At 43.2% G+C, this 72,089-nt stretch overlaps 1 protein-coding gene across 1 annotated transcript; it reads right to left on the bottom strand.

Annotated features, from left to right (window-relative positions):
- Nucleotides 1-17,178: 17,178 nt before the first annotated feature.
- On the bottom strand, nt 17,179-42,975 carry PXDC1 (PX domain containing 1). Its single transcript, XM_065667439.1, has 5 exons — nt 42,443-42,975; nt 29,401-29,492; nt 28,999-29,116; nt 24,767-24,878; nt 17,179-18,817 (listed from the first exon to the last, which is right to left on the bottom strand). Exons 1-5 carry the CDS (start codon nt 42,696-42,698, stop codon nt 18,700-18,702), a joined length of 696 nt encoding a protein of 231 aa, XP_065523511.1. The 5' UTR covers nt 42,699-42,975; the 3' UTR covers nt 17,179-18,699.
- Between the last annotated feature and the right edge of the window lie 29,114 nt (nt 42,976-72,089).

The following is a 72,089-nucleotide window of genomic DNA, read 5'->3' as shown; positions in this document are numbered from 1 at the left end:
AGAACTCAAGAAGCCAGACCAGCAGTTAATGTCCTGCCTGTGCTCCATAAGTCTTCAGCTGGAAGTACAGTAGACAGAATACAAATACAGATGTGAGTACTGTATTTGTGAGTAGTGAGTACTACCGTAATGTAAGTCTCCCACTATGCCCCTTATTTAAGGGCTCCAGAAAAGTGGGTGCACTGGTGGTAGTCGGGTCTGACAGCATCAGGAAGGTACACACAGTTCTGAAGGGACCCCAGGCACACATGCAGCTTGTAACACACTCCTGCGCTCAGTGGAGATCTCCACTGACTTTCATTAACAGAGCTACTTGCACCACTCGGTAACACCACCACCACTCCACAGGAGCCATGCCTTTAAAAATATATCTCTTTTTCATCGCATTCAGTTTTGGCACCACATTAGTGCGTATTTGAAGTAATTAAGAGCTAAGCAGAAAAGCAAAGAACAGAGCTGTCAGAAATCACTGAGATCATCAGAACCAGCTCCCTGCCATCACAGGCTATCAGGACACAGACACTAACTTTAAAACATCACCTCCACTTGCTTCCTGTGTACCAAGGTCCACAGACCTCCCTCTAAAGTCTTAGACTCTCATCACAGGTGAAAAATAGAGTTTTTCCTTTTCAAACAGTAGTAGCCAGCTTTCTCTCTCCAGCTACAAGTTTCTGCTATGCGCAAAGCACATCTAACAGCCTTGGAGAAGGGGAATGAAATCTTCTGGGAGATGCTCCACTGAAGTTATACACAAAAACTGAAGAGACACAGGAAGATTAAACTCTCACAGTACTTTACTAACACAAATGTGGCAGCCTGCTACATCTTACTTGGCAGCAATGACCCATTAGTGTATTTGACCAGGTACTTCTGCCAGGATAAGGAGCTTTAGGGCAGATGAGGGTATGAGGTTGTTGCAAGCACTACAATAGGAAAGGGGATGATTCAAGCAAGAGCCCTGGCTATTCTCATAGCATGGGCAGAGAACAAAAAACTAGGGGATAAGCTATAATATGGAATACAGCCACTGAATAAACGGACATTTGCAGCAAGGAAACAATGGCAGCATTTATTTTGTATTTGTTTAGTGAGGTTGCTGTCCTGAAAAGCAACAGGTGAAATTTTGGAAGTCAGAACACAGACCAGGTTTGGAATCCTCACCCTCACAAGTGACCAAAGAGTGACCATTTACAAGAGCAGCTTTACATTTTTCCTACCAGGCAGCCACAGCAGGCTCAAAGCCCCCAACCTGAGAAGCACCAGTTGTAATTTTTTTATTTAGTAGGTTTTAATAAAAGGCTCTGTCTAGCATGAATGTGGAAGGCATTAATATTTATGCCCAATTGAAAGAGGGCTGCTTGTCAGGTAGTGCCATTCATCTACTGAAAACCTTAATCTCTCTAGTCACTACTGCTCATCTTTCTTCTCTTTAAATTTAACTGCCTTTCTTGCTGTGACCTATTTTCTAAAGAACATGTACTCAGCTAATGCTGGTAGATCAAATGAAAACTGTAGCTATACTTCCTTTTAATCAAGAGACATCCTTTGCATTTGAAATAAAACAGATTTTTTTCTGGCATTTATTTCTAAAAAGAAACATTAGATGTGATGGGATGCCAAGCTTAATCTGAGAATAAGTTATCCTTACTAACAAAACTATTTTTGGATTACAGCACCAAAGCTCATTTTTCTCTTCAAAACAGGTTGGGATACTGCTGCGAGTAATTCAATTGTTATCTTTTGTCCACAACATCCAATAACAAGCAGATGGGAAAAGCTCTGCTGATCTGATTTTTGAGACTTTTGTCCGCTGCTCTACCTCTGTGGGTTTGCTTGCTGCTTCTGAAGACTGTTAGACCCTTACCAAATATACTAACTTAAATGATAAAGCTGAATCCAGCGGGAGGAAATACCTTTCAGCTCAGCACAAGACATGCTCAGCTCTGCTTTAGCACCTGGTTAGACTCACATTCTACCCTTCAACATACTGCAAGAGTATTTACCTTCATTGCCCAGCAGCAGCCCATGGCCTAAACATTGTATATTCCTCTCTCAGTTCACACCCTGGGATGACAAGGAGTTCATTTCCTCAGACAACCCCAGCAGAGCACTTTGAGTCAAGGACCATATGCTGTGCTCCCCATCACTGCAGGAGAGCTGTTAAACATGGGAACTGCAGGAGCTCAGTAGGTACCAAACCATCCCCCACAGGAAAAAGGTGCTGCCGTCTGGAGCAGTGATTTGCAGCACAGGCTGCAAATCTAATGTGGTACCACTAATGTGGTACCAAATGTGGCAGCCTGATCCGCAGCAACTGTAGGAACCTGGAAGCAGCTTGCAGCTGGTAAGGCAACAGGATGTCTACTTGTAGGGGGCCAGCAGTAATAGGATCCCTCTTCCCACAGAAACCAGTTTCTCCTGATAGTCTTTGCTCTCAGATATGACTTAGACCACTTCACCTGGAGGCAGTGAAATAAAATAAGGTCTAAGTCACACCCTGCAGGGATCCCATGTCTTCCAGAATACATGCATTTTCCCCAGCCTGAGCCATGACATGGAGGCTGTGCTCTGGAAAAAGAGATACAGATGGAATTCTTTACTGTGAGGGTGGTGAGGCACTGGAATGGGTTGCCCAAAGAAGCGAGAAACGCTCCACCCCTGCCAGTATTCAAGGTCAGACAGAGTCTTGGGTGACATGGTCTAGTATGAGGTGTCCCTGCCCATGGCAGGGGGTTGGAACTTACTGATCTGAAGATCATTTCCAACCCTAACTGTTCTATCATTCTAGCAGGTGAGTAAGAACAAGTTTCCTCCTGGAAAAGTTAAACCTTTGCGCCCATCATTATTGAGCTGCATCCTTGGCTGTATGTCACAACACTGACAGTACTGGTCCTTAATGGGTATAACAGAGCAGGTTTTCGCATTAGTTAATAGCCACCCCTTGAGCCTGTGTCTCGAGGAGTCCTATCTCCATCATTTCCCCCTAAAGACTGTGCTTTTCATACGTTTATGCACACAGAACTCTCAATACCAAAATATTTGGAATTATTTTAAAAATGCCTATTTCCCATTCCCCAAAAAGGGCACTGCTGATAGTCTCTGAACTGCACACATTAGAAGATAAAGAAATGTGGGCACATTGATGAAAGAAGAGCAGTCATGCAGATATGATCTTTTTCCATATTTGCTTTCAGAACTGCTATTTAAGAAGTGTTTCAATCAGAAAACAGGAAGTTCTGGTTTTATGGGTCTTTCACTCTCAATTGGGGCAATTTTCAGCTTGCATATATATACTGTAAAAAGTTGAATGTTTGAGAAAAAGCTGTAAAAAGGACATTTAACGCTTTTCTCAAAATTAACCTTTTTCTGTGCGAGAGGAGAATGTCAATACAAGGCCAGATGAAAAAGACATAGTTCCTTCTTGTTTGTATAATGCAGAAATCCTGTTTTCTAATGCAGTCTTATGCTCTAAATCACAGCTGTACATGCTCTAGTACCAGTTTTCTATCGATTTCCTTCTACTCAGTATTAGATGCATCTTAAAAAGTGTTTCCTGTAAAATGTAAATCAGGAACTTAACTCTTTCCACATAATTTCCAGTGCAGACCAGATCACAGCTCAACAGCTTTGAAGAATTTGATGCAATGTGTTTACCATACACCTGCAGACATCCACTGCAATCTTGATCTTCTAGTGCTTCAGTGACTACCTTTCAAATGAATTGTAAGGGACCTTATATTCAAGAAGTAGTGGCACAGAGGACTGAGGGTCAAAAGAAATGACAAATGAAGGAGTGAAAAGAAATAAAGCTAGCCTTACTATGTTCTGCAGTTTTGCCTTTAGACAACAAGAAGACCTTCTAACACAGTTCTGTGCCATATGGAATTTAGAGTGCAGCTTCTGAGCAAGAAGCTCAAGTACTGCAGGTTCATTTGGGTGGACACTCTCAAAAGGAGAGTTTACTCCGCAGTAGCGATTCAGTTTTCAGGTGCAGTACTGCTCCAGAATAGTCATCTGTGTTTTGGGGGAAGGAGCGAGCCAGGCGACAGGAGCTAGCTGAAGGAAACCCATCGCATTACTCCAGTGATAACCAAACTCACTATAGCAGAATAACACACTTAAGCCAGTTGACAGCCACAATGCAGCCAGGCCTACATCCCAGTTTACAAAAGTAAACACCACTACTGCTGTTTGCATGCCATTTTAGTCCAATTAAATGCTTCTCTGTCTCTAAACTGCTTTTGGGAAAGCAGAGGTGAGCACCTCAGTCACTTAGATTACTGAAAATTCTATCGCACTTATATTAAGAGGAGAATAACATTCATTACAGATCCTAATTAGCACTAGATTTGGCAGAGGGTTCTCTACCATGTATGTGTTTACTGAGTATGTGGTAGACATTAGTCATCTCATTTAACACACATCTGGTAGAGGTTCTTCTAAAAACAGAGAAAGCTGGTGAAGATGAGCCAACTACAAGTACTGCTTGTACCTAAACTGTCCTTTGCTGAAGTGTCTCTGTCACTGAGCTGTCTCCCCTCCCCACTCCATCCCTGATTCCTAGAGGTGCCTTACTTTTGTGAAGCTAGCACAGCCCCACTTTTTCCAGGGCTGCTATGTGACTCTCAAAGATGAAGGCAAATCTGTAAGAGGCTATTTTCATGACGCAAAAGGGATAAAACCCCACAGAGCCAGCCAACTGCTAGTTGACAGAAGCATGTATAAAATTCTCTCCAAATCTGGTTTGACTAGAGCTGAGCCCTATGGTTGTCACCACTTGTAAGGAGCGACCACCACAGACATCTCCATCAGGTGGTTAAAAAAACCCCAATAAACATCTGTCAAAACTCTCCCCATCAAGGGGAGAGCTTCATGGCTGGCAGGTAGCTGTTGTGGTGGCTGAGCATCAGCAGCAAGCCCCAGGCACATGCTCAGTTGAGAGCCATTCATCACAGTAAGTAGTTCCTAACTCTTCAGCACTGGCAGCATTACACGAGCACTCTATTAAATATGAATATCCTCTGGTGTTAAGCTGCCACCAGCTATAAATAGTGAGGTTTCATTTTGATCATTTTATTGGAATACAGAAGCCTGGAAATGTCTTGCTTTGGGATTTGAATATTTATTGCCATTTGCACTGTTCCATTGCTTGGTAAGCTCTCCTAAATGGTTAGCCACTTCTTCCATCGAAGAGTAATTTTACTTTTCTTGAGTACTGCAGAGCTGTACTGTAGAATTTGCAAACAAAAAGACATCTGCAACTTGGGCTTTGTAAGAACAACACATTTAAAAAATGGGGTGGCTTTTTTGGGTGCATTTTGCCAAAAGGCTCATTTTTAACAGTAACTAAATGAAGGATTTATAAAAACTAATGAAAATAAAACAAATTGGAATAAATCCTTTGACAGTCTTGCCTGGAACATCAGTTAGTCCCCTGAGTGCTTTCACCAGCATCCATGAGATGCAGTTGCACTCACCTTGGAAATTCTGTTGACACTTGCTGAAATAAACAGTTCTGTGCTAAGGTGGAAAAGAACTACAGTTAAACACTGCAGAGGAGAAGAACAAGGAAGAGTCACCAAAGTTTAATTTCTAATGTAGAATTTTTCTACCTTTGTTGCTTTTTCTTTCCGCTTTCTCTTCAGTCAGTACAGGAGACAGTTTACCAGCTACCTGATTGGCAGCTACCACTTCAGATTAAAAAGTTTTGTTGAAGAGCGGCTTAGCTATCCCTTAGGGATATAAATGTGTGCAGAGGCTCTGTGCCAGCCTCTTCAAGACAGGCCTGCTAACTCACCTTCTGCATTTGTAGAAGGCTTCCACAAGTCTTGTAGCAGAGGCAATGAGTTCAGCAGCGACAGTCACAGGACCGAGGCTTGCTCCAGGTTTACAGCAAACTGTGTGTAACGATACAGCTTCTCCCTAAAAAGATTTTTGTGCACAATAACATGTTCTGCACTCCTGTAGATGTGTCCACCACTGTTCCTGGGTTCAGCAGATAAAATGCTATACAGAGATGGTCAGAAGCACGAGTATTTGCCAATGCTAGCAATGAGTGTGAAGGCGAGGAGAGATCTTTTGCATCTCTCCCAGAACTCCAGACTTTTCCTCCATTTTATTTGGATGAAGAACAAAATGGAAGTGTGTAATTCTAAAAGAGAGGGAGAAAGCAGTTTTCTTTCTTACACAAGAAAATTGCAAAATTTGGTTTAGTATCATAATTTGCAACATAGGCTGTTTCCTGCCATTTAATACTCAAGAGACCACAGAAATCGGAGCACTTTCAGCAATCTAAAAAGACGTAATGGTAAAGAACAGCTCTGCGTTTACCAGTGAGACAAGGGGGTTAAGAATAACATCTATTTCTTCAATTTCACATTGACTTTTACCTAAGGTGGAACGGCTATTATGGATACAAAGCACATTTCCTCTGTTCCGGATGCACTGGTTTGTGTTTTGCTTTCTGCAGATTTCTCAATCCAAGAGCAGCTGTATCCTTGTAACCATGGAAACTGCTCATGGCAAATTCCTTCAAAACACAAAAGCAGAAAGATGGAAAGAAACAAGCATTTTAAGAAGGTTGTACACAAAGAGCAAGACAGCACCTATCTTCACAGGAGTGCTCCCAATCGCTTGGGGAATATGCAGGACAGGAGAAAATCAGTTTCTTGATGCTGGAGGATCAGCTCTTGGGCTGCTTACCTTCCTCACTGAGCAATAAAAGAGGACTTCATCTACTGCTTTTCTTTAGGATCACAGCTGTACTCTGTGAAGACTTGCACACATGCAGTGTCAAAGCTTTTCTGAACACTTGGCAGATCAAAGGACTCAATACTGAATTGCCATAGCAGTATATGACAACCTTGCATCATGTAGGACAGGCACTTTGAATTAAAAAAAAAAAAAAGAAAAAAATAATAATTTTGTCTTTAAAAGTAAAAAAAAAAAGTATATTCTAGTGTAAAATCGTAACAACAAAGGAAGAGTCATATCTGAGCAGACCTTAGTGCACCTAGTTCAGTTTTCTGCCTCTGACGGTGTCTGTAAATGAGGAAGAGTAAGTATCACTGGGGAGGTACTTTCACCCTAATACTCTCCTCATCTCCAACTCTCCCCAGCCTAAGGGGACTCTGAGGCTGCTGTGGCTTGTCTAGATAGTAAACCACAAAGAAAATCTATTCCAAACACTTTCCCAGGCTCCTTTCCAAACCATCCTTTGGCAGGCAGCACAAGAGGTCTCATTCATTCCACATGAACAACCACCTCCTGGTTGTATTGAATCTACCTTTCAGTGTCACTTGATGGCCCCCTGTTGTCATGCCAGAGGAAATAAACAATCAATCTCTATTCATACCTTGCATGTCACCCATGATTTTGTAGATCTCTATTATATCATCCACCCATCCTTGGAAAAGGATTATGTAAAGTTCAGCCTACTTAACTGTTCCTTGAACAGATCGTCTTTCATACCTTTACTTACACATACTGCCTTTCTTCAGGCTTTCTCCCGCTGTAGTACCTCTTGAGATGAAAGATCCACAACTACATGGAGGGGGTGAACCTTGGAGTCATGCAGTGGCTTTTTTATTTCTAGTCTTCTCTCACAAAGTAACAATATTTCCTCTTTTTTTATCTATTTTTATGGTTACTGAGTGCTAAACTGTTAGTCTCATGGAACTATCATAAACCTGCAGTCTCACTCTTCAATGACAATAATGAAGTTACAGCTCAGAATATTATATGCAAGACCAGATTACTTTTACCCAGGAGTTACGTTTACCTGCACTGAATTGCACCTGCTGTCTTACTATCCATCTCCCAAATTCAGCAGGTCCTTCTTCAGCACACCCTTGAGCTCCTCCAGTCACTCAGGTGATTAGCACCAGCCCCGGCAATCAGTTAATTTTCATTTCATTTGTACCTCAACCCATTTCATAATCACTCCCAGCTTTAGGCTGATCTTTTGCTGAATCCCTGATAAAAAGAACTGGCATAGGGAATCTCCCCAGCTTCTTCTACAGCAACCAGGCACAAAGAATTACACTCCCTTCAGTGGTCCTGTCCACATGGTTATCAGATCACCCAAACAATTTTCTGATAGCCTTTCTCTTCTTGGTGTTAAACCCTGCAGCCTCTCCTCCCCAACCTAAGGCTTTTATAACCATTGCTCAAGGTCAGCTCTGATAAGGCACAGCTGTGTGACATTGGACCTGACTGCTAGAACAGAGCTGGGAGAAGCCTTACCACGGCCTGTGCTCCTTTCAGGGTATTAAGCCCTTTCCCTTGGTCCCTGCTAAAGCTATGCTGTAGTTGCGCAGTACCTATCCTTTTACACACAGAGGCACAGAAAGCTGGACATACAACTCAATCTAAGCTCCATAGTCATGTTTCAGCAAGCTGTAAATGAGCTTCTACAAAGGGGGCAGGAACAGGGAGAGTACCTTGGAAAGGCAGGAGGTCAGAATACCAGGTTTTATTGGCATAAACCCCTCCTGTGACATTAAGATAACTTGTCACTTTTCCTGATTTTCTTTAAGAAAACTAAGGCAGTTTTACAGTGCTCTACCTTTTAATTGGCATGCTTTTTCCATTCTCTCCATCCCTCTTCTCTTGCACCTTTCTTAGTGGTTAAGAAACAAGAGAGAAGCAGGGAGAAAAAACAAGGGTACAAATATCTGGCAGGAAAAATATATGAAAAATTAGAATATGTCTTATTATAATGAAACTGTTGAGGGTGAAAATTGCTTTAAAAAGAAAGCTTTGCCATAATAGCATAGGAATAAATGGAAAACCAGGACTGGAAGCTGAAACAAAATTTGCGGGTTGTTTTCTTTTAAACCAATAGACACAGCTGGTAAAGTGATTAGCACTTATTTCTAGGAACACAGTAAAGCTTATAAAGGAAGTCTGTACCTAAAAGCTTCACACACATAATTTTCTCTTAATAAAACAGAAGTCCTACAAATTTTGCTTACAAAAACTGGGCATACCTACATTCATATCTATTGATTCTTAGCTCTCGAATCAGATTCAGTACTATCTCTAAGATTAGGTAGCAATGGCAGTAACAAGATCAAATGAAAAGAAACATGGCAATTTCCTCACTTCAACATTTAATATTAGTCCTGCATTTGAGTGTCCCAACTTGGCTTCTGAAAAGGGAATTACTCCCTATAGCATCTACCCTTGAGTATAGGAAAGTTTCCTTATACTAGTAATGGCAATGGATCACAAAGCACTCCTGAGGTCTGCAGATTAAATGGAACAAGGACTTGGAATCCTATTAAAAAAAGGCTTAATATTTACTACATAAACTTAGATCATAGTCAAAGGAGAAGGCTCTAAGGAGTCACTGCTGTTCACTGCATGCCACATCCTTTCTCTCAGGCCCTTGCCATTGAAAAGGTTTAAATTGTGCTAGATCTAAAGCAAGAGACAAACAAGGCTCACCTTAAATCTGCAAGGTGGTGAATGGAAGGCAGTGCATATACATTCGGTCACTGAGTAGAATATGCTGCTACAAGCCTTGTGGTAATTTATAAGTGGTTTATTTAGGAATAGCTTGGTTGTCTAAATACCACACAGGAGTGTGCAGAGCAGAGATATTACAAGTCCTGGTCTAAGCAGAAGCTCTATTTCACCACTTTTTGAAATGTGGTAACAGCTAGGTGGGAAGATGGCTTTTCCCACCCAGGGAAATTATTCTTGTGCTCTAGAAAGCTCTAGAAAGTGAGTTTTAATTACTCACAGTAACACTTCTTCCAAATGCATACCACATACCTCTCCTTTAACCAAGAATTTAATATCCATAAGTGTTACTGGTGCCTATGTTTCTGGGTTGTAGCTGCTGCAGTCCTAAGGGGTAAGCAGCTATTTTTAGCACAGCAGCCTGGAGTCCCATTTGATGTGTGTTATGCTGAAGGCTGCTTCGCCAACCAGAATAACAGTACTGTACACAGGGAGCGTGTTTTCCCTCCTCTTCCGGCTAATTAAATGTGCCAGGGGAGGTTCCCAATTGAAAGTGTGTAACTGCATATAAAATACGAAAAGATACCAATCTTCCTTCACAGCTATTAATGGATCACCATTTACATGCCTCATGAACTTGCACATTAAGTTCTAATCACATCCTGCTTCCCTCATTAACCTGGGGTACTCTACTGGTGAAAAATCCTATTCTTCTAGAAGGCTCTACAGTGCCCAATACTCCATGATCAGGCTAACACTCTGAATCTGGATCTGCAATCTCAGAGCTGCTGAAAGTGGTAGTTCCATCTTTTCCATTTAGGCCACCCAGCTGATCTGCAACTCTTCTAACTCACTGAGCTTTGTTGCTTGCTTCATAACAATTCTGTCTGGCACTGTAGCTTTATGGAAAATAATGTCTGTTTTACATGTAAATGCTTCAGACATTTTAAGCCAAACCCCAGTAAGTTCATTTTATGTCTCTATAGTACCTGTTACTACATCCCTCGACTGGCATTCTTGCTCCTGTTTCTCTAACATCTGCTTATGCCCATTAGCAGCCATGTATTTAATCACCCATCCTCCTCAGCTGGCTTGCTTCCTTCATCATTTTTCAGGTTATTAAGCACAAACGAGACAGATAACAAGTCTCCTTACAGCCTAGAAACTGCAGGTTTGCCATTTCAGTACATATTGGTTAAACATCTCTATTGTCTCCTCAACTTGAGAGGCAGAACTCCTAGCCCCCTTAACCTGTTCACAACCAAACCCCAGGGTATTATGATATTTTCCCATTTGCACTTCAGTAGTGATTAAGTGGAAAGAAGATCAAAATTGTTCTTTCTGAGAAGGGCATTGCTTGCACATTCAATGTGACCAGCACCAGCAGTGGTTGCACAGACCCCATACTGGTGTCCCACTGATCAAAGACCTGGCCTTTATGGACCACCTTTCAGGGGTCACCTCCACCCTTCCTCCTGCAATGATCTTATTTACCACCTGGAGCCACAGAGTATATGGCCAGTGTGGGTATAAATTTGTGATTACTATAATGCCAGCTTGTCACTCTACAGAAAGAGGATGCTAACAAGCCATTCCAAATTACTTGCCACTTGATAGAGTTTATACCAATACAGGCTAGAATCAGAAGAGAAACACAAGCAAAACTCCCAGTCATCAAAGCCTGTAAACTAATTATTTCTGGAAGTTACATGTGAACAGATTTTTGTAATTTTACTCTAAAACCCAGAACATCATTAATTCATCACTAATACCAATTTTGCATCAGTGTTTCCATGAAGCATCTATACTCTCCAGAACAAGCCAACTATATTATTATACACTCCAGAACAAGCTAACTGTATTATTAACTCCTGTGCTACACAAAAGAACATATTCCCAGGCACACAGCCTCTTTAGGCATTTCTGGGAAGTGCTCCTCTATAACAAGAAAGTTCACGCTCATGTCAGGAAATGTTTGTGAAGATGAGGTTTATCACAATAAGCAAAATAGGAGAACTCACTGTGAGTGGAACAGGGTAGTAACAGCAACGACTCCCAGCAGTCATCCAACAAGTGTCAGGCAACATAGACATCACATCAGAAGGCAGCCTAGGAAATCCACATAACAACTCAGGAGCAGGGCTAAGGACAGCTATTCTTGTAGCCCATCTTAAAAAGAACTAAACCCCCTGAACTGAGCTGAAGTAGAACTCCTAATAAGAGGATTTGGGTCAGGACAGTGAGGGCAATCAAAACCTGTTAGTGCTCTCATGACCCTCACCTGCAGCCAAGTGAATTTTTAGTCCTACAAATAGGGAAACGAAGCATGCAGTGTCAGGTGTGTGGGGAACTAACTGAAACAGAGTCTGGACTGCTAAATCTTTCCCATTAGCTGTGCAGTGCTTTATAAGGGGCAATCACAATAATCTTTTTCCTCTGCAAAATGTCTTTCCGAGAAGCTCAGCACACTTGTTTTATACAAGGGCTCCTCATCAGACACAGACATCTCCTGCTTTCAACAAAATCAACTAAGGCTTGCACCATTCCTTGCAGGGTGAGGAATGGCATAACTCAATGCTCAGACACTACCAATACAAGTGCAAGCAAGCCCACCCTGGCTCTGACAAAGATGTCTTATTGCAGCTTCACAACTGGAACTGTCCCTAGAGATCTCATCCATCTGCACTATAATCCTTCCCTTATTTCTTCATCCTTCTCCTTTACAAGCCATCCCTGGGCCTCCTGCCCCTTCCTCCACATACACCCACTGCTTGCTTTTCTGTCTGAAGGTCGCTTCAAGACAGCTGAATGCCGCAGTGGCAGCACTGTGCTCAACTGCTGAGGCCAGGTCCCAGGAGACAAAAGGGAACTTGGCAAAATTCAGGAAACTGCTGTTTTGAAAAGAACGTATGCTCATTCAGAAGTCATGGACTCTGTTCAACTTCATTTTAATAGCCACAAGGGAAAATAATGGACAATGATTGTTTCAGTGGTGGTGCTGCTGATGGTTTCTTTCTTTATTTTTCATTTTACATAACAAAATTGGCTTCTGGTACATGTAATTATTTCTGTCTCCAGCCTGCATGGTACAAGGTGATACAGCTAAACAAGAGGTTGTGATTACTTGCGGATGGTTTCCAAACTGAACTACAACGCTAAATGAAGCTAACTTACAAATGGAAATAACTACAGCTGCTTGCAGTGCCTCTTGGATGCTGGAGGCACTTTAAAGTCAGGACACAAAAAGGACCAGTGCCTCTGAGGAGCTGAGAGCCTCCCATGAGATTCAGGGGAGCTGAAGGAGGCTCGCAGACCCTATAAACACACACATTGCAACTGTGACCAAGTACTGACTTTTGCTAGCTTGTGTCGGACGTTTCTGTACCAGAGGGTAATGTGAGGTCTTACAGGGAGCTCCAACAAATGCTGTAAAATGTTTCACAGAAGAATCCTCTATTTTTTGAAGTTTACTTCGAAAACACACACAAAGCTGATGCTGGGATGCTTTTAATCAGGACTCAGTGTTCCAATTTGGGTTTTCTTCTTGCCAGTATATATATGTGTATATATATATATATGTATCTGTCATTTATATCTGAATGTTTCAGAGAATTGTTTAGCAGAATTTCAGGACTAGAAGATGGGTGTTGATGGCTTGTCGGCAGCCAAGGCAGGAGCAGGGTTCTAATCCAGTCCTCTCTAGCTGTAGCAGGCCCTCCTGCCGCTGAGTACTAGCCTGGTACCAGCCAGTTCTTCAGACAGGTAGCAGCCTCACAAGACAACAGAAAATGAATTTTACTACTATGCAAGGTTTGACATGGCACCCTTAGAGAATAAAGAGCTTTTCTCTAAACCCTTACATGAGCAGGTTCCCCTTCAAGGGAAGAACAACAACCTAAACCTCTATAGCAACTCCCATCCTACGATGCCAGGCATCAGCCAGCTAGATATCCTCCTAGGACAAAAACTAAGCACTGCAAAATCCTATCTTGGACACCTCTAGGTGTTCCATATCCCCTTCTGTTATACAGAAGTGTAAGCTGTCCTGTATCTCACCAGAGCATGGTGGGGCTTATATACATGAATTGTAAGTAATACATGATAATGGGGATTGGGAAACCCCAAGAAAGTCTGAATTCATACAATCCAATCGCAAATGCATCCAGGGAACTTGTACATCTTCACTGCTTGCTATGGACTTTTAGGTGAATACAAATTACAGAATCACAGAATCCCAAGGGTTGGAAGGGACCTCAAAAGATCATCTAGTCCAACCCCCCTGCCAGAGCAGGGTAACCTACAGTACATCACACAGGAACTTGTCCAGGCAGGCCTTGAATATCTCCAACGTAGGAGACTCCACAACTCCCCTGGGCAACCTGTTCCAGTGCTCTGTCACTCTCACAGTGAAAAAGTTTTTCCTGATGTTCACATGGAACCTCCTATGCTCCAGTTTACACCCATTGCCCCTTGTCCTATCACTGGATATCACTGAAAAAAGCCTAGCTCCATCATCCTGACACCCACCCTTTACATATTTGTAAAGACTGATGAGGTCACCCCTCAGTCTCCTCTTTTGCAAGCTAAAGAGACCCAGCTCCCTCAGCCTCTCCTCATAAGGGAGATGTTCCACTCCCTTAATCATCTTTGTGGCTCTGCGCTGGACTCCTTCAAGCAATTCCCTGTCCTTCTTGAACAGAGGGGCCCAGAACTGGACGCAATATTCCAGATGCGGCCTCACCAAGGCTGAGTAGAGGGGGAGGAGAACCTCTCTTGACCCACTAACCATACCCTTTCTAATACACCCTAGGATGCCATTGGCCTTTTTGGCCACAAGGGCACATTGCTGGCTCATGGTCATCCTCCTATCCACCAGGAGCCCCAGGTCCCTTTCCCCTTCGCTACTTTCCAGCAGGTCAACCCCCAACCTGTACTGGTACATGGGGCTGTTCTTCCCCAGATGCAAGACTCTACACTTGCCCTTGTTAAATTTCATCAAGTTTCTCCCCGCCCAACTCTCCAGCCTGTCCAGGTCTCGCTGAATGGCAGCACAGTCCTCTGGTGTGTCAGCCACTCCTCCCAGTTTTGTGTCATCAGCAAACTTGCTGAGGGTGCACTCAGTTCCCTCATCCAGGTCATTGATGAAAATATTAAACAGCACCGGTCCCAGCACCGACCCCTGAGGGACTCCACTAGTCACAGACCTCCAGCTAGATTCTGCGCCATTGACCACAACTCTCTGCCTTCTTCCCTTCAACCAGCTCTTGATCCACCTCACTACCTGATCATCAAGCCCACACTTCCTTAGCTTATCTATGAGGATGCTGTGGGAGACAGTATCAAATTCTCCATTTATGAAATCTAGATGTATTATGTAGAATATAAGCTTGGTATTTTTACCTTACCTAAATCCCCCAATGTACGTATGTATGACTAATAATGTTAATTATAATGGGATTGGTTTTAGAGCAAGAAGAAATTACCTCAGAAGACTGAAAACAGGAATGCTCTGTGTGCTATAAAACTTGGGAACAGCAGTTCAGGGTGTGAATATTTCCATAGGGCAGCAATTACACTGTCAAAAGCTGACCAATATGTAAGCCGGAATAATTTGCGTATGTGTGGGGAAGGGAATTCGGAGATAGCTGACTGGAACAGGAATGGGCATTATTATAGGAAGCAATCAGGAAACCTTTTTATTTGAAGAGTTTGATGCTGAGCTACAGATTGTTGCTGCTATAAAGAATGGCCTCAGAATTCAAGGCTGAGCTTTTGAAAAGCATTTGCTATAACAAAAAAACTGCAAAAAGATGGGTTGACAAGACATAGCATAGTGTGATACCCTTTCTCCTCCCTAACTCTATTAAGATTTGGCAACACTATAATGCCAGCATATTTCATGACTTGACTTGAAGAATAAAAACCAAATGATTTTGTCATCGCTATCTCTGCCAAGAGACATGTAATTCCTGATCCTTCACTGGATACCAGCATTCTTCAACTCTATTCTGCAGCTAATAGCAAGGACTGGAACATGGGAACTGATATCACACATGATCCCCATGCTGTGTGCCAAAGGGAGAAGCCAAAGTTGCAGAGAAAATAAAGACCAGCTTCTTAACATGGTTTCTGTAGGAAGCAGCTTTGCATTACAGAGAGGGGTTTTGGGATAAAATCCTTGTGTCACTCATTTTTCTTCATAGAGTAGTCTGGGTTGGAAGGGACCTTCAAAGGTCATCTAGCCCAACCTCCCTGCTATGAGCAGGGTCATCTTCAATTAGATCAGGTTGCTATACATCCCTTCCACACCTAAAGCATTCAGAATTACTATATCAGCCTGTATACTGGTGTAAGTAATGCTCTCTTTATAACTTTGCCATGACATGCTACCAAACAGAATGGAAACTGAAGCACAGCTGGAAAAGTCGAGCATTCTGCTAAATCAAAAGGCAAAATTTGATGGAATGATACGTGGACAATGAGTTTAGACCGTTTTCTTGCAGGATGTTACTAGTCTATAATTAGAGGTAGTTGAACAGAGGAATTAAAAAAAAAGAAGTATGTGTTCCTTTTTCAATCAACAGTAAGGTATCTGTACATATGAATCAACCATGTGCATAATTCATACTCTGAATTGTAGAAGCCTAATCCATATGAGAAAATTGCAGCGATTTAACCAAAGAAGGGTTTTTTAATTGACTCTATGGACAAAGCAATACACAGGACCATTTGCATTCCTTTGATTTATCAAATAAGCGTATTGCAGCTAAGAGAAATAAATCACATGACATCATCTCTGGAGAACACTTGATCAAAATGGCTTTTGAAAAATCCAAGCTTTGGTTTCTAGATTAGTTAGCTTGCATTAGACTCCCCCTTCCATGAAGACTTGACTGTACGTGCATCTTAGCTGGCTTTCATATGAGGAATGTGCTTGTACATTTTTAAAATTGGCAATATTTCCCTATTTATTTTTAATCCAGGTATTTTAAAGTGCTTTGAAAAAGATAAGTAGTTATCAAGTGGTTAAAAATCCATAGGAAAATTCAAATTAATCAGGAGATAATATTGCATCAAAAGCCAATGACACTTGGTGCTTTCCAAAATATTATTCAAGGGAAACTCAGGGATAAGGAAATGAAGTAGAACTACCTAAAGCAACATGGTAGGCTGACAGCAGGGCCAATCCAATACCCAGTCCAATGCACATGTTTACTAGACGCTATTTCTACCCCATCATGCATAACTAAAAGCGCTGAAACAAGAGTTAAAACTAATGAGAGTAAATAAATAGACAGAAACCTTCCCATTCTAATTCAAGAGGCTACTCAGAAAGCCTTTGCATGAGTGAGAACATCCCTTTCTATTCCAGAAATCTATCATACAAGAATCTGCTTTATCTTCAAAAAGAATAACTGCCAGATTCAATGTCACTTACAGTCTTGAAAATGCAGAATTCCTCCACTAAATTTAGTGGCATTAAACAACATACACCTAGATACAAGATCAACAGTTAGATGGAGAGGTTTGACAGGGGAATACACCATATCTACAATATGGGCAACTCATGGAGCACAGAACGACTTATCCAAACTCGGCATGTTTCCAAAACTACTAGAAAAAGAAAGCAGGTTTGGCATGGCTGGGAAAGCATCTTCAAATAAACAAACAAAAAAGAGGAAGGCACTGTTTTAAGCAGCAGACATGTACTGAAGGTGAGCTGTATTTTATTTCATTAAAATATATTTTTAAAACATACTGTGTAAAAGAATTGGATTCTCAATAATTTATTATTTACATTAACAAATTCTGTTTGACTGTTATGCTATAGATAGAAACAGAAAGTCTGCAGAAGGGAGATGTATCAACTTCTTCAGGACCAAGCAAGCCCTTCTACCAAGAAACAAGTCCAAAATGCATTCCTTCCCATTTTGATCCATCCTAATTCATGTTTGCAAACAGATTGCAAAAAAATCAGTGAAAGGTCATGTTTATGTTGAGCACTCACAGTGAGAGCTGAGGTTTCAGAGTGCTTCATGAGAGAGACCCCGAGGAGATTTCAACATTGCAACTACTCAGTAGTCAAGAGGCTGCAGGGTCCAATCCTGCTCTTGCTTCCACTGTCCTGCCTCCACTTAAATCCATGGCATTACATGACAATGACGGCTGCTCCCGGCCACACAGGCAGATGTTGAAAAGCTAGACAGGCTCCTTGAGCCAGGCTGGCAGCAGAGAGAATGCCTTTTCTACCACTGTAGAAACACTGTAGCTTGCCATTCTTTTTCAGTCCGAACACAACATAAATCTCATTACCTTTCTACCCATCCTCTGGGAAGAAGTATGCATAAGGAATTCTCTCTCTGATGTAAACAACTGTAAGCACCATTCACATTTGCTGGTCCACATGAAAAAAAATCATATCCAAGTGCCTGCCATAGCCCTGACTCTTTTTAGCAGGGCAGCTCAGCTTTCTCATCAGCTTTCCAGATCTCTGAAATCATATAGGTACCCCAAAATCATGTACACTCCATTGCAATGCCAGCTGCTGTCTGCTTTACTATTCCAGGAAAGAGTAGTTGCTTCTTCAGTAATTATATAAAACCCCATGATTAAAAGAAGTAAAGCAGTCAGCTCGTGTTCTATTTCCTGTAGGCACTCAATGGTATTTCTGACATCTTGTGTAAGGCACCAGTCCTCCGGTAGCCGAGCAAAAAGTGACCCACAAGACCTCCATTAAGCAACCGCAGAGGGAACTGACAAAATTCAGCTGGTTTGCTTGCCTTCTTGCTTACATAGCATAAAAAGTGTGGTCACACCATCTGGGGAAGTTTCTCGTGGTATCCTAAAAGAGGAAGCCTCAACTTGCACTGCAACCCAAGCAGCGTGGGTGACAGCGTACTACAGCACAAGTTTCTAATGGCTGTGCCAGAGCGGCAATTCCCACAGACATAGCAGAGATTTCCTTGAGCTCCAAGAGGTCTCTGCTGTCTTGGTTTCACATAAAATGAGTTTGTTGTCAACAGCAAAGCAGTTACCTCCTTACAAGATGTCTCCATAACACACAACAGAGGACCAGACTACAAAACCAGCTTTGTAGTGCACTTAATGTAGCTTCTCTGCTGTTGGTCTTGCCTGCACAGCCATATTCACAGAGATGCAACACCGGTGATAGCAGAGCCTATGGACAAAGAGGTCGACTGGATGCTGGCTGACTGCATCACTGAGCAGCCTTCAATCCAGAATATCAGTCTCGAATGGGACCAGGTGGTAGTATGTTAAATTGGTGACATAAGCTGTTGGATCATCGCTGTCTTCTAGCTCTGAGGTAAAGTCACTAACACTTTCGAACCTAAGGAGAAATAAATAAATAAAAAACATGAACACTGAATGGCATTAAGTCATTAATGTTCATTCAGAAAATCAAAGTCAAAGGAGTTGGAAGAGGGGTACTGAGGGAGAGGGAGAATTCCAGGTTACCTGAAGACTGACCCTGGAAATTTTGAGAAAAGACATTTGCGAGGAGACTACTTGGGAAAAGGGCTGCAGGCAGGAATGCTGTATAGCAGCTGGTACTACATGTTAATATTCTGAGTAAATGAAACATGTGGACTTGCTTCACTCCAGAGCAGTGTTGCAGTAGAAGTGCTTCCAATGCTGTTTTGCAGCTTCAGCTTTGTGAAGCTCAGTTTGCAAGACAAGGTTCTAGAGTCCTAACTCTTTCTCCAAAGCTTCAGCATCTCACTCCCTTTCTTGGCAGCCTGACACTCAAATTCATACTAGAAGTTGTCAGTTAAGATTCATGCAGATCAACTGTGAATCACGAAGCTATAGTTTCTCTGACATCAGCTTACATATCGTTAAGCTAGGATACACCTGCAATGGCATCTACTGTCACCTTCATAAACCAAGGCAACTGTTCTAGAGAGTTGAGAAGTAAATGGAAAACATTGCTCTCCATGTCCTTAAACAGAAAGCCTGCTTCTTTATTACCTACGGAAACAAATAAGCTGAAGATTTTGCTTTCAGTAAAACAGGATGACTATTCCCACTTAAAACTGCTGAAACACAGCTGCACAGCATACTAGGAGAGCAAGCTTTTTTCTCTTCAGATAGCACTCTTCAGTAAAAGGGACTTTTGTAGCTCCTCTCTAGTATTACACTGACTGTTCACAGCACTTGTTATTATAATACCTGAACTTCATATCTCACTGTTAACCACACTGCATTTAAGATGAGCCAGATCAAAAACATTACTAATTTGTTTTCAGCCCCCAGGGCTCCCTTCCTACTAACAAATGAATCATTTCCTGGGACAGCGTTTCTTGTCTGGCAATCCTGGATACCTCTACAATGAGATTTTTTATGAGTCCAGAATAGTTTTCTCTGTGGAATGGGAAAATCTTCACGGAAAGTACTCAGGGTTGGTCCCATCTGCACCTCCTCCTTCCCACACCCATGTGTATATGAATAAGCCACAGGCCAATGAGACCCATGACGCACACAAGCAAATCATCTTGTTACCCCTGACTTTCAAATCTACTAGTGAGGAAGGAAAGAAGCAGCAAGTGAGCCCTGGAAGTCTGAATCATACAGCTGAGGTACACATCCTTCCATTTTGTTCTCACAGCGTGTAGCAACAACACAAAACGACTCAGTTCCCACACAAAAGTGGAAAGGAAACTGCCATTGTTTCCGGTCTTAACTTGGACTCTCACCCTTTCACGTCACAGGTAGTGAAGTGTCTTCTCTGGGTTTGGATTTTGTTTGAGGTCAAATGTCTAACACAAATAGGAAACAACGATTACAGTTTCCTTCCTCCAGAGCCTCGCTGTCCTCCCAGTGGCACAAGATTTAGGTTTTTCTAAGCAGAGACTATCCAAATATAGAGAGATTCACACATTTACTTTCACTTGCTTTGGTATTTTTCTTCCCACTTCCTAACTCCTGTGTTAAAACCTGAACTTCTGCAAGGATTACCCACGGTCTCACTCCTGCTCTCAATCAGAAAGCACCAACTTGTTAAACCTTCCTCACTCATACCTTTCCTGTTCCAAGGAAGCTTAAATTTTTGGAGTAAGAAGGCATCTTACATCTTCCCAGATAGCCTGTCAGTGAAAGGCAGTCACTGCAGGCCAAGGGTTAAATCTCAGCTCAGTTCAAGCAAAGGACTTGAAGAACTGTGAGATTTCTCTTTCTCACACTCTCTCTTTAATATTTTGACAGAAACTGCATTCACTCTGCACCTCTTTTTTAACTATGAGGGTCACAACATTTTTGAGCAGGAACACATCGATTTTCTCCTGCAGTGCTGTTGCTATGCTCTTTACTTACAATGAAATAGAAATGAGGCTGAACTTTGAAAGTTTATTACCCTCATTCCTCTACAGCCCCCAGGCTATTTGCCTGCCTGCATGTGTGGGAACACGTGCAGAAGGGAGTTGACTTGGTATCTTGCAAACATTTCACAGGTCACGTTGTGCTGTCTTAAGGACTGCTAGTGATCCAGAAACAACAGATTATGCATATCAGTGAGGCAGAAAGAAGAAAGCAGAAGAGGATTCAAGAAGGTTATTCAGATTCTGCTCTCTTGTCAACTGTATAGAACTAGATTATTACAACAGGAAGGGCCCACAGCTTCTGTGGTTCTTCAGCCTCACTGATAGGGTACTACAGGCAGCACGTGAGGTACAAAGCAGCTGCATTCACATGCTGTGGTTACTCAGAAAGCCTTCCTTGCCACCAAAAAGGAAGCATGGACACAGAGTCTGCAAAGCACTGCTCTAGATTGCTCAAATGAAACCAAACCAAATAAACTGGGACTGCCTACTACAGCTAGCAGCTGTATAGGACACCCAACAGTCAAAATGCTTGTGTACTGTTCCAAATAGGTCTTTTTCACAAAATACTTTTTTTGGAAACTACTGTGGACAGTCAGATTCCTAAATGCCTAAACCCTTGCTACTTTCTACCCTGACAGACACTTCTTGTGCTGTAAGATAACCTACCTTATCCTTTTAATCTCTGCTAACGCATTGGAGTTGTTGCTCTTATTCACCAGGAAGAAGAGGGAAGCAAGGTACACAGAAGCTAATGGCTTGGACAAGTTATTCTTTGCCAGGTGAAAAACTATCTGAATTGCCAGGCCAAAAGAGCTACGATGAATGGAGTTTAATCCAGTTGGCAGCTGATCACAAGTGGTCTTCCCCAGGGCTCAATACTGGGGCCAGTTCCGTTTAATACCTCTATCTATGATCTGGACAAGGGGATCAAATGCACCCTTAGTAAGTTTGCAGACACTATCAAGTTGGGCAGGAGTGTTCATCTGCTTGACTGTAGGAAAGTTCTATGGAGGGATCTAGACAGGTTGGATCAATGGCACAACTTAAGGCTGTTTCTTCTCATCCTGTCACTTGTTACTTGGGAGATGAGAGTAGCATCCACCTCACTACAACATTCTTTCAGGTAGTTGTAGAGAGCGATAAGGTCTCCCCTGAGCCTTCTCTTCTAAACAACCCCAGTTCCCTCAGCTGTTCCTCATAAGACTTGTGCTTCAGACCCTTCACCAGATTCACTGGTGAAACCCTCTTCTCTGGCCACACTCCAGCACCTCAATGTCTCTCTTGTAATGAGGGGCCCAGAACTGAACACAGGATTTGAGGTGTGGCCTCACCATTGCCCAGTACAGGGGGACGATCACTGCCCTGGCCCTGCTGGCTATGCTATTCCCGATACAGGCCAGGATGCTCTTGACCTTCTTGGCTGCCTGGGCACAAGCTGGCTCATGCTCTTCAGCCGTCTCAATCAGCACCCCTAGGTCTTATTCCACCGAGCAGGTTTCCAGCCACTCTTCTCCAAGCTTGTAGCACTGCATGGGTTGTTGTGGCCCAAATGCAGGACCTTTGCCTTGTTGAACCTCTTACCACTGGCCACAGCCCATAGGCTACAGCCCATCCAGCCTGTCTAGATCTCTCTGCAGAGCCTTCTTACCCTTCAGCAGATCAATGCTCCCAGCCATGTTGGTGTCGTCTGTGAATTTACTAAGGGTGCACCCAATCCCCTCATCCAGATCATCAATGAATACATTAAACAACACCGGCCTTAATACCAAGCCCTGAGGACATCACTAGTGGCCAGTCACCAACTAGATGTGACACCATTTACCAGCACTTTTTGGGTTCTGACATCCAACCAGTAATTTACCACCTTTCCTCTCAAAAGGAATACCAAGGACTCCAAGCACCACACATGAAAGGACTATTTATACCCCATGGATGCTGAGCACACTGGGCTCACCACATTTTCCAACAGTACAGTGTACTGCCAACTAAAATTAGAGAGAAAATGAAGGAAGAAGAAAGCAACTACTTCAGAACAAGAGTAAGCAATTACAGCTTGCAAAAATGCTATAGTTTCTTTTGGAAGAAGTACGAGACTTTTCAGCTGGTGAATCCCTGGGTAGGTAACACTGCAGACTAGAACAGCTAAGCAGTGCAGCAGAACATCAGTGAATGAATGCTACCTGTTGAAACTCCAAGTGCTTCCCCAAAAAATACAGATTTGCTTTGCAAGATGTCTGATTCAAGTACATCAGCAGCCAAAACGTAGAAGGCACACAGCATTCAATGCTGATGAAAGGAAAAGGTCTCCGTATGGGGATATACAAGTTCACTAGGAATTGACTTATTTCAGAATAGAAGACACCAACCCTGTAAATCCAATTTTATATAGACCAAAGAGGAACTGCATGAGATCTTACAAGATTTTAAAGCTTCCTTTCTAGTCTACTAACCTACATCAAAAGTAACAGCATAGAAAACTTCCGCTTTTTAAAAAAAACTCAATTTTTACAGAACAGCTGTGCTACACAAATGCTATTATCTCCTAGCTATTACCTCTCAACGACACAGTACAGCTACAGGATGGGCAAATTTAGGGAACCATGTAAAATAGACATTTAAAACTTATTAACTTCTTTACTCTCGATTTAACTTCCTTCAGGGAAGATAAAATACAAATGCACAAAGCCAGGGTGTTTTCCTAGATTTATTTCTTCCACTGCAGTTTCTGGGAAACTATGCCTACCACACAGTTTTTATATTAGTATTTTCTGCCCTTAGTAGTCTCTGACTTCAGTGGGGTGACAGTTTCAGATAACGGCAGGTTTTGATTCAGACCAGTAAGTTTTGCTTGGGCTGCAGCAACTTTAATTACCAGACACTGGCCTTACAGAATTACCTCCAGTGTGTTGCTTCAGCCTCATTAATACAAGCTCATAATTCTAGATGCTGTTAGCAAGGTCAAGGTTCAAAACACTAAGTGATAAATTGATAGAAAGACTTCAAGGAATTACACTGTAGCCGGAGATACACTCCAACCCCTGACAAAATCTTGTCAAGCTATAAACCTTTCGACAGATTGGCAATGGCCACATTTCAGTTGTGGCAAGACAAAGCACCGCATTCAAAGATAAAGCCCCCATAGGGCTTTTAGTATTCTGTTTCCATCATTTTGACTGCTCTAATGAAAAAGTAGGTCAGTGTTTCCCATTAAAAATATTTAAATGCTTCACTACCTGATGCTTATTGAAATATCAATCACCTGTTATGACAGAAATCTGTAGGAGTAGACTTCCATCAATACACATCTGTTAACACAGTCATTAACTTAAGACCTACATAAAAATCCTCCTGGTTACAGGTCTCTGACCCCAGAATACTTACATGCATTAGGAGGCAGAATATACAAATAAGAGTAGCCTAACTTCCCCCTGCCATAATAAAATACACATGCCTCACCAAGTCTCTGCATCACAGCACCTGAGCAGCTGCTGAGCTTCCTTTGATTACGTTCAGGGATGTGTGTCCCTCTTGAGGATGGTGTTTTGCTTCCCAAATAAAGCAAACTTTTTGTCTTAGGATATTCCATTTGTAAAGGATGTTTGTCAGGGGCTCAAACCAGCTCTCATCACAGTCATGAAAGAAAGAAAAAACTCCTCTGTTCTCACCTGGCTGGACACCTATGCCAGTCACAGCTGTTTTTCATCCACAGAGGACTGAGCTCCTTGGAGTCAATCATTCTCACCAACAGCCACCATATCCATTTTAATAGAAATAGTTGTGAAGCCGTACCAATCAGGCTCAGTAATATTTAACCAGTCAGAATGACAGCTGTACCTGTCTTACTCCTAAACAGAGGATAACATTTTGAGGGGCGGATGGGGGGGGTGGGAGGGGGGAAGAGAGGAAATGTTCAGTTTATCCAAAGCTGACAGCATTACTGATGCACAAACCCCACTTACAAGTGTTCTGCTGAATCTACATCCAGGTGCTTCTCTTTTCCATTGGGTATACTGTGGTCAATGACTATTGTTTCAGTGTTGGCTAAACAAAATCCATTTGATCGCATGATTTCTGTCAGGAGAAGAAAAGAAACAAGATGAGAATAAAAAAAAAAAGCTGGAAAACAACTGCATATCATATGTAATTGACACAGTTAGGAACTGAGATCTGTGTGTGACATTGAAGATCTGCACATGAAAGCAGGAATAAACAGAGTTGGCTTCACAGCTTCTTACATCTGCAAGCTGCCAGTGCTTAAGCAATTTTATGCACGTAATCAGTTTGAGGCCCAGTTTCAGCTGTTATTGCCAGTGGCAAAATTCCCATCACCCTTAGCAGAATGGCAGCCCATCCATACATTGCAACCTACCACTACCAAAACGCAATTGTATTTTTGCTGCACAGTCCCAGGCTTAAGCCAATTAAGCTAAAATCAAAAAGACAGGAAAAAGGAACTAAAAAGTGATCTTCCAAGTTAATTCAACCACCATCCTTAAGTCATGTAAAGCAATACCATCTTCTATACTGCCTTCAACTCTGCTTATTTGTTTCTCATTGTGTAAGAAGTCTTCAATCAAGAATAGCTAAAACTTACACTTAATTCCACTGACTTATTACCATAGGGAGAGTTTATAATTAAAGAATAGTATTCGATGTGAATGAGAAGTCAATCCACATTTATGCTAGGAAAGGCAAACTAAGCAAACCACAAGGATTTATTTTGCTCACACAATCTTAGATGAGGCTGGGGCCACCACAAAATGAACATACATCTCTACACAAATCAGCACTGACTTAAGTAAGTGTCTCAAGGCATGAGAACCCTGTGTTACAGCCCTCTTATCAGCACAAACAAAAGGAAATTAGCTTGTGACAAAGAATATGACAGACACAAGACACACACAGGGAATTCTCAAACAAATTTCAACTGTAAGTAATGAGCTCAAGTAATGAGCAGGAGATAAGACAGGAAGAGGAAGGGAGGTAATCTTTTCAAATGTACAGTTACATGTTCCTACATTAAGGTAAAACCAGAACTCACTTCAATGTGTTTCTTAAGAAAGTCATCTTTGACTTTCAGTCTGTATTTTACTGGGCCTCACTTTGGCAGCATATGTTTAGGGGTAGTAAGAACACTGAATCCCAGCAGAATCACTCTTCACCCATCACTCATTTTGAGCCAACACTGTACTGCAGAATAAGGCTTGTACTATCAATTCAAATTCAGTTTTTGACCTAAGAGGGCAGCCCTTTCTTCCCCATTACCTACCACCCTAAGCAGGACCACGTGCGGGACAGTTTGGGTTTTCTTCAGAAGATACAAAACCTTTTTGGCTGCTTTTCTAAGCCTGCAAGCCACGTAGAAAGCTGCACTCCGACTAACATGAATGCCAATGCTTCCCTAGGGTCCTTGACATCACCTGAGAGCTATAGCATTTCGCTGCGGTGTGAACGGCTTCAGACGCTAACATCTACCGCCATCTACTGACGCCGCTTGCAGGCACTGAAACCATTTCCAGCGCGCAACAACGCAGACCGGTCAAATCCGAATTATCATCAAATTTCTGCCTGTGTTCTTAAATTCTTTGCAGCAATAGCTTAAATGATAAAACTAATTACCAAAAGATGCTTTTGGATAGCTGCATAGGTAGGAAAATTCTTCCTCCAATTAATTAATTATGACTCATTTCTACCAAAATCAATTCAGAATTAAAACATGTAATTATTCAGCTAACATGGTTTCCACAGCTCCTCTATATACAGGCTGGGGGGTTCTATATACAGGAGGGTTCCTTTTGCTGCTAGGTTCTGTCCATCAGCCCTGTACCCTTGTTCTGATTTAGATTAGATATTAGGAAGAATTCTTCACTACGAGGGTGGTGAGGCCCTGGCACAGGTTGCCCTGCAAAGCCGTGGCTGCCCCATCCCTGGCAGTGTTTAAGGCCAGGTTGGATGGGGCTTTGAGCAAGTGAGGTGTCCCTACCCATGGCAGGGGGTTGGAACTGGATGAGCCTTAAGGCCCTGTCCAAACCAAACTGTTCTATGAGTCTATGATTCACTTTGACCATCTTTTCTCTGTTGTACCCATCATATGACATATTCAGTCACACAGATAAAGCGTACATGTGCCATAAGGGGTATACACCCTCCCCAAAATTGCATTAAACCCTTCCAAACAGCAAAAAGACCTGAGCCAGAACAATGCTGCAATTCCAAATACATATAATGTTATTTTCTAACCAATGAAATTCCAAAAACATTTATTCTTGATATTTACCTGTTAGAAAAAAAAAAAAATAAACCCTGCAAGGTGCCACTGACAGCAGCCACCCTTTGAAACATTTTTACAGCATATAATTTGGGAATCTTTCATTTCATAATGGGCAGGTGCTAGGACCCACTTTGCAGCTCTAGTCTCACAGAGTAGCAACATATTTCAGACAAAACCAGTGAATATGCTCTTCAGGGTCAGAGCTAAGAACACACCTTGGTGTTCAGGAGCAAAACAAGTAACCACACTCACCCTCTGGGAGATGACTAATGTCAGGAACACATACATGAGGAATTTTACCTGAGGTTTCCATATCAACTTAAGGCAACATCCAAACCTCCCAAGCCACAGACAGGGCATGAGGCACACATGTCAGCTCCTGTCTCTTGTTCCCGGAAGCCAGACCTGCATCACCTCACTTTGCAGTACAGCCCTGGGGACTTTTCCTTACAATCCCTGTGCTGCCCTGTAGCCTGGGCTCAGGGTGGCCCTACAAGAAGGCACTGGCCCAGACAGGCTGGCAAGACCACACTTCCCACTGGGGCTCTGTATTATATGGTACACTTCTAAGGAGTCACTGGTGGGCTTGTAAACCATTTGCCATTTAATTTAACGAGTATTTATTTAATGGAGGACTAGATCATTTAGAACTAGAGCTTGGGGTGAATTACAACATGTCTAGCCCGTGTATAAGACCAATACTTCTGAACACACTGTTTAAGTCTTTAGCATGTTGACACACTGATTGGCCATTACTGATACACTGTTAGTACCTAAGAAAACTGATACTAGTTTTACGCTAAACTCTTTATGCACTTTAGAGGACAATGCAGTGTTTCACTTTATTTCTCTCTCTGAAATACGCTCTTTTGATGACACAAAACCAGCAGTTGCCATTAGGCTCAAACAAAATGTTTCAGCATAGAAATACAAAACCAAACATGCCTAAAGCTCACAAACTTTTAAACTATGGTCAGTAGCAGATGAAGAAGGAAAAGAATGAAAGAATACGCAAGGATAGAGTAATACTGCTATCCATTTCACCCACTAGCAATCTGTGGTTTAGAAACTTTCTATGCCTCCACCTGTGACAAGTCTCAATGTACTTTCCCTCCACTTGCTTGTCTAACTCCTTTTTGAAGTCATTCATGCTTTCAGTTCCACCATATGCTATGACAATGAGTTCCACTTCTCAACTGTGTTCCATACGGAAACAAAACAACGTTATAACCTTTCTTTCTTCTGTTTAAAGCCTGCTGTCTGTCAACATTATTGGATAACCTATAGCTCTTGTTTCATGAGAAGTACAGGGTAATTGACCTCCTTCTATTCACAGCTTTGTAGACTTCCATCATATCCCCACTCTGTCATCTCTTCTCAAAGTTGGAGTGTCCTTCTTTGTTCAACCTTTCTCTTAGAGAAGCTGTTAAACGATTTGAATCCTTGTCCTTTATATGCATGCTTTTAAATTCCATTATATCCTTTCTGAGATAGAGAAAAGAGAATTGAGCATGCTGCATTCAAGATGGGGTTGTGCTCCTTTCCTAATAATACGAAGTATTTTCACTGCTGGTTTTGCTCATCACTTGGCACTGAGCTTACATTTTCACTAAACTGTATCAATAGTCTCAAAATTTCTTTCCTAGGTGGTAATAGCAGTATCATACATGATGACAGTGAGGACTGCATTTTCCTCACATCCACTTCTTTGCCTTAATCAGCCTTCAATTTCACCTGCCATTTTATTGCCTGAATGCATGTTGCATAGTACATCATGTCTAATTTTATGTTCTTTATCATAGAGCAAACTATTAAGAAGTATCTTTGGAACTGCTGATGGAGAAAGAATAAGGGGAAGAGAAAATAAAGTCATTTTCATTCTGTAATTCTTGTGTAGACCGTAGGAAGCTAAGAACTTACCTGATATTTTAACTGGACTTTGAAAGCTTGGCTGAATTTTATGGACATTGTCATTCTTTAGAACTTGGTCCAAAGGAGATCTCTCGAAGAATGTGAGGACGACTTCAGATCTTGAATACTTAAAAGACAAAAAGAAACAGACACCCATTTTTTGCCAGTAGTTTGTTTTGTCCCTCTTTTCCCTTTCTACCCTTTCTCAGTACAAAAGGAAGACTTATTACAAGCAATAGCTTGGAGACATCATCACACAGTTCTGGCACTCGCCACTTCTTCAAAATACTCAATAACCTGCTGCTTTTTTCCAGAGTTTGGCAAAGCCCATCACTTTCTATTTGCATGAAAGTGCACGTCACCATGAAGGAGGAGTCAAGCTGGGCCAAATGTGGAACTTGGCTTACTCACCTTCCATGGCATGTTTATAATAGTCTTCAAAAGCTTTTCCACCTCATTAAGTCTGGCTTCTATATCATGGGCTTCTTTTATTGTGATGAGCCCTAGAAACAAAGTAGAGAGATCATGAGCGCAGACAAAAGCACACTTCCATGTGTACACACATTTCAGCAGCCAGAAGCAGCCACTCATGAAGGTGTGGAACAACCTCAAATATCATGCCTCCCGGAAATGTCTTTTAACCCACACTGATGACAAAGCATGTACCCCAAACAGAGATGGGGGTAGTTACAAGGAGAGTCACAAGCCTAAAAACAGATTCAGTTATTTATGACCATATTTAAGAGTTGCAAGACAGGCAGAAGTAGAACCACCTACGCCCTCACCCACAGTTTCACTACACAGCATTTCCAGCAGTGATAATCAAACAGCCTGTTTTCTGCTTCCAAATACCATGATTCATCCTTTTGCATGTCAATACAAAGCAAAAGAACCCAAGAAAGAACCCAAACGCCACAATCCACAGATAAGAGGAAAAAACTAAACACAAGCTAAACAAAAGGCTTTGAGGGCAGTCTTTTATTTCTCTGCATGTAAGGTGCAGTGAGCGGCCCAAAGAAGACTTCTCAGTATCACGTTCTTCAAGCGCAAAACAACTTTGTGTGTGTATATATATATGCACTAATCACTGAATTTTCACAGTGCCACAGAAGGGATGAAAGTGGAAATGTGCTGTCCAGTGTCCAGAATGATGCATTACAATGTTTCTAGTTTTGAATTGCCCAGTGTGGGATCTTCAACTGTAATACCACATTTCATATGTATAACACGCAGGGCACCTGTAACTTCCCCCTCCTCTAGAAGGCTCAGGGAAATACAGCACAGGTTATATGAATGTACAGGGAATACAGGAAGTAAACCCCAAAATCCCCCATCCCCCTAGCAGCTGTTTTATTTCTGATCTTTGTAACCTACTTTTTCTAACCCAGTCATCATATCACCTCCACATTCATGCATCTTTTCCTAAGGAGCAGGAAACACAGATGAAAATGAAATACCTAAGAGATTGTTAAACTCAACAAGCTCCACTGGTAAAACAAACCAAGCCAAAATCAAAACCAAAAAACCACAAAAAACCTAAAACAAAACAAAAAGCAAAAAGCTGGAGCAGAAAAAGATCCAATAAATCAAAACCATCAAAACTAAAAATCTGCAAAGCAGCCTGTGAGAATCACTTGTGTGTATCACTTCGAGATACTAAACTTGTGTTAAACTAAGTGTATCTCTATCTCCCTACTGAAAAGACAAACGTACAGAAAGAACAAACAAACATGCAGTGTAGGGATAACACCCACAAACAGGCTCAGTCTGCACCAGTCCTTGTTGCTGGTTACCGACAAGATATAATCCCATAGAAACTTTCCAGACAAAAGTGTGACTTTGAAGCTGTCAGCTCTCCTCCAATTACAGCTTTAAATAAAATGGGGATTGTTTCTGGAGCGACCAGGTATACCTGATAGTTGTCCCACAAAAGTAGCCTGGTTGCATAAGCCCTTCTATTGCTCGACAGTCCTTTATTTTCCTGGTTTTGCCAGCACATACAACCGCACCATGGTACAGCTCACTCCCTCTTCTGACAGCGGAGCAGAGCATACCAGCAGGCATATAAGCCATGTATCCTGCTTTGACCAGTGTACATGACAGTCAGGTAGCTTTGCATAGAAATTCTCTGAAGGGCTGGAAACGTGAATTAACTCATCTGCATGGGTCCACAGACTGTGTATTAGCTGGGTTGTGCTTGACATTACAGACCTCAATTGCAGATCAGCACCCTTCATTTCCCTAACTGCTGGGTGTGAGCAGGCCTGGGTGGATCTGCTTTACCCCTCCACAAACATGTTCCCATCCCACATTTGAACAAAGTTCAAACCTTTCAAAAAAGGTGTTTTCATCTTCCCTAAAAAAAAGAGCTGCCAACGGCCCCACGGCTCAGACACCCACCTATGATGTTAGAAATTAGAAACACTGTCACCCTGCAGTAGCCACATCAGAGAAAACAGATCCAGCCACCCCGGTGCCAGCTGCCATGGGGTGCCTCCACTTCTGCTGCTAGTCCTGACCCAGCCTGCATAAATACTGACACAGCAGAGCAGAGACGGCCTGACTGCAGCTCTCACCTTGCAGGAAACACCTCCTTGCTGACCCACCCAGGATTCCGCATTCAACCGCTCTCTCTGAAATATGCCTTCCACCTCAGAGCCTTTCCCAAATAAGCATTTACTGTTGAAACTAGTATTTTCAGGAAGTGGGAAACCAGGAAGAGGGATATTTTCAAACAAATGAAGATATTCAGATCAGAGCAGGGGGGAGGTAAGGAGGGGAAGAAGAAAAAAATACCTCACCAACAACACTGAATATTCATCCCCTGAGGAAAACCAGCCAAGCAGCTAGGATTTTCTCTCATTAGTAATCAGAGAGACCATCTGCAGCTCCACACTGCCTTTTTATGCTGCAGCAAGAAAAGTCCAACAAGGCCGTCAGCCTGTCACACTGTCGCAGATCACCCAGTGGGAGGTTTTACGGCTTCTGGCATTCACCAGGAATTTCCAGCCCTGGTATATTCCTCCTTCCAGCTCTTGGAAAAGCACCAGCCATGCAAACCCACGCTCTGACTTGGAAACTGGCACAGATGACTTGTAACATCTGACACTGTTTCTTACTGCAGCTTTTAGTAATTTCAAAACCAAAAGGCAGACAGCGTAGGATGGATAAATGATACAGCTTCCTATATATGTGCTTAATGATTACAGCTGCACAGCTTTGGGATCTAAAGCTGCTGACCTTACATGAATTCCCTGTTCAGTTTGGCCGGGCTAAAGCCTTTCTTTTCATACATCTACAGTCCAAATACACAGTAACTGCTTGAATGTGTACATATATATTGAACCCTGTCATTTCTTCTGCAATAGCCACAAAGTTTGTAAGGCCCTCATTTATCTTAACTCTACAAGTCTCTGTTTTTAAGAGTTAGCAGATGCCCTTGTGGTTTTTAGTTAGTCTGTGATGCCACAGCCCAAGGGATTGCTCACAACCCTACAGCCACGTTAACCGGAGCAAGGCACTGCCTACCCAAGCAGCCAGGAGGAGCAGAGGCCCCTGTCTCTCCTGTTGATCCCTTTCAGCACTCGCTATCTGGCTGCTGTCACCCACCACAGCACAGACACGCATGAGGAGCACTGTGGTTTTGCGAGGTGAAGTCTCTGGTGGCAGCACTGCTTTAAAGGGCTTTCACCCTCCCCTGCAACTCATTTCCTCTCCCACACTGCAACACAGGGCTGCCTCTGCTTTGCCAGCACAATTAGGTGAGCAGTGGGGAATGCCTTGAACTGCTCATGTCAAAGGCTTCACCTCAGGAAACCCCAGCCTTTGCAGAAGTAAGAGACTACAGGCTAGGGTGCCCCATTCAAATTCCGCTCTCACCCAGGCATTATACTGAGTTTGAGCAGGAAACAGGACTTGTACAAAGAAGCTCACGGAAGTGCAACCAAGCTTTCCAGCTCTATTCTTCACTCTGTGGGGTTTCTCCCCTGCCTGTCTTCTTCTCCCTGTTCAGAAGCTTTGATGAGGCAGAGAAAGAAAAAACCAAAAGCCAGAGACTGGTGTAGAATCTCCAGGTGCTGGGAACACCTGAACGAGCAGACACACACGTGCCAGCTGACTCTGCAGACACAGCCCAACACCTCCACCATCCATTAACCCTGACACAAACACACCGCAAGCTGGATGCATCTGGAGTGCACAGGACTCGCTGGCCACATATACAGCATCTGTACAGCAGCTACAACATGTCCTGAGGCTGTTGTCTCTGCCCACAGACTATAAATATGTGCCTGTCTTTCCATCTGGAGCTTTTAGACCCCAAGAACCCTTATTCAGACAGTTTACTACTATAAAACAAAAATAAGACAGCAGTAAAGCAACCAGTAGCCTGGAACTGGTTATGCTTTATTCCACATGTTCAGCCGTGCCACAGAACTGAGCCTAGAGCTGCGAAATCTCCTAGTGAGGTCATGGCAAAAGGCTGCTCTCATGCCTTTTCCTCTGCTCTGGCCCCTGTATGACTGCTAATGGAAAACATGCACAAATTCCTCCCAGGAAAACTTTGCTCTCTGTTTTGTTACCCATACTGTGCTTGGACAATTACGATTTCAAGTGATTTAAATGATATAAACACCTATGTCTATAGGGCTTGAGGTAAACTGGAGTCCCACTGGCTCCATTTTTACACAAACCCTGTTGCCAAATATCACAAACCTCTTAAGATTTCATTACCCTGTGCACAAGGGAGCCCACATGCTGGGTGACAGGAAGGACAATACAGGCACACCACCTAACGCAGGGTGGCACTCACCTGTACCTGGAAAATATGCTTTCAGCAGGGCTCTGCTGTGTGCACAGCCACCCTAGTCAGTGACCTGACTCAATCCCTTTGCCTTCTTCTCTGCTCCCTTCCAGACAATGAGTCCCAGGATTTGCCCACAGTTTGAGACCAAGCAACTTTACACATAGCAACATGTCTCTGGAAAAACACAGCCCATGCAGCATCCTCCCTGCTCTGGGACCCTGGTGCTGGAGCAGCTGCAGGGGGCTGAGAGCAGGCCAGCAGCTGTGTACCTGGCACACTGGCTCACAGCGTGGGAGAGGGGCTCGGAGCTGCAAATGACAGGAAATGAGCTTAGCAGAGAAGGAGAAGGAACTGGGAGCCAATTCCTGATGTCAGCACACAAGCCATGGTAGGCCTGTCCTATTCCTGCCATGTGATCCACCAGATCTGCAGCTGACATTTTGACAACTGCAGGTAACACGCTGCATGCTTCTACCAAACAACAGCAATCATCACAGCATGTGCTCCTTGGCTTGTGATGAAATCACAATGCAGCCTTGACAGTGTCCACAATGAACACCTTCCTTGGAATGCACTCTATCTTCTAGTGCCTCCAAGGAAGAGTAAGTTCATGCCTAGGTCAAGTATGTCTCATACGCCATCTCCCAGTGATGACACACAGAAGTCTGTTTTTCTAGAGATGTGTTGCTATGTACAAGTCACTATGTATACATGATCTCAAACTGTGGGCAAACCCTATTTCTCCAATCTGAATGACTCCACTTTAGGCTTGTGGCCAGGGGAGGAATAAATTATGTCAAAGGAATCTCCTACTTTCTCAAAATCAGCTCAGTACGTATAGGAGGCTGAGCAAGAGAGGAAGCCAAGGTGTACTTTCTGAAGATGCGTGCAAGATGGAATGTCAATACTCCTAGATGCTGTGTATTTTAGTATGTACATGAAGATCAAAATATTGCACCTCACCTAATCCTCTCTGCATCCCCTATGGGATGACTGCACAGTAGGTATCCTATGAAAAGAGTGGCAAATAAATCCAGGGAGAAATCTTACTGCATTCTGCTAACCTACCTGCAGTAAAGTTTTAAGGCCTAGAGATTCAGATCTTAAGCCCACCCTTCTCTCTTTGCACAAGCCCATGAGCAACAGTTAGGGATTTCAGATCTTTAGGCAAGACACTTAAGCTGTCTTGCACAGGAAAATGCTACTCTGCTGCCCCTCCTGCTCAGGCTGTATGGCTTCAATAGGAAATATGCCACTTCTCCCCAGCTACAGTATTCATTAACAGTGCAGCACTCAGTCTTTTTATCCTGCACCCTCATTCTTCGTTTCCCTCAGATATGTTCTAACCCATGTGCACACACACACAGTTTAGGATGTAGATGGAGCAATAGGAGGAAGACCCCAGCCATGAGAGGATGTATACAAAATCATAGATAATGTCCAATGGAAGAGTTTCATCTCGTTCATCCAAAGAAAGGCCAACTCCAAAGTCAGATCAGGCAGCTGGGGACCATGTCCAGTTGACTTCTGAATAACCCCATGGATAGATATTCCACAGAACCATGCAGGAACTGAAGCTACTCAGGGGCACGGATCAGGGCTGAAAGGCCCAGTGTTTTCTGCTATTTTGCGCCTTTGCACTGCTTTGCATTTCCCCTTCTGCTGAACTGGCCTCTTCTCAAGACCACTTCAGTTGGCATCTTTCCCTGCTTCATGGCCATGATGCCTCTCTCTCCCAGCAGCTGCCACGGTCGAATCCCTCATCCCTGCAGATTCAAGTTTCCTCAGCTTTGCTGCCTGGGAACTATGGCATTAGCCACCCTCAGACTGGACTCTGATGAGACCAAAACAGCTCCCATTTACAGCTGCCTCCTCTGATGGAGGAGAATAGGATAAAAGGTCGTCAGAAGGACAAATGAATACTCAATGGTATGTAAAGGAAGGAAATTACAAAGGAACAACAGATGGGAAAGCTTGTTTCACAAAACTTTTCTTCACTAACTCTGCAGAAATAACGCCACAGGAATCCCTCAAGTCCAAAGTCTTGATAAAATCCAGAGAAAGGCAGATAATTACAGGCAATCAGAGATAACAGATCTCCAATTACTTGAGACCAGGACTGTCACTTTTCTGTTCTCTGCTGGTTACTCATGCTGTCTTCTGCAGCATCTGGTTCTCATCACCAGAGGCAAGATCCCAGAACCAGCTATGGCACTGGCCTGAGTCTGTATGGCCAGTTCCAGCAACAACTCTTAGATGCCTCTTGCCTAACTCTACCACACCCCTCTCTTGAGGCAGACACACTTGCCCCTTCCCCTCGTGGGGAAATTCATCCATCGAACATGACAAGAGTCACTAGAGTCTTTAAAGCCTTTGCAAAAGGTTTACTGTTTATGTAGTACCCCTGACAAGGCCCATCTCTTGGTGGCATTACTCAGGGAGCAGCTAAAAAGATATGACAGAGTTGAAAAGAGAGGTGCAGGGAGGTGGACTTTTTTTGTTACATGTCGTGCTGCCCTTCTTAAACTTGATGCTGGGGAGCAAAATAGGGACAGGATTTTTTAAGAGGTATGACTACACAGTGTGCATGTAAGTCACACCATACTTTTAGAAGTCCCAATAGGTAGCAATGAGCATATTGAAGGTATTAAGAGAAATCTGTTAGATGCAGAAAGACAGGGAGCTTTCAAAACCCTGCCTGCACTTCCCGCACCTAGTTCTAACATGGGCCATTTCTTCCTTTGCAGTTCATATGCAACAGATGTAAAAATACAGACAGAGCAAAGTCCTATCCAAACAACTGCCCAACTGAAATCCTCCAGAGCATAGGTTTGTGACCATGACTACCTGATGACCCTGGCACACTCGAATACTCATGCAAAGCAGGGAGGCAAGTTAAAAGCTGAGAAGTCCAGACTCTCCTGCTGATGGTTTTTCCACACATGTATTTTTAGTTACAGGATCTCCCAGGATCTGGATGGGAGGTGACACCTCCTGGTAACAGTCAGCCTCACAGAGCTCCCTGTCTGGATGCCTATGAGCCACAAGAAAGAAAATATGTCGAAGAAGCATGAGATAAAAGTGAACATAGCAGTCAAAGCCTGATGAAAAATGCAGTGCTTATTTCTTATCAGGTGAGAACTGTCACAAGAAAACCCACCTTTTTTCCATCATTGCCATTCCTTTCCACCAAAATCCTCCCAGACACATTGCCTCTATCCACCACAAAAAGACAACTTGTGCTTCTCTTTACAACACAGCCAGCTTCATTTATCTCCATCATTACTGATCAACCATGAAATTCAGCTAACAAAAAACAAACCCAGAAGCCCCAAACTTCATTTTGGTTATGCAGCACTGTTAGAGCCTGATAACCAAGAGCTGCATCTTTTGTCTGCCAGACAGAAGCTCTGAGCAAGCTCCACTAATGAACTGTTGACAATGTCAACAATGAAAAGAGCACAATAGATGCAGTGTATTTATCTGTATTGTCACAGCACCGGAACAGCTGCTGTCTGTGGAAACCACTATGCTGCCTCGGTAGAGCTCCCTCTTCTCATAAATCACACTCCCAGATGGTTGTGTAAACAACAACAACACTATAATACAGCATCTAGAAAACCATAAGTTATGAACACGACATTTGCAAGCAAACATAATGCTCCTGGGCTGGCTCTTTAGGAACTGCCTTCTGCGTTGTGCAAGTCCTTCCAACGGCAGCCCTGGAGGAGCTTCCCATGTGTGCTTCCTGGAGCACAGCCACTCGGACACTGAAAACAGCTGACTGACTGCTTCCTGTATGAGGCAACCAGGCTGCAGGGCAGAGCCTCAGACCTAGAGCCCAGTGTTAGTCATCTGGGAGGGACTGCTCAGGGTTTGCTGCAGGTGAAGTGACCAACTCTATGCTAGGAGGCAAGCTACAGACACAAAGTTTCTATAGGAAATGTCCATCACTACTGGAGAACTTCTAAGGATGGACAGCAGCTGAGCCCCAGCAAAGCAGAATGAAACAGGAAAGTTCTGGAGAGTCACAGGTAATCACAGATGGCACCAAGACGGTAAGGGAAACCTGGAGGCAAGCAAAAGGAACAGAAAATGGCTCAGGGAAAGCAACTTGGAGAAGCAGAGAGAAAATAACGGAGAGGAGAGCAAGGGGAAAAAAGGCCACAACAGAGCAGAATGAGTCAGAGAAGGCATGGAAAAAAAGGAGGCGGAGAAAAATGAGCGCTTTGGAAAGTAAGAAAAAAAAATAAATCCATAAGGCTGAAGAAAGTTTCTGATGGCTCAGTATCAGAGCAGGACCAGGCGCTACATGTAGGCACAATATCCACAGTGACACTGGAAGAGTACCCGAGCATCTGTTCTGATGACAAACGCAACAAAACAGTGGCAGAGGAGGATTGCCAGAAACCACGCCGCCACTCCAAGGGCAAAATAAATCCCAGCTTTGAAAGGCTCTTCAGGCTTCCTGGTCCAATGCTTCAGGGACTGATCCTGCCCACACTGAAGTCAGAGTCTGACTGTTGACTGCACTGAAGCTGGCTCAAGTTCTGGGATAAATCTTAGATGAGAACCCACCAGAAGTAATATTTAGAGAAAACAGGAGGTGAACAAAGAGTACTTTTCCAGGTTTATACTTCACTTCCAGTGTCTATTGGCCTGTTGCATTATTTTTAAATCTTTGATTCTAAGTTGGCTTCAAAGTCCATAGTGCTACCTTTCTTATGAAGACTGATTTACATACAAAGCTTGTTTATTTTTCACATAGAAAGACAGTTTAGCAACATGAGGCTGTGTTATAGCTCTGCTAAAAGTGAACTAGCCTGTGTTTTTCTGTGATTCTCTTCTGTGCATTTGCCTAGAGCAAGGGATGGGCATGTTTCAGACACAAAATACTAGCAAGTTACTAGTAACATCACAGTGAATCATATTTAGTCACCCTGCAGGTATGCACATATTTAACCTTGTTTACCAGCTTACTAGAAGGATGTCCTGTGTTGTTGAATGTCCTTGGCCCTTAGCATCACAGCAAGCTCCAGATGCCAAGCATGCACTTTGCGACGTGTTCTTATTAGTTATCAAAGACAAGACCAGATTGTGTGATTGCCATATTCCCCCTGGGGACCTCCCCTCTTTTAGTATCAAGAAAGGGTAAGATGAACAGCCACTGCAGAAAACTATACTTCCCATTCTCTCCTCTGTAATCTCAAAGCACTCAGCAGCTCCGAGAAATACAGAGAGGGAGAGCATTGTGGAAGTCAGTCCAAGGGAACAAAGGTAGAGAAAGGAATGGAGAGGATGGTTTGCTGTTGCTGAGCAAGGAAAGCAGCACACTCCTGCTCAGTAGGAGCTGTTTGCTGAAGCCAGCAATAATGGTAACAACCAACGCTTTCTAATATTGCTGATGTTACAAAAAAAAAAAAATAAAGCTTCTTTTAAGAAGTTAATAACATCAAATAGCTCAAGCTTTCACTCCTCAACCATATCCCTTAAACGTAACGTACTGCAGCTTGACTGAGCTGTAGGATAATGCTTGTCCTTTTAACGCTCCTTAGGCAAATCTGTAGGGACTCTGGAGTCCTCCAATGCAATGCAAATTTGGTTTGCAACATTTTACCACTTCCTCCAGATAAAAGGCACAGCTAATAATTACCTTCTTTCAGAAAGACCAAGATACACACACATATACAAACTCACATACATATGCATATACATGTGTATGTATATAAAAATACACACAAACATATATGACTGAACATACAATGGTGTGCTTTTGTCAGGTGCTTTTGCTGGACTAAGTACATTAAGCTTCACTGTAGGCTCCAGGATGTCTGTTTTTAAACAGGACATTAAGAAACCACACTTACCACATGAGTTTTGTAAAGGCCGGACACGGCCCATGCAATCTCTTCTTGCATCCAAAGCTTTGCATCAGTGTCACCTAGTCGAATGAGATTTTTACGTTTCAATTTTGTGAAGTTATACATGGCTGTGGTCGGTCACTTTAACATGCTGGTGTGATAAAGTGTCCTCTATGCAGAGAAACACACTCTGCAAAGTCATCTTCTTTAGAGCAGGAGCAGCGTAATTTTAAACAGCATATTACTGACATTGCGAAGCATGCTGTGATTGCTTTGACACTACTCCTGATTCTTATTCTGTCTCTGTTGCACAGTTAACCCCACCCCCTCACCAAGCTGAACAGATCATGGTCTGCTTATATTGGGTTTCGATTTTTTAAATCCTGGACTGACGCTTTGCTCATTCCCAATTCTACTGAGGTTGGTACGCCTGTTCCTGCGATAAGGGTAAGTGAAGGTTGCTGGCTCTAGGTTGTAGGCAGGAATTGAGTGTTGCAGGCTGAGGATGCTTATGCTTTCCCAGCTCTTCCTGCGCTAAGGGTGTATGTTACCTGGGACTGTCAAGTAAAGCCAGTGCAAGGGACTATAATCCCATCTAGCTCCAACTGCACAAATGATACCTGAGAGAGATGTGAAAACAGTTTAATATTTTGCGAAAGCTATGGCAGGTCTTGAAACAGGAGAGAAACCACTCTCACTTGAGAGGGGCATTGAGGAATGAGAACAGTTTTAGGGTGCACAGGGGCTCCTGTGCCTAAGTGATGGGGAGGGAGCATGCTGGGAGGGGATAGAGGCCAGCGCCAGCAAGGACTGAGTCCATCTTTGGCCAGACTCAGCACATGCCGTGGCACAGCTGCCAAGCTACTTCTCAAAGCCCAATAAAGCCAACAAGTAAAAGGACTACTGGCACCCTGGGAAGTCAAATTTTAGTCACAGTGACCCTGGCAGGTGCTGTGCCCTGCAGGCCACAGGCAGGCTCACTCCGGACCTACCCAGAATCCTCAAAATCCAGGGCCCAGGTGCCAAGCGCACATAAAGGCCATTTTATTTAGAATTTACTGCCACTCAGCACTACTAAAACTCAAGTTTGGAGTACTTTAGGTAGGGCACCTGCAAAGGATAATAATTTTTCACAATACTTGAGATCCCTGGTCAGCAACCTAGTTGGGTGAGACACTGCATAAGAACAGTATGCCCAGCACACGGCAGTGCTGGGGGTATGGGACAGGGGTCTGCAGGAACAGCCAACGGACTCCCCCATTCCCAGCCTGCATCCCAGCTGGGGGAAGACAGCCGCCCTCCAGCAGCCACCCCGCAAGCACATCCCACCGGAGCGGGCAGCTAGGGGCTGGCGGGGCCGCCGCCACGCCGGCAGCCCTGCGCCCTTTCCAGCCGTCTGCAGAGGGCACTCGGGACCTGCGAGCAGCGGCAGCGGTGGCGGAGCTCCCGGAGCCGGCGGGGCCCGGCGGCCACTCCCGGCTGCGAGAAGGGAAAAGTCGGAGGCACCCGAAGAAGGCAAAGAGCGGAAAAGGTATGGGCAATTTAGACGAAGCACCAAAAATAATCACCCCCCACCCGGGATCTGGCAGGACTGCAAGAAAATGGCTTTTCTCACTGGGAACACACGTCAGAAAATATCCTTGGAGGGTCAGCCTAGGGGGAGGTCGATAGATCCCCCCACCTCCACAGGGCACAGAGCCAGCTGCCACACAGGTAAGGCCCCGGAATAACTCCGCTGCCCGTGGTGGCAAACCACCCCGTTAATATCAAAGGCAGACCCTCTGCAAAAGGCGTCCCGCTAGCAAGGTGAGACTCGAAACGAGCGCAGGGTTGAACTTCGCCATTCTCTCATACATGAAAACACATATGAAACACCGGCTTCTCCCCGTTCCTATTCAATCACATCATTAATGTGGTTACTGAAACAGCTGGGGAGAGGGGAAGTGCTGCACACACATCCATTTTCAGATGAGCGAATGCTCTGCTCCACTCTACACACTTGAAATATTTTCGAGCAAAACACGTAACTGTACCCCAAAACCACCCCACACAAATTAAAGCCAAACCCCAAGACAGCTTAACAGGTACATTCTGCTTCTGCTCAAAGAGACGTGAGAATACGCAACATCCCCCGAGTTGGGTTAATCCACTTCAGAAACGAAAACGGAAAACACGGTTCTAAACGCTGGTGCAATTCCCTGTTTCGCAGAAGTTATGCGAGGAATTATGCCAGCTCCCAGAGCTGCTCCGTCCGCTGCCAAGCGCCGCAGCCTCGGGTCTATTTTCCTCTCCTTGTGGCAAACAACATACCAACATGCAGAGATTTTTCAGCTACAGTCCTCCTGCCAACAACCCCCCAGGCCTCCCTCGGGAAGCCTCGGGGAGGCCGGAGGCATCGGGGAGGAGCAGCGCGGTCGGGGACCCCTCTGCTCCCTCAGCCCAGCTCGGGGCCCCAAGTCGCCGAGCAGCTGGGAACAGCGGCGGGGCTGGGGACTCCTTCCCGTCCGGCTCGCCCCCCAGCTGCTGGGCTACCCTTCATTCCCCCCCGCAGTCACCAAAACCATTACAACAGAAATCAACAGCTCGGGAGGAGTTTCCGACCGCAAAACGCAGCTTCTCTGTCCCCCCTTCCCTCCCCGTCCGGTCCGGTCCCGCCGCGGATCCGGCTCCTCACCCCCTTCCCCTCCGCCAGCGGGGACCGTCCTCCCGCCCGCCCTGCCACCGGCACCCCCGGGGAAGAACCCGACTGCCCAGCAGGGAGGGTCGGACCCGCGGAGGATGCTCAAACCTTGGAGCAAGGGGGAACGGGACAGCTCGGGCCGGTCTTCGGGGAAGGAGTCGAGGAGCCGCTTGAAGAGGCGGCCGAGGTCGGAGTAGCTGCGGTGCAGGTAGAGGATGTTGCGGTCCGACCACTCGGTGCGGATCTCGTAAAACTCCTCCTCGTCGCCCCTCCGGCTGATGATGAGCCGCCTGATGCCGTTCACCCAGCAGCCCCGCACGTACATGTTCACCAGCGAGGTGCCCTCAAACACGGCCGATGCCATCCCGCCACCTCCCGCGCATCCCCCGCCGCCGGCGGAGGGCGAAGCGCACCGCCCCGCTCCGCCGCGGCCAAGTTAACAGGAGGAGGAGGAAGAGGAGGAGGAGAAGGAGGAGAAGGAGGAGGAGGAGGAAGGGAGAAGGGGGGTTCCACCCGCCGCCCGGGCCGGCTCGGCTCTGCCCTGCCCGCCGGGGCTGTGCCGCCACCCGGCGCTGGAGGGGGATGTCCCGCCGGCGCCTCACAGCCGACGGCTCTCAGCGAAGGGCCTGCCCGGCCACCCCTGCTCCACCGAGCCCGAGGCACGGAGCGGAGCGGCTCTCACCCCTCCCGGGGCGGGGAGCGGGGTGGCCCGGCCCCTTCTTCCCGTTCACCTCGGGGGAAGCGCGGCTGCCCGCGGCCCCTTAACTACCCCTCCCCTGTCCAGGCCGCGGCCCGGGCGCCAGCGCCCACCCCTTGCGCCAAATACACGTTGTCCCCGCTGCGGGATCCTCCTCTTCCTTCTCGGGACGATTTCGCAGACGCCACAGACATCACGAGGATGTTTTTTCTCCTCCCAGTGGCCCCTCAAGTGTTTTTCTGTTTTCTTTTCGGTTTTTTGGTTTTTTTTTTTTTTTAATAAATTTAAAAACTTCCATCCGGGCCGGCCGAGGGAGGAAAAGGGGGAATTTGCTTACAACGTCTGCGAGGTTGTCAGCCCCCAGCAGCGCCCCACGGTTGAGGAGTGTCCCTCTGTGCCCTGGGAAGCCTAAACCGAGACCCCGGCAGCCAAGACCCCGGCATCTCCGGGGAGAGGAGGTGCACTGAGGAGAGGAAAAGCAGGAGGAAGGGAGTACACCGCTGGTGCCTGGGACTTCTTCGGCCCTTTACTTAATAGCCTGGTGGGATGCCATCCCTGAGGGAGCCTCCAGCAGCATCGCATACGGAGGGAGATCGGGAGGTCTGCGCTTGTGAATGCAGCCTCCTCTTCCAATGGGACCCCAAACTGTCCTAATGCACAGAGAGCGGGGCACTGGGAGAGCCGGCAGGGTCTGCACCGGTTATTTGGCAAATCAAAAATGCATTGTAAAGCAAGGAAGCCTGTGGGAGGTATCTGGATACCTGAAAATGCCTAAGAGCTGCAGGGTTAAGATATACATACTGAAGGTGAACTGAATGACAGTGCGGTGATGTGGGATGCGTCATCTCGGACTGGCCTTTGCTTGAAGGCTGTGGCCTCTGGCACTGGGCTTTCTGCTGCAGGGGGGGCTTGGCATGGCAGAGGGAGGCCACTTCCCAGGGTCATGCCATGTCCCGGGGCAGGAGAGACCCTTCCTGTTTGTCTAATTTGGGAAGGTCAGAGGTCATCACACTCACATTACATGTTATCAGACTTAAGCCAGTTTTCGCCAGCGTGACATCTGGGGCTCAGGAGGCTGGGAATTCACATGGTAACAACCCAGGTGCTGTTTAACTGCGCAGAAAAATCAGCAGAGCCAAGAGACAAAACCACGTGGGTATCAGCCAAAACACGGCTTGGAGAACACTGCAGCTGGATTGTCTTGGGACAGTACAAATAAGCATAGCAAGGAGAGGCAGAGAGGTGAAAGATACTTAACAGTTTTCTGTAGAGTGCATAATTAAATAACTAAATTATACTCTTCAGTAGATAGCATGCTGCTAGTAACTGCCTACATCACCCAGATGATACATGCCTCCATGGTAAACCAACAAACGCAATGATGTCACAATCTCCCTATTCAAATACATAATTGTATATTTTCTTGATTTAACTTCTACATAACAAAACTGGTTTTAGTTCACTCCAAAGCGCATCATATTCTTTACATATGACTGCTTCAGAGTGATCTGAGCCTCATCTCTGCAAACAAAAAGACACACGCCTGTTTACCACAGCCTCACTCTACAGCACCTGCAGACATTTCTTTAGAGAAATCTGCACTTTTCAAAACAGGACAGGTGATAGTCAAGATGTTGGAGTGGATCCTGAGGCGCTCAGCACCAAATCCTACCAAACCAACTTCACTGAGATCAGCGCTGGTCTCAGAGCTGCAATACACAACCAGACAAAGTGAACAACATGAAGGCAGGCACACACTTTCCAACGAGAGCTGTGTACCCCTGCCCTGGTCAAAGCAGAGGCCCACCCACTTTATCTTGGATTGCTACACAAAGGGTTTTCACACCACTGTTGGGCCAGACATCTCCTGAGTACCCCATGGTAGCTGGTCAGAGTATTCAGTGTGGTTACAGAGGAAAGGAATTGTTATGAACCTTTGTACTGTAGGAAGATCTCCTTTTGTTCAGGGCAGGCTTTTGTAATCCCTTCTCTTGTTCCAGTATGCAGCACTGCACCAGCTACTAGGAAGAAAAACAGCCATTACAGCTGAAACCAGGCCAGTAGGTCTTCCCAGTTCTTCCATGTAAAAACAAAACAAGAAAATAAAATGCCTTCTCTTCTGACAGTTGCTGTGGTAACTCGAAATAACCACATACCCTAAGGAAGTGAAATTTCTAGGAAGAGAACTTCAAGAGTAACCCCCCTTTTATTTATGATGTCAGCATTGCATTGCTTCTATTCAAGCAAGGAAAGCATTTGACTTCTGCTCCTTCTGACTGGTATTTTCTGCCTTTGCAATAGAAATTTTGCCAGCTTGCTCACAAACTACGTGCTACTCAATAGACCTCCAAGGCTTTCAGCACCTTCTCAGAGCTCTGGCTTCAGCTGGATTCTGCCAGATCTTGGTTGGAGATCCTCAGCTTCTGCTGGGCTAAGGGTGGTGCGCACCAGCCTGTAGGTTTGAGCATTAAATGTCTGCTTCAGTTTTAATCTTTCAGTTTGACTGGTGCCAAGCTTCCAAGTTAATTAAAATACTCAAATCATGCAAGACCCTGTGTGCCTGCTCATGGAAAATTAGCCTATGCTGAAAATTCTACTTCTAAAGGGCTCGAAGCTGACATACTGATGCCAGATCCTGAGTTCTAGGAGTATGAAAGGTCAAAGTACGCCTATGCCTAATGCTGCACACAGAGGATCAGTTTGTTGTTCCTCTCTGAGTATGATCCTGTTCCAGGAAAAAAGAATCTTAAACCAGTAAGTACAAAGTACAAAGTTCTCTTTTTGGAGTGAAAATTAAAACTTTTCACTTGCACAGCTTTAAATCCTGCCACTGAGCAGGCCACCTATAGCCTGGGGGCAAGTCGGTAGCCCAGGACAGTTTAATCTTGTTCTCAGTGCAATTTAATCTCATTCTCATCCTCCCACCACCCAGGTATGCTCCTGAGTGTCCCTATTCCAGCAATGTAATGCCAGCCAGCCATTAAATCTGGGCACAAATCTGTTCATGAAAGTTGGGTTAGTAATAATCATCTGTTACTGTGTGGCTCCAGAAAAGTCTTGCCAGAAAATAAATGCTTGTATTAGCCCAGTGGTGTGCCAAGGAGGGCAGTGGGACTTACAAGATTATCTGCAGTGTGTAATGTGAAATGGATGTGCAGGAAGGATGGATAGTCCCAAAGGACATCAACATCTTCTAGTACCTTTTATTATCAGCACATTTTATTGTTGCTCTACAAATTGTATCTGTTGTGCCCTTTTAAAAGTACACAGAGGGTGAGCATTTGCATTTGACAGGTTTTTCATGTGTATGCAGCATGGGAAGAGGCACTGTGCAGCAGCTGCTCTTCAGCAGAAAATGGGAAACATGCATCTGCCTTTCTTTAAAGGCAGGTTTTTATTGAAATACATTTTATGCTTTCTTGTGTGACATGTAGGGTTACTATTTTCCATATTTAAGTTTTGAGACAAAAGTAATTAGTGGCAATTGCACCGTAGAGAATAAAGATGCTGACTACGTGTTTTATCCCCTTACACTTTTGTGATCTTACTGTCTCATTGGAGTAATAAGATATTACAGGAATGCATGCATTTGCTTGGCCATTTATTAGTCTGAGTTCAACCCAACAATTTCCCAGTCTTGCATTTTACTTTCACGACCTAGTAAACAATATAATGCATTTAAAATACATGCAGAATACCTACCATCTACTGTTAATCAGCTTGCTGAAAGGACTTGGGCCCACTGAAGGTTACTCTGTCCAAAAATTCACTCTCAGGTCTTCATTTGATGCAAACACATTTGATGCCTGAATTTGAGTAGAGGCCACGGCCAAAGCACGGGGCTTAAGAAGCCTAAGGGCAGGTAGCTCTTACTCCTTAAATTTGTGATGTGAACCAAGGCTAGAAACACAGATAGAGTTTAATAAGCCGGTGGTTCTAATCTTGTGCTGCACTGTGACATGTGAGTCCTGTTTTTTTCAGGTTTCTTCATTGGTGTAGTGGAAATTATAAGGGATCCTTGCCTTCTGTCACATACAAACAGGCTGTGAAGACTTCTGAAAGCTGTTTCCATACTACCTATCCGTTTTCTTCATGTGTCCTATATCTGTCCACTGTAGCACCTTCTTTCACCCTCACCAGTTATAATCTCCAACAATTCTTGTCTCCCAGACTGCATCTGTATTTGGGAGGGACTTCATCTAAATGTCTCAGATCTCTCCCTGTTATTGTTTGGAAGTAATTTTAGGGCTCACTTTTGCCATTTTGCCTTTAACCCGCTTAGCAGAGAGGCATGATGATTCACCCTCTTCCTGTCCACATCGATGAACTATATACACTTTGCAGAGTAAGAAGAGGCTTTTGTACTGAATTTGTAGTTGAAGTCCTCATTTTTTGTCAGTAGGCTTTTTAGTAGGTAACAAGGAGTACCCACTACTGCAAACAAGGGGTAAAGAAAGTAGTTTTCATCTTGCTGAAAAATAGTATCTTTCATGAGTGGGACCAGTGAAGCTGTAAGGTTTCACTGCTTCAGTTTAGATCATTAACTTATTTAAAGGAAATAGATTATTGAAATAATAGCAGCCACTAACCAGCCAACATACATCTCCACCTGAAACACAGGGGAGAGGTGTTGCAGTATCTCTCTGGGGCAGGAACACCTAAAGGCGATGGCTGTCATGGAAGAGCCAAGTTGGAGCTTAAGAACAGAGGCAGGCTTTATCTGAAGGCAATCTAGCTTTGGCAGCACTGTCAAAGGGTTATGTTTCCTGCACTAGAGTGACTACACCTGCCAGGTGATCTGGGTTAAAACCAGTGTTGAGGTATGGAGCAGGAAGGACCAGCCAGGAACAGGGAGAGGAGGTATCTCCTTTAGCTTATACTGTCACCAGAACTCAAGTTGGAAAACGCCAACAGGAAAGAGTCTGAATAGTTTTGGTACATCACCCTGGAAAGTCTGAGAGGGCAGGAGGGGGACAATACCTGCCTTGGGGTAAGAGGCTTTCTGGTTGTTCAAGTCTTCCTTTGCTCGAGGAAGCTGACTTTCTACATTCTTGTAAATAAACAAAAAATGCATCCAAGGTGCCTGACTCCATTAATAATGACTCCTTCTAACTATCCGAGACCCGGAGTCATTTAACAAATCAAGACAGTCACAGCTCCCAGGCCTCGAGTCACCAAAGACCTCTTGCCTGGTGACTTTTTAAAATCATTCCTGCTGTGAAAACATGGACAGCCTACACTGCCTAAGCTAGCAGAACTGTAAACACAGGAGACCAGAGCCTTATCAAAGACACAGCTCATTCTGCTCGGTTGCTAGTGCCATGCTGGTATAAATAAAATGCTCACCTACTGCTCAACAGCACCAAAACTAATTTAGAAAGAGGGATTGAAGCATTATCCACTTACACAAACAGTGACAAGAAATAATGAGCTTTAATAAGCAGCCCACACTTCTAAAACACCTGCAAACAGTGAGAAATGGGCACTCTTTTGGTTCTCCCACTACGTGCACCCTTCTGTTACAAGGACTTCTTTTAATGTGCAAAGCAGCTCCTCCTGGTTTAGTCTTTAATTCATATGACAAGATCATCCCTTCTGAACACCTCTGGTGAGAGGGAGACCTTGATGAAATGAGCCACTGACTGAAACCTCCTTTCATGCTCCTGTGGGGCGGTTTCACAGTGAAAGGTTTGCATGCACAGCCAGAGCGCTGCTGGGGCTGTGTATTCCCACTTTGTTCTCTTCTTCTCTCCCCCAGGCTGATTCTGTGAAGTACTGAGCCCTCCTGGAGCCAGTGGGAGTTAAAAAAGTGCTCAACATCCCTCCAGCTGTGGCTACCTCATAATATAGCCATTAATGTATGCACAACCTATTTTTAGAATCTGTAACATGTTTTCTGGGTAAAAAACTGCTTGAAAGACCTCTTCTTCTCCCTCAGAGTTGACATTGAATTTGATTTAATAGAAGAGCATGAAATTCTTTCCATTAAAATGTGTATTATAGATGCTCAAAGAGCTGTAACTGCAGTTGAAAGCTAGGTATATTCCTGCCAAAGGGTAAACTAGCTTCATCTAACAGGAGAATATTTCTAGTGGAACAATTTACCTTTTATGAGCCTTTTGAAAGTATATCTTCACTACTTTTCCAGCAGAGCTAAATAAATTAAATATACCTGCAGGATACTAAAAAAACCCACTGGTATAAAAATATGCAACACAAAATTTATCTCTGTTTTCAGACTTCTAGCCTAGTGCAATCAGCCAGTTGGGCAGTAAAAGGTCCATAGTACTGGCCTTCAGTATGGTTTGTAATGGTCTTTTGTATGGCCTAACACCACAAATATGTATTGCACATCAAAATTGAGAGCCCTAACGTGTTCAGAAAGATGAGCGTTATTATTCTGAGTCTGCAGAAGGAGAGACAGACCCACAGAGCAGAAAAAGCAGTTTGCCCAGAACTGCAGAAAGTGGTTGTCCTAAAGGTTGAAATACTTGTAACACTTCGCACATGGACTTGTATACAAGCCCTAGAGAACATACTGTTTGCAGGGCAAAAAAAAAAAGTCATATTGCATATGTCCAGTAGAGCCATAAACGCACAACAGAGCCATATGCACATGCTAAGATAGCTTGATTGTTGGGTTTGGTTTTTTTCAAAGGATGAAGCTGCTCTAATGTTATTCCTTTTTTACTTTTTTCTTTTTTTTTCCCCCCCTTTCCTCATTATTGTGAAGAAAAATCACTCAGTTTAAAACCAGTAGGTGAAAGACAATAACTTCAAGTTGGGCTCTTTTTTTGTTACAGTTTTTAGTAATTGGAACAAATTATTCCTTTGCTCTTGCTACACTACTCCAGGATAAGCAATTGGCGTTGTTTCAGTTGCTGAAAACTCTGGCTGTATCCTAACTAGTGGTAGCTCTCCCTTAAATCATGTGAGCAGTTCAGCTGACCTGCAGTCGACTACTTGTGCTTTTAAAATCAAGGACATGCTAAGTGCTTAGCTATGTGAATATGGAGCCCTTCAACATCTGCTCAATGCAAGGGGAAGTTCTCAATGAAAGAAATACATAAGTAAGTCACAGCAACAGGAATGCTGACTATGAAAGACATGCAAGATTGGACCCTGAGCCTGAAGAACAAGTATTACTGAATTGCATTCATTCACATAGCAGCATCCGTAAGATGCAGCTCATCAATGTTTCCTGCTTCAAATACTTCAAGTCAAAACAAGCGTGAGTGATTTGATGTGTCTACACAGCATAATTAGAGATGTAAACAATGACTACCATTGCAGAAACTAGAGCAATATGCTAAGTAATTACCTGAGTTATTTCAGTCTGGCTATATTCTGCATCATTAGTATAATTATGGGAATTAAATTGAAGCCTGTCATACCTTTGGAAGTTCAGTATGTGCACAACCACCTCATTTTTAATTTTTATGTTTCCTCGACCACCAGGGTGGCCCATGGTCTCTCCCATTTTTTGTTATCTGAGTCACAAAGGAAAGACCCATTAAAGAAAACAAGGTTAACTATGCTTTCATCAGAATGGCTTCAGAAGGGATGCCTTCTGAGAAACAGCAGAGTGGGAAGTCCATTCGTTCTGTTCCCTTCCTCCTTAAAAAATAAAGTAAAACCACACAGTGAAGGTCCCTATTTATATTTCAGAGTTCTTTTCATGCCTAGTATGCCCGTGTGAATGTACCACACACAAGTGAAGCGTGAATAATATGTGACTACTTTTTTTCCCCCTATATTGCTCAGTACTCTATTTTTCTAACTCTTCCCGAGAGCAAGAAGAAAACCATTTCCCTGCCCCCTTCCTCTTTGTTTCTTTTTCTTCTTATTCAGGACAGGCCTTGTAGTGAATCTGTTAGGACTATTGTGCTATATTCATCAGTTCTACTCAGTGCAGCTCATGTGTAAATTGAGGCTCTTTTATCTATGAGAAAAGATATTTCTCTTTATAGGATTCTAAGTCAATTACTGTGTTGGCCTTATGTATTTTTTCCCTTCCAGCCAGACATATGATAAGTATTTTCTCTTAAGCCCTTTTTACTATTTGTCATATTACAAAGACCAGAGTACTTATACATACAATTTGGTTCATGTATACTTAACACACTGAAAAGGCTCATGAAAGGTAGCATAGCACCTTCTTCTTACAAATAAAGGACAAGATCTGATGGACAGCTCTTACCATTAAGGAGAGACATAGGAGACTAACAATGAACCTACAAAATTTTTGTATTTGCATAGGACAGTGATTGCTTTCCCTTAAACAAATAACGTCAGTTACTTCAACCAAGGGTTGACTCTCAACTGAACACATTGTGAGGCCTCAGAGGAACACGAAGAATGAAGCTAAAGACATACAGTGATTTTAGTATTTAGATTGCTGGAAAAACAACTTCTACCTATGTTAAAAAACTTTGGGCTTGATTACATAGATGCTCCAAACACAAAAATCCATTGGGTTTCGGCATAACTGCTATTTTGATTGATTGTTTTATCTGGGAGAAGATAGGATGCAAAGCCAGAGGGAATTGTGTGGTTCTTGTTTCCATACAATGCAGGTGTAAAGCTCATTGTATTCCAGGGCTAATTCCACTGGACACCAACTGAAGTTTCAAGCACAGTCAGGCTCAGATTAGACCAGCTATAAGATCTGCAGAAGCCTCTTGTTTTCAGCACTCAATGGTGTCGCATCCCAAGGGTCAGAGCCAACAGAGACTGCAACATGGTGCACCAACACAACTCATCTTGTAGGAAAGGAAGGGTCTTTACAGTCAATGTCAAAAAATAAGTTCTCAGTTCCTGTTGCAAGTGAAGGCTATGCAGCATAAATTGCTGCAATATCCTACTACATCAAGATTACTGTAAATTCAATGCATGAGTTTTTTAGGCCTCTCCAGCATAGTTTTACCCCTAGTCATCACTACATGAGCCGAATGCAGTCCCTAGTCCAAGACCATCTCTCTGTTGCTTCAGTGAAAATAATATGAATAGAAATCAGTTGTATTAGACGTTGGCAGTTGTACATATAGTCATGGACCCCAGAAAACAACTGGAAATTAAGAGAGTCCAAGGAGACCTCCCCTAGAAGGACTAGGTTTTAATGGAAATATTTAAAAAGAATTTGACTTAAAAAAATTAAAGATGAAATACAATGAGTAAGCAAAGAAAGATGCTATACAGACGTTTTATGAAAAATGCATATTGTCTAGGCAGAATCAAAAACTAACAAAAGAAGAAATCATAAGTATCTAAAAAAGAAGAAAATTTCTGAAGAACTCTAGTAGGGAGTTTACCATGAGGGCTGAAAACTTAACTTTAATTCAGGGACTAACCACCAAAGAGATTTTCACAACCCCTGTAGATGAAACCTCTGTGTGAACAGGGGTTCATTGCTGCAGGAGCACTGTCTTGGTGCAGCTCTTCTTTTACACCAGACCCTAACAATGTCATCACTAACATTAAATTATTTAATTATGTAAGGCAATGAGACAGGATAATACAATCTTATCTTAATCTTATGGCAAAAAATTACATCTACCAGCCAGCTTGTTGATCAACCTGCCTCTCTTCTGTTGTTGCCTGCAAAACACTAAGGCTGGTTTTCCTCTCCTACCACTTGGGTTTCTCAGTTGTCTTATTTCCATTACCCTAACTCAAGTTGAGGTAACAAAAACTGACTAGAATGGTTACTTGTAGCTGCTAAACTAGTACTTTTTTTTTCTCCTCCAATCTTTAGTGAACATCCTGTGCTGTGTTAGGTCCTTCTCTTATCTCCTGGTAGCTACTGCACTTGTGCCTGCTAAAAAGCTCAGATTAAATGTGAGGTGCACACATTAGCTAGACGTTTCTTATCCAAAGAAGAGATGTACGTTCCACTATTATGTGCAATTTTCTCTGAATTGTATTTACTTTTGGAAACCCATTTGACAGTGTATATTCCCAGCGCACGCTTTCTCACAGCATATGCGAGCAAAACCCCATAATGCTGCTTGTGCGGTGAACCTTTAGTACAAAAAGATCTGTAATTAGAAGCACTGTTAATATTATAAGAATACTGTTTGCTCGCAGGGTCCCAAACGCAAAGCGAGATTTGTTAGTTGCTGCAAAAAAATTCTGATAATTCAGCTTGCAGGGCTGGATGGGAATAAAGGAGGAAACAGCTTTTGTGAGGACTCAATGCAATGGGGGGTGTGTGCTTTTCCCCAACCCAAAAAATATTCCCTATAAGAACTGAAAGCTTTCCTGCCTCCGAATATTTTGGAGTGACGTAACTACACAAACAGCTTTATCGCTGCAAATCACTAGGGAGCTCTGGTTGCTCCCATGTACAACTATGTGTACAATTGTGTGTCAGCACAATTAAAAACAGATGCCAATTAGGCCCATGCAGAATTAAGGACAGAATCAGAACATTATAGCAAAATGCTTCAGTGGGACCAGAATTTCAGTTTTCCTTCCTAAAAGGAGTCACCAGGGAGGATCTAGGGAAGACAGAGGCATCAACATAGATGAAAAAGAGATGAGAGACCTGAGAGACCTTGGGAAGACCTACAGGGAATAAGAGAATTGACAGTCTAAATCTTCAAAAGCACAGCAGCTTTCTTGTCTTTTTATCTGCACAGAAAAAATCAATGCCAAGGCCTGGTATCCTTCTATCCTGAAAGAAAACAAGGAATACAAAGGCAAACCAGCATAAATATCAGCCATCTGCTTAGTGGGGAGCTGCCAGTTGCATGGTTTCCAATAGGTGATGGACGAACACAAGCCTGTCCCTCTGGCAGGTGGGGCAGCACAAGCTTTTGTTCCTGCCTTGCCTTGACTCACAAATGCCACCTTCTTTCGAGCAAGAACTTGAGCAGCTTCTCCCTTTAGAGTGGCATAATTCCACCACATGCCAGGAAAAAACCTTGACTCCAAAGTAGTTAGGAACATAGCTGTTTTCTATATAGCCAGCCCCTTGCGCAGCAGCTCAGTAAAACAGGGGAAACTCTTTTGACTTCCTCTTCTCCACAGTTTTCATTTTAAAAAAGTGTGTGTGTGCGTGGGAAGAGATTCAACCGCCTCCTAATTGTTCCCCAGCTTCCTGTCAAAAAGGACTGGACCTAAATCCCAGGAAACTTCTCACTCCCTGTCTGAGGCAGGACTCAGGAGAACAATAGCTGGAATAGCTGGCTACAGCCAATTGTGCTGCAGCAGAGACTTGTTAAAATACATGTTCGCATTGCTATCTTCTGCTGAGAAGTGCCAGTATATAATAGCACCCCAGAACAGTTACAGCAGAAAAGTATTAGTAATCCTAAGTGCTGAAAATCACCAGCTAATTTCTCTTTTAGTTTCTGACAATTGCTAGCAAGAATTATCTCCCTTTAAAAAGAGAACCAGATGGATGGAACAAAAAGGTCCTCAAAGAAATTTATGACAGTACAACCCAAAACCATGGCATGGTGTGGTTCATTTTCCCAATGCTATCATTTTTCATCTTGATTTCAGTTCCAAGGACTGGTGATGCCATAACACCTGAGATGGTGAAATAGGGTGGGCCTAGAGTAATTATTCTTCTTCTCAATGCCATATCACAACCTTCAAAGCTGATAAGCTGTTTCTTTTAAGCCCAAAAGCTATCCTGTAGCAGTTTCCCAAAGCCATATTTGGTACTCAAATGAGTTGGCCTAATTTTCCCAGAAAAAGCAATCCTTCTTTGCCTCCTGGAGCAATGACAAAGTTGTCCAGCATGAATGGCAGAGCCTCGAGTAGCTACCCCTTCATGTGGTTGCCACTAGCGGACAAAAGATCCCGGCACATGACTGAGGGAAATAAATGTCAGAGTACATAACAGGCTATGTACTTCTAGAAAGTTGCCATTGTCTCCAGCTTACTTCCCACCATTGTCAGCATAAAACTATTAAAAATACGTAATGCTTTCCAGGCTATTTCAATACATGTGATAAGATCTCCCCTATAAAGGTCTTCCTCTTCAAATCCTGCTCAGATTTCCTCCGTTAGCAGGGGACATAAAAGTAAGTAGTAGACTTGAGGCTGACTTTGAGAAGAAGGTGAAATGTCGGCTCCTATTTCTGTCTCACGTTGCTGATGCTCAGTTGAGTTTCCCACTCAGCACCGGGACCATCCAAGATATCAGCTGTTCCCACTGATTCAGAAACTTGAAAAACCAATTTTGAAAACAGCAAGCAGGACTAGAGGCCCAAATCCTGTTTGTCTAGCTTTAAGGCAGGACCACACACTGAATCAGTCCTTCTTGCTACAAGAAAGCACAAAGCATAGTGGTTGTATAAGCATCAGCAGCTTACTTGTGGAGATATGGTCAGACTGCAGCACATCAGATAAATTAAGAGGCCAAGCATCCTCCGCCCTGTTGAGAACTGGGAGGTTTGATGATCAAGCTCTCTCAGAATCAGACTGCTTTGTAGAAGCATATCTGCATATAAATGTCTGGTGCCTATCCACAAGCGCTCAAGCTTGACGAAGTCACACAGCCTAAAAATGTCAAGATCACCAAGGGAATTCTGTGAAAAATCAAGAATAAACCCCTTATTGTCCTATCACTACAAGGCTTGCTTTCTTCCTTTGTTACAGTAATTCGTTTTGTACAGCTTTAACAAGCTAAATCTGAAAGTCCTTCCTAAAACAGATTTGGATCCAAGCCACCCTGCATACTAGCTAGCACAACTGAGGTCACAATTCAGACCTTCATTCTTCTTAATTCCTTTCCAGGGAGCCCTCTTGCTCCTTCAAAATAAAATGTAGATGCCAGTTACAGAATTAAGAGTTCCTCTCTATGTAAGTAATTAGAAGTGCATGTTTTTGCCATACTTTTTTCCTTATTAATAGCACCATGGTGTTTCTGGAAAGTAATGGTTGCTTTAACAACTAATGATCATTTTAGAAACAGAAGTAACACTTTGCTTTGCTTTCCCTAATAGGATTCAAGAAACACAGCATGCCGTAGAAACCCCTGTTGTGCATCTCAGTCTCCCATGGAGATTATTGTTGGGGTACACGTGTTTAACAGAAGCACCATCACCACCTTTCTATTCCCAAGGAAAGGAAAGACCGCTGGAAAGAATTCATCACAGTTATTAGGCCACAGGTTTCTTGTGCTCTGAAAGGATCCTGGAGCTCTTAGCTTCTTAAAGAAATGGTCTTCAGAAAGCTCAAGGGCTTGCTTCTGCACCAGGGAGGAGCGCTCTCAGGAGCAACCCCTGGCGTCAGTGTCAACTGGGCGCTGCCTGGCTGGGGAGCAGTACTGCTGAGAAGGACTTCAGGGCGGTGGTGAGAGTCACCTGGGCACCAGACAGAGCCTCCCTGGCAGCCAGGAAGGCCACCAGCATCCTGGGCTGTACCAGCGGCCTCACAGGCAGCAGATAAAGGGCAGCAACAGTTTTCTTCTCTACCTGGCATTCATGAGAGTGCACCTAAAATATGGCATCCAGTTCTGGCTACAGGGCAAGAACAAGGACAGTCAGGTAGGACAAATCCAGGGGAGGGCCAGTGAGGAGACACCGAGGTATCAAGGCTTGTTCAGCCTCTGGAAGGGACAGCTTCAGGGACCTGACAGCTGACATTCAGCACCTTTGAGAAGAGATAAGGAGAGAGGTGCACAGCAGAGGGACAATGGCCACAAATTGAAACAGGGATAGAAGGGGAGGGAAACTCCCCAGTGGGACAGTCAGGCAGTGGCTCACGTTGCCAAGAGAGGTTGCACAACCTTGGTCCTTAGAGGATTTCAGGACCTGACTGGACATAGCCCTCCTGAGCAACCTGGTCTGATCTCATTGCTAATCCTGCTCTGGGCAGGAGGTTGGACTGGAGACCTGAAGTCCTTTCTAACTTAAATAGTTTTATAAAAAAAAACCCCACAAAACTACAAAGCAATAAAATCTGCAAGATAGCTACAAAAACAAGTAAAAAAAAAAATCTACCCCTTATCACTGTAGAAGTGCAAAGTTTTAGGAAGTACAATTTTTCAGATGCATTGCATAAAACCAAAACCAAACACACCCCTCCTCCATTAGCAACATGTAATATTGAGCCATTATACTAAAATCTCAAGATACCATTATCTGACACTTAAACTTTGTCCTGACCAGTCACTTCAGAGATTAATGCATTTGGGATTCAGAAGAAAGAAATCCTTTCCTTTCTTCTGGCAGGTATTCATAGCAAAGCAAAGAAGGGAGTGTATTATTAAAGCTTAACTGCTATTGAAGCTTTTGAAATAGGATTTTTGCCTGTTTCTTCCAAGAAAATCCCTGCTCCCCTGCTTTACAAACATAAAACCAGATTAAATCCACTCCTGTCATCCAGGGAGATTCTTACCCTGTTTACACTGGCCCAAGTCTGAACAACTCCCCAAGAAAGAAATTCTTCTTGATCTGCACCACAGGGACTGAGAAATGCACATATCGCTGAACCTCAGCATAAACGACTGTACAACAAAAACGCCAGTCAAGCTAGGTATTGCTTAAGAAGAATGAAAAAAATATCAAAAAGAAGCAGTTAGTGCATAACGCTCTTTGCTGGCACAGGTAGAAAGCTGCAAAACACTCTCAGCTCCTAAATTTACCTGCCACATAGGTTGGCCAAAGGGGAGCAGGGAAGGCTGCTCTCCACCATCAGCACAAGGACTTCTAAGTCCTCTCAGCTGCATGGGAATATGCATGAAATGTCCAGAGTTCTTACTGCATGTCCCAGCAAAAGGCCAGACAGGGTACTGCCTTCTCACAGAAATGAGAGGAGTCAGAAACCACTTGCAGCTCATACTGCTGCATTAGCTCTTTTAACATTGAAAACCATGGGTCTGGCTAAATTCTTCGTTAACAGCCTAGACTGGTGATGACCAACTTGACGAAGATGTGCAGGATCACATTCCACATAAAGGAGAGTTTTTAACTAGAAATTCTGGGTGTGTTATAGTTTTTTCATCTGGAAAGACTGTCTATATGGCAACTTAAAGGGCAAAGAGTAAGCTCTGTGCCGAAAACTTACCTCATTCCATGCTTTGAAATGCTACACCCTTGTTTTCAAATTAACTCCCATTCCTGCTTGGATAATGCAGGTTTAAATACTCCTCCATATACATCTGTATTTTAAAAAGCATTCCAGAATGAAACCCCTCCACTCTGCAAAGGAAAGTGCTTTGGGGAATTTCTAGGAGGATTAGAGCTTTAACAACAACTTGCAGAATAAAATATTAAAATCATATAATGCCTTTTCAGAAGCCAGCCTTTCAAAAAGTGTCATTTTCTTTAGCAGTTCTGTGGTAAAAAGCTCTGTCCATGAATCTTATCTGCTTTGAAGTCTTAGCACTTTTGCAAAATAGGAAAAATTGAATTTGGAGCATAGGGAATATAATTATACTCCATCATTCAAAGTATCATTAAAATAAAAACCACATGCTTCCTTCAGACTTTAAGCTGTAATGGTCATGACCATGAAGGAGATTGTAAAGCATTGTGGTAAAATTCCAGCTTTGCTGAAGTTGATGAGGGTCTACCATAAGATTTCACCCTTAGGATTTCACGCCAAGGGCTTGAACCTGGTCTTGTGCTGGTGTAGGTCTTATTTTAATGTTGGAGTGCAATGACGCACAACTCCCCCATTTCAAAGGGAAAAACCCTGGGTGCAAAATTCCTCTTTTCCTCTGCCTCACCCACACAAAAAGCAGCATTCAAGTCTTCAGTTACGTCAACAATACAGGAATTTTCAATAAAGGGAAAATAAATTTTCATTCAAGAAGACCAAATTTCACTTCTAGATAATATTTAGCAGCCTGTAATTACAAGAAGTTTGCAAAGCTTTCCCTTGCAAAACACAAGGGATAATTAAATGTTTTCCTTCAGGGCAAATATAATATCATTCACTATAACCAAAGTTATAAATGGGACTAATGAAGAATTTTATTATGTGTATGGACTACACTCTTTTCAGGAGGGTGCTGTGTGTCTCCAACATATCCCTCTAGACAAGGAAAATGTTCCAGAAACAGACCAAGTATTGATAATGATGAAGAAGGACAATGATCACAAATGATTATGTAAAACAAAGATTAAATATAGTATTTTTACATTGTATATACATTCTAGTAAATGTAAAAATATTTACTCTTAGAAGATTTAATTCTTCCCTTTCTTATAATGTTTCCAGTGTGAATTTTTGGGGTTCCTACTAACAATTAGTGATAGAAAAACAATTAAATAATAACACTTTAAAAGGAAAATCCCATTGTTCAGTTCTGTTTGTCTGCAAAAAGATGTATTGCACACATTGAAGACAAAGGAAGTCAAAAGAGAAAGCCGTGGTTTCTCTCTGATAGGAAGCAGAAGAAAACTTATGGTGTATTTGCTCGCAACCCCTTGCATACCATCCTGAAGCATGATGCAATAGCAGCTCTTGACTGCATTTAGAAGCAATTGCACCTTCACTATACCTGAAAAGAAAACTGCAATGAACAGTACCTCATTGCAACATATTGTCATGCCTATGCAGCATCATGTGTCATGCTGTGTAGGCATGCATAGTGATACACTAAAGAACAGTGACACAGGTCAGACATGGTCTGTATTTACCACTTGATTCTAAAAGAAGCAGATTTTAGTACTACTGCTATTTAGTATTATCATATATACTTTGTTAAACATTCATACCTTGCTTGCAAATTATGTTTTGCATCATGCCCATAACCCTGTTATTCTGGTTGGATCAGGTCATCTGCCATGCATTGTTATCAAGACCTGCCCAGAAGTAATACAGTTTTGGAAAAGCCTGTTTGGAAGTCTCTCAGGTCATTCCTTCTTATATCTCATCACTTCTGGTACAGGACTATAGCTACAACCCAAGAGCACCTGTTAAAACAGTAAATTGCACCTGGCATATAATTCACATACTCTTTTGCAATGTTGTTATGTCGGATTGTGCCTTGAGTAAATCTCAGCAAGATATTACAAACATTTCAATTTTAGATTTATTCTCAAAGATGTTCTCCTTGGGTAATTCTCATGCACCATAATTTACCATCATTTTTATCAAGGATTAAACAGCAAATGTCCTTGTTGTACCCAAAGAGAATTAAACGGACAAAAAATGCTAACGCCTGTAACATCATCTTCTCTTCTGCCATGTTTATGGTCATTCCCTCTCCTGTGACGCATGATGGAGTCATTCCCCTGAAAGTTTTGACTGGTGTGCCTATTTAAATATACACAAAATCCCTGCTTTATCCATGCTCTTTCCTCGTCTTTCTGACATCACTGTATTTTTGCTCATGTGCTTTTCAAATCCTGCCTAAAGAGAACACCTTTCTAATTAGGGCCTAAATAGTTCAGAAGGCAAAACTGAGAGCTAAAACACAGCAAAAGGATCATCAGTATTTTGCAGTTTAGGAAACACGAGAAAACGGAAGGAAAGGAGCAAGGCTGCAAGTGCTCTTGTGCCCCAAAGCCCTCTTGGTGTCACCTTGGACTTCCACTGCTTCCTTCCTGCAAATACAACCAGGAATGGTATTTTCAGATTATGGGAATAGGAGAGTTTTTCTTCACCCTGAGTATTGAGTCTAGTCAGTTTATTTGTCCTTCTTAACTTAGTTATAAATGCTGGAGTGGAAGATGATGTCTGACTCACTTCCATAGTAACTGATTGTGGTTACAGTCACGTAAGTGTTGTTATGTTATTGATTCAGACAGAAGAAAATTAAAATAGACAAATAATAGTTAATAATTATGCATATACCACTATAATCACACTATGTACTTGTAAACCCCTTCATTTAAGGAATGATTAAATATGATGGAAGATACATGGAAAGCATATGTGGCAATGTATTTTAGCAGTGACAAGTGTTCCTACTTGCGAAGTAGTTCAGTATAACACGGACAGGCGCTCTAAAAGGTTAATTCAGAACAGAATACTGAACTAGGATCAGAGATCCACCTCCAGTTCTCCTCACCAACAGAAATGTCTTCCAAAAATTTTAACAATTCTCTTCTAATTAGCATTATTTATGAAATTATTTTCTCTAGTCTAAGAAACTCCAGTATTTCAGTAACTCTCCTCAGTTTCTGCCAGGGCCATAAGCTCTTCACTGGGTTAGCAGAGATCAAGGCCAAATAGCTGATCAAGAATTCAAATGTGATCTTCTAAATCTCAGGACATTTTGTGGGTGTGCAAATGACCAGTTTGGTTACAGGGCTTTGTTAATTCTCTTCCATAATCCAAATTCTCATCCCAGTAACGGATTTCCACTTTTAACATTTCAGAACCATGAATAGTTAGAAATCACTCTTCAGTTCAATTCCTGCAGATGCAGGCAACATTTCTTTTGGTGGTTTCTCTCAACAAACACCACCATGACGGATGCATTTAGCTTTGCTAAGGCAAAATGCCCCAGAAAATGGCATATTCAGGAGCCCACAAATACAGCTCACTTCAGTTGCCTGCAGAGCAGGGCCCACTTGAGTACATTATGGTCCTTCCTTGCCCATCCACAGCCATTCATTAACCTCTAGATCATCCTTATGAAAATCCTTGTGAGACCAATACAGACTGCAGACTGGACCAGATTAAAGAAGAAAGCCCTGGGTTTGTAGAAACAAAAACAACCAAAAACAAAAGGTGGTTTCACCTTTCTGGTTGCAGAGCGTGGCCCCATAAGCAGTTGCTCTGACTCCTGTTTGGAAGAAGAGAGGAGCAGAAACTGACAACACTCTAATTTAGTTGGTCTTGTATTCTAGTTTCATTTTAGTCAGCAGCAAATCTCAGATTTACTTTATCTGATCTAAAGTTTATACATGTTTGCTTCTATTTGTCACTTCAAAAGCTCAGTTTGTCATAACTGGTTCCTACTCCGAGATTCCCCTTAAGCACTTCAAATGCTCTCTGTCTAGACACTACTTCTGTATATCAGGTCCAAATTATTTTCTCAGCTGTGCTCAGCTCTGAGCAGTAACTCCCTCCTGTGTGGTAAATACTACAAAGATCTCTCCCTTCCAAAACTGATAGGAGGATAAAAGTGGTATTTTCCTCACATAGAAGTAACCTTCCCCTCTCTTTGTACACCCAAATAAGATTGTTTAAAAACTATTTTTCATTGAAGATTGTTTAAAAACTATTTTTCATTGAAACTCCTCCCACCTCCATTTGCTTTGTTTTCGTTCTGACATGTGTTACAAAAAGGAGCAGAAAAACAAGTTTCTGTAATTGGTTGGTTGTTTTGAAATCCATCAAAATATTTTTCTCCTCAATTTCATATCCAAAATATTTTATGGAAAAGAACACAAAAAGTAATAGAAAGCAATACCAGCTTCTCTTCTCTCCACCAGGAATGATAAAAAAAACAACCCGCAACCCCCAAAAGAGGAAATTATGGTCTCTTTACACACACATATACACTGACTCTTTTATCTTCTCCATTAGAAACCTAGGATATTTAAGAGCATATTACTACCCTATTGGTTTACTTTCCTTATTTTATTCATGTTTGCAGAAAATGAAGTCCATTTTCAGGTGGCACTGCATAAGAGCATAAGCATTTTAAGAGCTTGTTTGGCAGAACACCTTATCAGAAGCTGCTGCTGTTCATTGGAGTCAGACACAGCATTCCCAGCCACAGCACAACTCTGCTCTGTAAGCAGCTCCATAAAAAGAGCGATTCAACTTTGCCCATTCCTTCTTTCTTCACTAAAACTAACTGAAGGGTTGAAACTTCATGGGTTAGTGTGTGTTCAGCCAAGATGCATGGCTGACTTCTGCCTTCAGCAGCAAGGAGGTAACTCCACCCTCACCCTCACTGGTAGCTGCTGACACCAGTAAACAGCCTGGAACACCTTCAAAGTCAGGCTCAGCCTTTACTTCATGGATGCAAATCCTGGGGAGTGCCATGTGTCCCTGGAATTGCATAAACATCCCACTTTAGATGATGGGATTCAGTGTATGTACATCAATAAAACTATTCTCAAGTTGAATCTTCATTACTGGGCACAAGAGAGGTATTTGGGTACACCAGAAGTAGAATAGAGAACCAGCTTGGGCATGCTGAAATATAATGAATGCTTTTGTGGGGAGGAGAGGAAAAGGAAATTCTTCGCACATATACAAACCCAGTCATTTGGAAAGGGTTCTTTTAAGGACACCCTGCAAGGACAGGTTTGGGAGTTTTTTTGATAGCTGCTATGTCACTTCTTTCTTGTCTAGGAAAAGATGAATTGATGCTTTTTGACAAAGTCATACTCACAACTCAGATAATTTCTAGCCAGCCATCACATAGCATGCAACTTAAAACAGCGTAAAAATAAAATAATGTGGAAAGTTTGGAGTCTTCAAGAGCAACCTTTCACAGTTTCAGCTTGAACTTGCTTCTACCAAATACAGTTGGTGCACTGGGGCCTGCAACAGTGGCAGACCTAGATTTCAGCTCTGGACACTTAAGCCAAAAATAGCTTATTTTCAGGCCACTTCTTATGAAAGTCTGAGTCTAACGGTAGAGGACACTGCCACTATAGCACCATGTAAAGACCATTTGCAGTTATAAGCTTAAGTTATTTTGTGATAGGCAATACTGGACAATACGTACACTGTACGTACACTGGGCTTACTGGTGTATACATCTGGAAATCAGAACAAGGAAGAAAGATAAGAAAGATGTCTTTATACTGCTGGTTATTGGCCTACTGCTTTTCGGGAGTTCTGCAAGCTGCAGAACTGCAAACCCCATGAGCTGAAAACCCAGCCTTGGTGAACTTGGTAATTCAAGGGAGTATCAGAGCTTGCAGTGTAGGAAAGAGAAGACTCCTAGAACACGAGACATGGAAGGTTAACACAAGCCAATGAAATGGCATTTTTGGTACCTGAACATTCATTCACACTTTTGTTGCAAACATAAATGGAACTGTTTAGTTGTAGGATATAAGAGGAAGTCCAGAGAAAGGTCTCCTCTGAAAACTTTACTAACAGCAAAGCATTTATTCTAATACATTCAGCATGTCCTTTTGAGACCTATTATCCGTATGCATTAAGTTCTTATTGCTTTAAAACCAAAAGGTTCTCCATGAAGGCCCTGGATACCTCAAATAATGGAGACTCACTAAGCACTACCAATGCCGAAGGGCCCACAGAGACGATCTTCTCATGTTCAAGCCAATGTTCTTGGGCACTCTGTAACTTTCATCACTGCTGAATGCAATCAGTCCTGACAGTGTGAGGAAAGCTGGAGACATCTATGGGCAGAAACCTCCTAATTGGAGTTGGAATGGGTTTAATGTTCCAAACTAACAAGATGAGATAAAGAATGGCTAGTACCTTGCTGGCAGCCTCAGCGACATCTGCAGTTGTGCAGATCACACGATGGCAGGCATTAATATTCTAGTCTGCCACTGCTCCCTCCCTTAATTTAGCTCTGTTTGACTCCTGGCATGTTTTAAAAGGTGACATCCTGAAAAGCCTAATGGCATAGGGGAGAACTGGACAATTTGTGGCACACGAGAAAGACCTGGCAGGATGGAGCAGGGAAGGGAGGAAAGAGCAGTGTAAGACACACACAGTCTTCCCCGCTGGTGAGAGCAGAGAGGGGGCTGCTGTACAGCAAAGGGCAGCACTGGCAGGAAGCTGTGTTACATGCACTCTGAAAACAACGATGATAAGACACACAGAAAGTTTGTAGTTTCAAGAAGTACTGCAATAAAAAAATCCTCCCAAGTGTCATGGAATACAGCCTATGGAAGCAACAAAGCATGTAACCTTGTAGTTCAAATGCAAAACCAAGTTATGCCAGTTCTTAGTAGGTGACCTCTTATACATACATATGCATAACAAGATGCGACAGTTGTGTGCAAAGGAAGAGCCAGCACCAGTGATTTGATACAAAATGACGAGCCTTTTTGCAGTAGTGTATTTGGTTTAGATAAGGTTTAGATTAACAGACTTTTAGGGTAAACTGTTGCAGTCTATCTAATCTCACAGACACCACAGACCTGGGAAACAAGGATTAAATCTAAACATGGTTCTAGATCACTTTTGACAAAAACTGCCAAAAAACTCTTCTGAGGTGTGCTACTGAGCAAATACTTCCAGGGTTGTGTAAAGGCTCCTCTCAGATCAGACCCCAGCTCCAAAAGGAGGTGGACCACCTCAGAGTTTCAGATCCCACCTAGAACCACCATCTAGAGCTGGCTATTGACATCTAGAAAATATATATATGCAACCGGAGAGAAGCATAATGTGCAACTTGAATTTCTCTCAAGGGGAAACTAAAATAACAGGAGGCAAGAAAAGTAAGTATAAAATAGGGAGGGCCATGAACAGCACTTTCCAGTTTGGAGGCAACAGAAGTGCAGTCATGAGCAAGATTTGAGGTGTGACAGAAAAGGTCAGAGAGGTTAACTGCCACGAAGAAAAACAACAGATGTGAAGCACCAGCTCACAAAATTGTGTGAGTTTTGCCACTGATTTCAGTGCAGCCAAGCCTTTGCTCCAGGTTTCTTTAGGGCAAGCTATGGTAATTTCCTTGAGCTGCAAAGGGAAGCATGGAATTTCCTTCCCTCCCTTGAGATATTTTCAAGTTTACTGAATAAAGCACAATGAGGACTTTGCATATGCCACGGTACATCACAGCCTTTGAGTAAATGCCCCTGCATCTGCTACAACAGTATTCACACCAGCCTGAACTTCAGCTTGGTAACCTCAGTGGATGTCTTGCTCATGTTGGCAGTCCTCACAGAGTTTGTTCCTGCCGCAATGTATTATCTGGAAACCTTAAGTTTCTGTTGAAGACTGATTTCCAAACGTCTCTTAATGTCAAATTCGTTACGCTGCTCCCCAGATTTGGACAGAAGACGAAGGCAGCATACTTCATTAGAATGACTAAATGTTACCGAATATGGCACAGGCATTAATATCAAGGATTGATGCTCTCCCAAACCCATGTCAAATTTACATCTACATGATGCAGAAACCCTCAAAACAGAGCCCAATAGATGCTACAAAAATAACTGTGCTCATTTCAAGCTTCAACTCCATGCATCTAGAATACAGAGCTCTCTTTCTATGACTGCAAAATAAAGGAATGTTGTGGAAAAGGAAGCAGCATCTATTGGTATAGTCCCACTGCCCTACGGAAACCCTCTTTGGTGCCGTGCCTCTTCACCCACAGCAAGTATCTAATTTCTTTTCTGCTCACCCTCTTTTGAGAAAGTCAGCCACTATTTTCCTATCTCCAACCCAAACTCATTGCCTTTCAGGATAAACTGAAAAGTCCACAACGAGCCTTCCCTCTGTCTCTGAGCTCAGTTCCACTTTGGTCTTCCATGGTCTAAAATAGCCTTTCAGCCCTCCCCACGCAATGCAATCTCTTTAATAAACTTCCCTCAGAAAAACACTTCTTGTATAGCTCCCCTGGAGCTTTCCTGCACCAAGGCAGAAAAGGAAAGAATTCCTTCCACATTTCGCTTGAGTTCCTAGTTTGGAGCCTCTGAAACTGCATTAGTATCTGCACTAGCATTTGTCTTTCTTGCACTAGCTCTTCCTGTTACATACTGAGCATAACATCATACAGTACGGGATATCCCTTTGGCCACTTTGGGTCACCTTTCCTGGCTGTGTCTCCTCCCAGCTTCTTGTGTCTCCCAGCCTCCTCACTGCCAGGGCAGCACGAGAAGCTGAAGAGTCCCTGACTCAGTGTAAGCACTTGCTTATCAACAACTAAAACACCGGTGAGTTATCCTAATTCTCATCCTAAATCCAAAACAAGCATTCTACCAGCTACCAGGAAGAAAAGTAACCAGGACAAGGTTTTACACTGCTGCGGGGTTCTTTCCCTTCCCTCTTCCTCTGGCTTGCAGTCAGCTTACTCAGATAAGTATTACCACCCTTGGGTCAAGGGCTGCAACATGTCTCTCTAGAAAGTTCCACAGAGAAAGCCAAAAGAAACATGCATTGCACAGTCTTGCAACCAGCTTACTTTGGCATATGCCCTCTGACATAAGCCTCTCATCATATCTTTTGCTTTGGGCTTGCTGAAGTGGTTCCTGGTTTGTGAAGTCCCTCGTGAGAGCCAGACACCAGCCTGTTGACATCCTCATGATTCATTTATAAGCACATTCAAATCAATACAGTTAACATTCAGTTGTTTTGAACTTCTGTAAGGAAAGTTATGCAACAGTCAGATTTTTAATGAAACAAAATCAAGAAACAGATACCCAAAAGTTATACTCCGGAGAAACCTCGATCTTATCGTTTGTTTCTCCCTTGGGCTCTTCTCTGCTTTCTCTCCTGTTCTGCATGGTTTCAAAACTCTTACTTATTTCATGGAAATACTCTCACCCTTGACTCCTGCCCTCCAGCCTGATGGGTTCTCTGTTTTGCAGAGCCAGCATGGGCCAGGGAGGTAGGCACTTCCTCTGGCAGTCAAGAGGCCACTGTATTTTCCTTAGTGACTCAGTCCAAAGCGAACCGCATTGGATAGGGCTGGCAGTGGTGGCTTTCATATTAATAGCACTGTACAGCCACACTGGTTCTGAGCTCTTGTCTCCACAGGGGATGATGTGTACAGTGGAAAAGTGAGGCATTGCAGGCCCAAATTTTTACTGTTTCTCTTCTTGAACATCTTTAACTTCTCAGGACCATTTCCCTGCAGCTCCAGGTTTAAGCCCAAAATCCTATACCCTCTTCACAGGAAAACCAACAACTGTTTCCTGCTCCTGAATAGTTTGCAAGAGCATGCACATTGCTTTTCCAACACAGATGAATCAGTATTTCCACAGGGAAGGAAAATCATGGTCTGGTTTATATAAATACTTGGACTAATATTCAAAGATACCAAGCAACAAATAGCATCCAAAATTTTTCTCAGCACAAATGGAATCTAATAGAAATCTCTCTTTCTGCCACCCACAGCTTTCTAATCAGGCACACCACCAAAGGCACAGAACTAGAAAGAGTTCCCACCGCCAGCTTCATTATGATGCTATGATTTTCCTACCATAATATGAATTGTTATCTCACAAAGCACATGAATACCTGTACCCCACACCTTCTCAGAAGACCTGTGAATTGCTTTTTTGCACTACGGTAAGGGACAGTAAGTACTGTTGGAACTGTTGCCTTGATTGTACCTTTCAATGTGCTGATTTTTTACTTCTATAGTTAATTTGTTTGTTCAAAACTACTGACCTATGAGGAAATGTGTTTGCTGGCTACCATTATATTATTTAGTGCAGTGTCTAAGGAGCATCTTACAATATTGGTAAATAGAATGTTGGAGTAACAGCAGCAATCCTGTAATTGAAAAAGTCACAAGGGACAACTATAATAGAACCTGGTAACACAGACCCCTGGATTCCCTAAGCTGAATTTCTTCCTCTTATAAGGGCTTTGGAAAACACTGCAGAAAGAATTGTAAGCTGTACTTGGTTTGAATTTCTCTACACATTGCCCAGAAGTCAACCAAATCACCACCAACGGCTGTGGAAAAATCATGTGATGCAGTCAGTATTATTTTTAACCTGATCATTTCAAACCTCCTCTGTCATTTTTGTGCTTGCCATGTTTCTCATCTGGAATTCATAGAAGTTACAAAGAATCCCAAACCTTACTTGAGGCTTGCTGGAGAGTAGAAAACATGGTGACCATGTCGCTCTTCTTTGGGAAACAGCTGGCAAGTTAAGAAAAGTATCTATCTCTTTTTCTCTGAATGTTTTTCTGTGCCTGCTGTTTTCAATTGACACCAGTAACTCAGTGTCAAGTGATGAGTCATGATACAGCACTCACACCACAATTTTTAGGGAAAAAAGAAGAAGAAATCAGAAAAGACTGTCTCCACTGAGTATCACTGCTACGCAGTCCACAGCAGGGAGTCAGTGTCTGCTTCTTACCTGGAGGCTGAGATAATTGTATCGTGTGATCTTCTTGGCCTCTGCCAGCTTGATGAAATAATAACCCAGAGCTGCTCCTGCACCTTTCCATGATCTCACAGGATTAGCTGCCATGCAAGCTCTTGTTTTGACTCATGTGGAAGAGGGTTAGTGCCTGTCTCGGTCTTCTCCACCAACTGCAAAGCAAAGGAAAACAAGGTTTCAATGTATCACTCATTAAGGACTGCCAGGTCTTCCTTTCATTTGAGGTTGCAATGCTTGGAGTTAGGAAGTTTTATTGCTATCACGTCAGCATGGGAAGCCTTTAGTCTGGGAAATCATTCATCCTCCCAGCATTTCCCCTCCTGGATTTATGTCCTTCAGCCAAGCCAATCTTCCAAGTATTTCACAATGCTGCAATTATCACTGTCTCTTTAGCATCAAAGCAAGCACACGGTGAGGAAGCCTGTGTAGGTAACCACAGGAATGGCTCAGGAGAGGCAGGAGAGCCAAGTTTGGTGAGCAGTGCTGAGTGACAACACCTCCTGGAGGGGTTCAGCTGCCTTCCCAGCCTGTAGTAAACACATATTCCCCTCTGGCAGAAAGGAGGAGTCCTCAGTGTTACCTACTCCTGCTGCTATTTGTGAGCCTAATGCCAACTTTTAGGCAGCTTCATAATTTACGGAGGGGACTTCATTAGCTTCTACTGCATCCAACAACAGGATGGGGGGCTGGGCACAAAAAAGCAGAAGAAAGCACCATAGCTTCAAATTTTAAAGGTAAAGGTAATTAGGTGATATTTCCATGGCATTAAGACGCACGAATGTCATTTGCAAGAGTAACTTAGGTCTGTGGACCAGTCTTAATGACGTGCAAGAGGATTTCAGTTGAGTCACAGCCTAAGGTGAACTTCGGCTGTCCACATCACATAGGCCATGTATAAAGTGGAAGGACACGCAAGAACCTGTAAAATGTGAGCCTGGGCCCCCATTCATTGCCAGCATCGTTAAACTTAGCAATCTGCATTTTATTTATTGTCGAAGGGATTCACTCTGTTACTCTTTCATAGTAGAGGGAGGCAACCAATGATTAAACCTGATAAAACCTGCAGGCTGTACTTCAGATATACTGTTGCTAATTATGTGGTGATCTACCAGATACAATTTGTTTCAAAACACAAAGGCAGAGTGGTCTTTTCAGACAGTGAGCCAACTACTAATAATACAAAGTATTTACTTTGGACCTAAAACTATTTGGAAAGAAAATGTGATTTATCTTTACGTATCCTTTAAGTATCTTTAAATATCCCTGTTGTTTCCAAAGTCCCCTTCGAAAGCATTCCTTTCTGCGTCTGGATGAAAGGAAAAAAGGGTGCATGAGAAATAACAGCCTCTCAGGCAATCAGATTATTCAACAGAACATAGAAAAGCCCTCGGTAATGTAAGGAGAGCTCAGCAACATAAAAAAAAAAAAAACCAACCCAACACAAAGCTTTTAAGAAAATGGATGCAGGTAAAAAAAAATAAAATTACTCCTAAGAACATAAAATTACGGCCAAGGCACGTGATTCACTGCGAAAGAATCTCAAAACTGGTTCGAGAAAACATCTCACTGAAAAGCTCAGACTGCAGAAAATTTGCTACCTCTGTGAAGGTATTTGGTCCTTATTTTCAGAGGCACTGCTCTCAAGACAGTTGTAGTTTCATGGCTCTTCTGCTGCGGATCATGCATAAAGAGTAAGAAGTAAGATGAAATGGCCCCCTCAGATTTCCCAATAATGCTATGAAATGCTGGAGAACTGCCCACAGTTTGCCAGTGGAAGCCTGGACCCCCTGAAGGTCTTTTGTATGAACCCCCTGCTAAAACAGAGCATAAAAATGCACTCTTTGCAAAAGGCCAGGCCCTGCAAGACACAGGCTGTTGCTGAAGAGGAACACACCTCGCCAAGGGCATGCAACAAGGTATGGAATGGAACTATATGTGGGGAAACATCCAATGCAGGACTGCAGTGAAGTACGAGAACCAGGTAATATGATATGGTTAAGGTTTTGCATAAAGGCCCAGGTCCTTTTCAAAGCACCCTGTTATTTTAAGCACATGCCCAAAGTCCTGAATAAAGGCCATGGAGGCAATGATGCAGACCTTGTTAATGGCAGGGACATGAGGGAGAGTTACCATATGCTTTGGAAAGGAGTAATAATCTTATCAGGGAATAGACGGTAAAAGCCAAACAATACCCATAAAACCTGAAACCACCAGACTATAATTTCTTTCCCTAAGTAACTTCCCATGAATGCTTAGAAGGTTCCATGTATTTTCCCAGCCCCACAACAGTTATTTTCCCTGCAGCACACAGGCTATACCATACTAATCAGTCACATAGCTCTGTTCTGGTCCTGAACAAATCCTGGCAAAGCTAATCTGGGTGTGGACTTTCCCATACAGACCCTCCATGTGCAGACCCCATGCACTTCTAGGGGTCAGATAAGACCGATTCACAACTTAGATCCAGCTCCAGACATGTCAGTAACTTGAATCAAGTGCATTTTCTTTAAGGATAAGCTTCTGGTTATAGGCTGAAGGGTATCAGTGACTGCGTAGACCAGTGCATGAAAGGGAATGTCAGATCCTCAGTGGGAATTGTTGTGAGCAACCCGCTGCTGGGCAAGAAGGGATGGAGACAGCCTAGGATGCCTCTGCCCATATGGAGGTTATTTCTGCAGCTGGCACAGAGATTCTGGGGGAAGCTTCAGAACAACAAAGATGCCAGATTCCTTCTTTGCAAAGAGCATCAGTCTATCACCACCATCTCGTGAAGAAAAATTACTTACGCGGCTGCCCAGCACCTGATAAAAGGTCAGTATTGCTATAATAATCAAGGCTGTGTTGTGGACACCAGTTTGTAGGTTCAGAAGGCCTGTGGTGCAGTTTTTACAGGAAGCACCACATGTTTAGGTGCCCGAAAGGAAAGCAAGCTGCACTGAGCCAAGGAAAATATGTGGGAGTCAGGAGCTTTGTTGAAATCTACAGCTCACTGGCTTTCAGAGCCCTCTTTTGTAAACTGTGGATGAAGTTTCTCTAACTCACGGAAGTGTTTTGAGAACAAGCTAGCATTTATGAAATACTCTCGAAGTAGAATGGTCAGAGTATTATTCCACTGCATTCATCTTGCCACTTCCTTGTC

This window comes from Lathamus discolor, chromosome 2, assembly GCF_037157495.1.
Source record: "Lathamus discolor isolate bLatDis1 chromosome 2, bLatDis1.hap1, whole genome shotgun sequence".
NCBI lineage: Eukaryota > Metazoa > Chordata > Aves > Psittaciformes > Psittacidae > Lathamus > Lathamus discolor.
This window is presented reverse-complemented; position numbering and strand designations above follow the sequence as displayed.

Coding starts and splice junctions, on each gene's coding strand:
- PXDC1 (XM_065667439.1), bottom strand. CDS start 42,698: ATGGCATCGGCCGTGTTTGAGGGCACCTCGCTGGTGAACATGTACGTG. Junction 29,117..29,400: donor TTATAAACATGCCATGGAAG/GTGAGTAAGCCA, acceptor TTGTCTTTTAAG/TATTCAAGATCTGAAGTCGT. Junction 24,879..28,998: donor AAGTCCAGTTAAAATATCAG/GTAAGTTCTTAG, acceptor TTCTCCTGACAG/AAATCATGCGATCAAATGGA.